General features: G+C 33.0%; 5 protein-coding genes and 2 long non-coding RNA genes across 11 annotated transcripts; 5 read left to right on the top strand and 2 right to left on the bottom strand.

The window, feature by feature from the left end:
- The first annotated feature begins 1,850 nt into the window (after positions 1-1,850).
- LOC112282873 (arginase 1, mitochondrial) lies at positions 1,851-4,038 on the top strand. Its single transcript, XM_024521000.3, has 2 exons — positions 1,851-2,439; positions 2,830-4,038. The coding sequence occupies exons 1-2, from the start codon at positions 2,161-2,163 to the stop codon at positions 3,616-3,618; spliced, it is 1,068 nt and encodes a 355-aa protein (XP_024376768.1). The 5' UTR covers positions 1,851-2,160; the 3' UTR covers positions 3,619-4,038.
- A 36-nt stretch (positions 4,039-4,074) lies between these two features.
- On the top strand, positions 4,075-4,921 carry LOC149989221 (uncharacterized). The gene is made up of 2 exons (XR_016502819.1): positions 4,075-4,197; positions 4,465-4,921. It is a non-coding gene; the product is annotated as an uncharacterized LOC149989221 (long non-coding RNA).
- Positions 4,922-25,642: 20,721 nt separating this feature from the next.
- Positions 25,643-27,665, bottom strand: LOC149989222 (uncharacterized). The gene is made up of 3 exons (XR_016502818.1): positions 27,532-27,665; positions 26,693-26,837; positions 25,643-26,050 (listed from the first exon to the last, which is right to left on the bottom strand). It is a non-coding gene; the product is annotated as an uncharacterized LOC149989222 (long non-coding RNA).
- A 339-nt stretch (positions 27,666-28,004) lies between these two features.
- LOC112282229 (F-box/kelch-repeat protein At5g15710) lies at positions 28,005-31,262 on the top strand. The gene is made up of 2 exons (XM_024519612.3): positions 28,005-28,700; positions 29,802-31,262. Exon 2 carries the CDS (start codon positions 29,826-29,828, stop codon positions 31,050-31,052), a length of 1,227 nt encoding a protein of 408 aa, XP_024375380.1. The 5' UTR covers positions 28,005-28,700; positions 29,802-29,825; the 3' UTR covers positions 31,053-31,262.
- Positions 31,263-46,959: 15,697 nt separating this feature from the next.
- LOC112282190 (uncharacterized) lies at positions 46,960-50,849 on the top strand. 2 transcript variants are annotated; one of them, XM_024519545.2, is made up of 6 exons: positions 46,963-48,000; positions 48,217-48,322; positions 48,564-48,619; positions 49,196-49,406; positions 49,581-49,759; positions 50,106-50,849. In XM_024519545.2, exons 1-6 carry the CDS (start codon positions 47,845-47,847, stop codon positions 50,781-50,783), a joined length of 1,386 nt encoding a protein of 461 aa, XP_024375313.1. In that variant the 5' UTR covers positions 46,963-47,844; the 3' UTR covers positions 50,784-50,849. The 2 variants fall into 2 exon arrangements, with proteins under 2 accessions (XP_024375312.1, XP_024375313.1); XM_024519544.3 differs by having other exon boundaries at positions 46,960-48,000; positions 49,196-49,759.
- A 316-nt stretch (positions 50,850-51,165) lies between these two features.
- On the bottom strand, positions 51,166-56,533 carry LOC112282189 (putative galacturonosyltransferase 10). 4 transcript variants are annotated; one of them, XM_024519542.3, is made up of 7 exons: positions 55,735-56,533; positions 55,456-55,523; positions 54,944-55,132; positions 54,590-54,727; positions 53,770-54,360; positions 52,039-53,594; positions 51,166-51,762 (listed from the first exon to the last, which is right to left on the bottom strand). In XM_024519542.3, exons 1-6 carry the CDS (start codon positions 55,898-55,900, stop codon positions 53,055-53,057), a joined length of 1,692 nt encoding a protein of 563 aa, XP_024375310.1. In that variant the 5' UTR covers positions 55,901-56,533; the 3' UTR covers positions 51,166-51,762; positions 52,039-53,054. The 4 variants fall into 4 exon arrangements, with proteins under 4 accessions (XP_024375310.1, XP_090106341.1, XP_090106339.1 ...); XM_090250215.1 differs by having other exon boundaries at positions 51,166-51,803; XM_090250213.1 differs by having other exon boundaries at positions 52,015-53,594.
- Positions 56,534-63,435: 6,902 nt separating this feature from the next.
- Positions 63,436-65,722, top strand: LOC112282260 (gibberellin 2-beta-dioxygenase 8). Its single transcript, XM_024519676.3, has 5 exons — positions 63,436-63,961; positions 64,399-64,551; positions 64,712-64,785; positions 64,883-65,207; positions 65,329-65,722. Exons 1-5 carry the CDS (start codon positions 63,626-63,628, stop codon positions 65,611-65,613), a joined length of 1,173 nt encoding a protein of 390 aa, XP_024375444.1. The 5' UTR covers positions 63,436-63,625; the 3' UTR covers positions 65,614-65,722.
- Positions 65,723-72,089: the final 6,367 nt, after the last annotated feature.

Consider the following 72,089-nt stretch of genomic DNA (forward strand, 5'->3'; position numbering starts at 1 on the left):
AGAATATTTTGTAAATTAAAATTAAAAAACCAACTATAAATCTAAGAAGAAGAAGAAGAAGAAGATAATTTAATTTTTTTCTCTCTCTCTTTCTATATATATATATATATATATATATTTTTTATTTGTATTTTAAATAAATTTATAATATTAATGAAAAAATTAAATAAATCCTAAATATACATACTCACATACAAATATATATATATATATATATATATATATATATATAAGTATTAATCAATTTTTTTAAAAATAATAAATAGAATTTTATAGAGTAGAAACTTGGATCATTATGTTTATATAAATATAAATGCATATATATATTTGAAATATCGTTAATTGAATGATCATAGTTTTTTTTTTTTAATATTATACATTTAATGCTTTTTCATAAAATATAATAATTAAAATTATTTGAATTCTTGTTATAAACATAAAAAATTTTACTTTTTTAATAAAATGATATATATATATATACATATATATATAATTTAGCATACATAATTGAATTTCAACTTTTAATTTTCATTGGTAATGTAAATAGTAATTTAAAAACTTTTATTAGATTGTAATGAATAAATTTCAATTGTTTACAATATTTAATATTTTATGACAATTCACTTATAAATAATATATGATTATTGAAGTATAAAATATTGATTTACCAAGTTTTTATTAGAATATTATTATATTCAATCTAATCATTAAAATGTTTAGATTTAATATATTTTAAAATTAAACATGTTTTGATTTAGTATTAATTTAAATTTGAATATGTAACTTTTAGTAAAAAAATTTCAATCCATTTATGAATTTTCGACTAGTAAATGTTTTTGGTTAGTACATATATTTATAGTTGTAATAATCTAATATAAATTTCTTTAGCAAAGATAAATGTAATGAACATCTTTAACATTTGTTTTGTGAAAGTGAGTGGGATGCTTATAAATATTTAATAAGTTCGTGTTCCAACCTTGTTGTAGAATATCCATCTTGTGCAATCCACACCAAAAAAAATTTCAGATCCTCAAGTCTAAGAAATAGAAACATAAAAAGATGACATCATCGAAAGTTGAGCCATATACAGCTTAATGAAAAAAGTTTCAAATTCAAGCCATTTTTCCCATGTCCACTAATATGCCAACAAATTTGTTGCAGTAGAAATGAACCAACAAGTCAATGACCAATGTGAGTTGGTTGGCGTGCATGCATATAATTATAATATATATCAAGTGATTTTGCCTTTCTCTCCCTTAATCTTTAACGTTATCGCAAAAAGTCCCGTCCAAAAGCGCCGCCATGTGACGTCCCAGCGGCGCCGCAGACCGACGCGTACCGCGACGCGTCACGAATGGACGTCGCGGCGTCACGAGTCGGCGGCGAGAAGATTCACGGCTCCTCGTAATCCTCCAATATCGACAGCAGCACAGAATTGAAACAATCTGCGCAGTTGGACATTATTGGCGTGCCACGCAGACGGAGTGGCGACATCTGTGGTGCCTGCGCCTTGCTCCTATTTCACCCCGAAACCCGAACCCGATTTTTCTCGTATTTTTTGGTATTGCAGCAGGAATATCCGTTGCGTCAGAGGCTGCGGCATCATCAAAGCCCCGTGCTACGCCTCGTCCTCATCCCCTTTCATCCATGATCACCGTCGCAGCTGTCCTTGAATTCTCACTTCCATCATTCGGACCACCACGTCGCGACACAGCCGCCACGACCGTCGTGTTCCCATGAGCCCAACTTCAGTGCTCCATTCGTAGCGAACCTCATCGCTTGCGCATGATCGGGTGCTGGCTTGACTCAGATAGCTTCATGAGGTCGCCACTTCACTCGGGTTCCTTCCTAATTCCTTTGTCAACAATTCCGCGATTGTCTCTGGGCTGGTTTGTGTTGGCAAGTTGCGTTGAGCGTGATTGATTTACGTGTAAAAGCTCGCAAGAGCTGCTCTCGTGCTTTGCTTGCTGGTTCGTAAGGATATTTTGTGAAAACGAGGGTTGGATTTCTGCCGAGTGCTGTTCCCCGTGAATGGGAATACGTTGCGTGAAAGGCGGATGAGTGTTGTATTTTCTTCTGAAATTTCGAGGATCGTTGGATGATCGGAGGTGTCAGAATTTGTGTGCATTTTGGGTGAGGCGATTTAATTAGGGCGTGGGAATGAGGAGGGCGGGGCTAGCATTGTGGCGGTCAAAAGCGGGTTTGGGGAGTCTGCAGGGGCAATTGTTGCTGCAGCAGCAGCAGAATCAAACGAGATCGTACGCGAGGTCGGTTGTGCTGACGGAGGAAGAGGGGCAGCAACGCGTTGTGGAGGCCTCTCTGACGCTGGTGCGGGAGCTTGCGCGCCTCAAGGCTGATCATGTGCGCAAGCGGGGAGGCTCCATTGCCACTAGCTGTATGCTCGGAGTCCCCTTGGGTCACAATTCATCGTTTCTCCAGGTGCTTGGTTATTGCTCGTGAACTTCCAATCCAATGTAAAATTCTATGGAGCAGCCAAGATGAGTTTCGTCTGCCTCTTCCGTCGAATTACAAACCATTGAGAGTCTCATCGGATGTGCACATGATTTCACGAGGGTTTTGTTTTTGGTTGGCGATTTCTGTGCCTGGATCTGCTTCATATGAGCTGTTGCAATTACGTTGTGGGTACCGAATTTCCGATGATATCCCATGCAGATGAAATGCAACTGGGTTTGTGCTGGAATTTTTCCTTCGATTGGGTCTACGGTCGGTGTTGAATACCTGAATCAGATTGCGTTTCTTTAAACGAAATTACGCATTTTAGGATCGACGTTCTAATCCACTGTGCTTTTGCTCTTCTTTTGCTTTTAGGGTCCTGCATTCTCTCCTCCGAGGATCCGAGAGGCTATCTGGTGCGGCAGCACCAACTCCACCACAGAAACAGGGAAGCAATTGGAGGATGTTCGAGTGTTGACAGATGTTGGTGATGTGCCCATCCAAGAGATGCGAGGGTGCGGCATAGGCGACGAGGTTCTTATGCGCACAATCACGGATTCGGTGAAGCTTGTGATGGACGAGCCACCGCTGCGGCCCCTCGTGTTGGGAGGAGATCATTCCATTTCGTTTCCAGTGGTGAGGGGTGTCTCTGAGTTTCTCGGTGGGCCAGTCGACATCCTCCACATAGATGCCCACCCTGACATTTACCATGCCTTTGAAGGCAAGCATTACTCCCATGCCTCCCCGTTCGCCCGCATCATGGAAGGCGGGCATGCGAGGCGGCTTATACAAGTGGGCTTACGCTCAATAACGCAGGAGCAACGCGACCAAGCTAAGAAGTTTGGAGTGGAGCAGCATGAAATGCGGAATTTCGACCAGCACCGGGAGAAGCTTCAAAATCTGCATCTCGGCGAGGGCGTGAAAGGGGTGTACATCTCAATTGATGTGGATTGTCTCGACCCAGCGTATGCCCCTGGAGTTTCCCACATAGAACCGGGTGGTCTCTCTTTCCGAGACGTGCTGAACATCGTGCAGACCGTGAAGGGTGACATTGTCGGCTGCGATGTTGTGGAGTTCAACCCACAACGGGACACTGTTGATGGGATGACTGCCATGGTCGCCGCCAAGCTTGTACGCGAGCTGTGTGCGAAAATGTCCAAGTGAGTCCACCTTCATAAATCGGCAAAACTTCATTCGCTGAATTCACATCTGGCTGAAGACTACTACTTGTATTGAGCTATGCTTATTTTTTCTTTTTTTCTTTTTTGAAAATTAGACTCTGCGTCTAAAATGGTTGGTTTGTAGAGTGAATCTCATATTTTGGCTATGACTTACATCCATCTTTCAGTGTGAATCATGCTGGAAAATCCATGGAGTCATGTAACTCCTGTAAAGTTCATGAAAGGTACCGTAATGTGCAGTTTATATTTGTGTTGGCTCAAGTCATCAATTAGAACTGCCTGGCGCGTTATGGTTTACAAGAATACAAAGTTTTCCTTCATTGCGCTCATGGAAGTTCGTATCCATGAACGCAAGTCATCATGTTTTAGCCATGATTAATAAAGCAGCTTATCTTACCAATCACTTAATGTTTCTAAATTGGCTTGTTTGTCATGTCTGCACTGCCGTTTGTGAAGGAAATTCATGCAATGTGAATGGTAGTGAATTGAGCAACAGGAGAGGAATCAATTCTCTGTTGCGAGGATGGCCCTCAAGCTTTGGACTAGAACTGCACATAATTTGGTAACGTGTTCGCAGATTTTGTATATTGTTTTGAGGGTGCAGAATTGTTCGAGACTACATGAAATTTATTGGTGAGATGGGAGGTTCATGATTTATGACATCTTTTGAAACTTTGCGTACATTTTCTTAGTGAGGGTATTGACAGTTACCAGCGGCTTTAAAGATGGTTAGGATGTGGAAGATGTGCACACGAATAGTGTGGGCTTCTTCAAGTGAGTTTTTAAGCTCCTTAAGAAAGTGGTGAACTGAAAAGCAATTTGGTTGCAGCTATTCTGCTTGCACATTGTGTTCCATAAAAACTTCCAATGCTATCGAGGAATTTGGATCGGGTAGGCGCCGCAGGGCCAGCTGGATTGATCGGCTATAAATCAATCCGGTAGCACCTGCATATGGTCACTCAATCACGTTTCAAGCTCGTGCACTGGAACTCAGCTCCAAACTTTGAAGTGCGAACCTTTCTAATACAATAAGTAGCATAGACCATTAAATTTGCAGGTCAATTAATCTAATAGTTATAAAGACTCAAAAAAAGTCTAAAAAAAATCTACACAACATTTAATATCCTTAGACTTCAATTCTTTACGTATATTTTAGTTTCAACAACCCTTAAGTCAAATAAGTGTATTATAACTTAACAACGTATTCATCTCACTTGAGATTTGATTGAACAGCCCCAAAACTTGGCTGGAAATAATAACCTAAAGGATTCAAAAAATTCAAAACAGCTTTGTTACTGAGTGGAGGAGGTGTCGATAAGGATTCATAGTAAGAAATGCCGACTGCCTCCGTGCTCATGTAATACAAATCTCTAGTTAGACGGACTGTTGAAGATGCATAGTTTGTGTTCTTCCACTGGGATACCTGTGAACTTTGGATACACAAACAAATCTATGGTTTCTCATGTCGGCAAAGCCTCTTGGTCCATGCGTATCCTTCACTCCCCAATTCAAGCTTATCGATACAGTGGGTGACAGAACCGCTAGCCTCTTGCTTGGAGACAAGGTAGATCACGCCGTTGCATTCCACAAGCTGGGCGATGGCGAAGTGAATTGTCACGGCAGGATCCTCGTAACAAAACCTGAAAAATGAACAATGCCAGTGTGCTCGCCACTCGTTTGTTCCCACGTCAAAAACCAGAGTCTCATTACTTTTGTGCACCATACATCCTGTGCACAGCAACAAATTTTGCGTCTCACAGTAGAGTCCAGTCTGGTATTCGTTTATGGAGAAATCCTTGTTGAAAACATTACGTAAGCACAGAGGTGGACACTCAAGTGTTTAAAAATCAGATTAAGTTAGTTGAGCGGATAATGATCACATTGTATTAGCTGAATGCCCAAAGTTGTTACGACCCACTGTTTTAAATGCACGAAGCTTTTTGAAAAAGGTGTATTCTCTATTTCTACATGACTAACGAAAACATGTCTCTCTTGTATTGAAACATTGTGTAATCCAGGTTGAAGCATTCAAGTTCTTTTTCTTTACTTTCAATAGGTTATGGGCCCACGTTCTTGTTGTCTCTCCTACAAGACACATTTGCATCCCGAGAAATTAGCTCAAGCAAATACATAACTCTTGTAACTATTTTTTTGAATTTCTATTGTTTACAAAGAAGAATGAGTTGATAAGAATGCAGCTAATCAATCTTTCTTCATCTTTGCTATAAACAAAAAAAACTCATTTACAAACTAATGAATTGTCACACATGTAACAAAATGTGATCTAACCAAATGTGATGTTTATGCACAATTCATGAGCAAAATGCTACAAAGAATGTAAAACTACTACAAAAACTACTACAATTCTTTGATATAAAAATTAAGCTAAACCTTGAAGTGGTCAATCATATCAGTTGTACAAAGCAACTTGTAAATCAATTGAATAATCTTGGCAAATCCATCTTGGACCAAGCAATTATTTGCAAAATTTTGAGTATCTTGCCGCAGAGATTTCGTCATCTACAAATGCATGGTATATGGATAGAGGAGCAACCAATCATATAAAAGATTAGTTCGATTGTTTTGCTTCATTCTGAAGTATACGTCATGGACATTGGTCCATTATGATTACAAACAATAAGCAACTTTGGATATGGAGAGTTGGCCAAATTAGAATCCATTGCAAACTTAACAACACCTTGGAAGTCACAATGTATTGAGTAAGTTGTCACATGATATGGCATTGGGTGCCAAATCTTGTCAAATGTATGTAGTTTAGTTTGATTAGTGTTTATTCATCCAGTGAGATTTTTTTGTTAGATAAATATGTAGGTGGAGAAAAACCTTGGACTTGATATTCTTGTCAAGTGAAATCTTAGGAGTTATTTTGAAATAGAACTTGTTGCAAGAGTTTGCTTGGCTTTGGTAATTTAGCCATTTTAGTAAACTGTCATTTTAGTAAACCTTTGGGATTTTCTCTTTCTTCACACTTGCACTTTTGAATTCCTCCTTCATGGAGTGTAGATTTATAATCTTTCACTTGACAAGGATCTTCTCTTCCCTTCAATTTGTGGTGTAGCAGATTGGAATGAAATAATTTTAAAAAAAATAAAAATAAAAATCATCTCTCTCCTTCACTGTTTTCTGGGTTGGTGTTGTACAATCGCACTGGTCTTGTATACTGCACCACTACGGTACTGCCATGCTGCTGGCTATTGTCTCGATACGTCACTGGTTGCCAATACTAGATACGTTTCGTATAGAAGCGGGATACGGTCGTGGCGTACTGAAACGGTGCGAAACATGGAGGGTTGCGGCAGGAGGTTAATCAGTGACGCAGACTGGTTATTGGGCACTAGCTCGACTTTCAAGGCGGCGTTGGAGGGTTGAAGTAGGGTCACGATACAGGAGAGCTAGAGGTCGGTGCGGGAGCTCTCGTGACGGGGTGCGATCAGGGAGTCTCGCATAGGGTTGCGGCGCCGAGATACGGAGCAGGTTGCAGAACAGTAAGGCATTGGGACAAAGCTTGTGACGCACGGGAGATACGGTGCGGCAACGGGTTAGTGCAGTATCGGGATCTGGATTGCAGACGTTCGCAGCGCAGGAGTATTGCGGTGTTGTTGCATTATTTTTATTTTGTTTTGGTATTTCAGCGCTGGGAGCGGCATCGGGGTCTGGTGCGACTTGGGATTACTATTGCGGGAACCAGACTTGGTTGAGTGAGTTTTTGTGTCACGTTTTGGTGCGGTGCTACTATTGTGTGCCAAAATTTGGTAATGGCATGTGCACAAATTGAGTTCTGTGAACCTTGCATTGTGCAAACAGCCGTGCAAACATCGCGAAAATTGCATCACGCAGCCTTAAGGTCTGTGCGGTGAAGGGTTCTATTATTGTAATAAATCCCAACGGTCACAGATCCACGGCAATAGAGTAAATCGCGGTGATAGGGATATTTGAGATGATACTTTTCCACGGTCATGGGGTAATATATGTATATATTTACATATCCAGAACTCTTAAGTATTAAGTTTGAAAGTTCACTCCAAGAAAATATGGAGTCCACACTGGATCATTTTTGAGCCAATTTTATATGGAAGGGGTTCAAGGAATCCATTGGCATTGGTTTTTAGAGTAGAGATCATTTGGAGCATTGAAGTCGTATTTACTAAATGCCAATTGCTTTCTAAGTAGGGTTTTGATTTTCTTTTACTTCTCCAGATTTCATTTTCTTGCAATTGTTGTTTATTGTTATAGTTTTTTGCAATTTGTGACCATCAACCATAGGTAGTGCTAGTTGCTTTTGTTCACTTTTGATTTCTACTTTTGTGTTGTTGGAGATGAAGATCCAATGTAGATTTTTGGATTTTATTTTTGATACCTTCTCCTAGTTGCAAGTATTGTTATTTTGTATTTTCTTCTTCTATTTCATTTTTTCTATAACTCTCACTATCAACAAAATAATCAAAGCTTTCTTTATAACAATGTATCTTCATAGTTTTTAATCCTCCATGTTTACTACTATAATATATTCTACAAAATTCTAATATGAAATTCAAGGAATAATTATGTAAATAATGAAAAAATAGCAATTTGATGTTTATACAAATTGCTTTATATAACATGCTCATGAGAATAATATATGTAATGTATTATACCTTTATTGATTTTGAAATTAAAATATAGAATAGATAAAATTCAATTGAGCAATTGTTATATTATTATAATAATATCTTTAAGAACATAAAAAGAATGTTCTTATTGCCATTAGAATTTTTGCTACTTCTACTATAGCTTATCATTTGTCACATGCTACAACAATTTTAGCAAATGCTACCATAAGCTATTTTAAATTTAAGTTGTATATTACAATGCATTTTTTTCCAACTATTGGCATTATTATTAAAGGTAATTGTATTAATATGTAACTTCTAATTATTCCTATTAGTTGCTTGTCAAGGGCATAAATCATAAAACTATCAAAGAATCAATATATTTTTGTATCACTAAAAAAAAAATTATTTCTTCAAAGATAGTTATAATATTAAAATTAGAATAACTATTTTTAAAGATATAAAGACTATAGACTTTTGAAACAAGGCTAAGAACAAAAAAGGCATAGAGAAGAGTGAAGATGGCCTTACTCTTCCATCCATATATATTATGTAATTAAGAGCTACATGACAATATTTTATACGACTTCCAATACATATCCAATTTGTAAGATTTGTATCTAATTTGCAAGGTAAGTTTCCTATATGTACATCACATGGTCAATTTATACCACAAGTGGCCAATATATGCAATACATAGCTAATTTTTTGGTTGAAAATTCAACCTATTATATATCATATTAATAGGTCTTAATTACTGGAACAATTTAAAGTATAATTTTAAGATATCAAATATAAAATATTAAAATTATAAAATATTTTTTATTATTTAAGTATATATTAGAATTTAAAAAGATTTATTAATTATAAGATTCTAATTATAATTTTTTATATAAAAATAGAAATTTTAATTTTTTAATTTATAGTCAGGGTTTGTATTAGTAATTTTTTTAATATAATTTTTTAATTTTTTAATTTTTTGTTATTTTTTTATTTTCATTATTTTAGTCTCTTATTTTATACTACTAATTATATTCAATTTCTAATTGAAACTATCTTATAATTTGAATTAAGATGTGAATTTCATTGTTATACCTATTAATTATTTACAAACATATATTGAGTCAAATCCATGTATATGAAGCTTTAAAGAAGTTATTCCAAAAGATATTATATCATTTACCTATTTTAATTATTTCTATCTAATTTTTTATATTTAAATAATTATTAGTTTTGATTATGTCCATAATATTATAATCTCTTCAAAGTATGAGTTCTTCAAGGAGTAATAATCATATGTTGAGGAAGTTTAAGATGCAACAAATTACATTTGTAACATAATTTGATATTTATTCTATTTAAAGATAGTTGATAGGTCCTTCCAACTATTGTTGTATTATATATCATCGTGTTTGGGAATGCACTGGGCATCTGGCTGTGAAAGGTGGAATTGTGTTTTATAAATATCCAAGAATCTTAATATGTTTTATCTTTATAAGAAAAATGTAATTTGAATTTTAATTCGAAGGTGCTTAAATCCAATACAAAGTGCTCAAAAATACTCTTCTTTGTAATCTCAACCATACATAAACTCCAACTACTTTGTTTCTTTCATAATTAGATAATTATGAATCTTCTTTATAAACATTAATCCTAATCAGTAAGCTTTAGTAAGCTCTAGCTCCTAATCTAATTGTCTACTTAGAGCAAAATTTTGCATACAAATGCTACTATAAGTCTTCTATGAGTTCAAAGAGAATTCACTCCAATCCAACTTAAAAATCATGAAAAAAGGTCCAAAAACCACACTGATGTTACTTAGCCACTAATTTGAAAGTTGATGTAAATGTTCTAGCATTAATTTCTCCTTCTCTAATTGTTAACTTCAACTCAAAATTGGTGTATAGCTTGATCTTCAAGTCGTCTATCACCATGCTAAATTTTACCTTGATCTAATAAGTAGATCTTGAGATATTGTAGAAATTCTATCCAACCTAAAACTGCCAACTTTCGATACCTTCTTGTATCAAATATCTCCCAATGTCACCATTAGATTTTGAGAAATTTTCACATAAACTTAGCACATCTAATTAACCAAGCACTATCAAATTTTAAATTGTAGATGTGAAATGAATTTCACAAACTAGCTAAGAGTGCTAGCCCTAATTGTATCGCATAAATCCCAAGTTGCCAATACAAATCCTGACTTTGAACAACAATTGTTAAATTTTAACAAATCCTACAAAAACAAGCCTTATTTCTCTGAAACAAGCTTCAAGCTAATTCTCAAATTCTAATCTCTAATCTTCAAATAAAACCCTATTTTGCCCTAACTCATCATTTTAGTTGCTGGAGGTCTGATTTTGACCATGTCTTACAAAGAGTTGATCCCTGAGTATCAATCTAACCTATTCTAGAGGTTTTTTTAGCCCAACCCTCTTCTCAACTTAATCCTAGTATTAGCTATGCTAATTATTTACCTCTTTTAACCTGATTTTATTAATTTATGGTCTTTCTAAGGTAGCAAAAGAATCTCTACAGCCTAAAAGATAAAATTACTAATCTATCTTTAACCTATTAACTATTAAGATAAGAAAATAAATGAAGAGGCTTTTATAAAAGCCATGTTTAAATATCTTGAATTATTATTGAACCAAAATAATTAGATATTAATTAGAAATTTATTTTTGATTATATTTTCATCACATAGTCGTATTACATTACAACACTATTAATAATGTCTTATATCAAAGTAAAAAGACCACTATGTTATTTGATTATTCTTAAGACTTTCATAACTTCTTTTAACTATAATATTTGAAATACTATTAAAGATAGTTTCTACCTTCAATAATATCACCAAATATCAAAAGTCTCTTCTAAAGTTGTCATATCAAATATATTTATGTATTTTAATAATTAAAAAAAATTAAAAATTTAACTATATATATATATATATTACAAAAATATTACTAAGCATTATTTCAAATTAATGTCTTCTTCATATTCTCTATCAAATGTTAGCATAAAAAGATGTTTGTTACTTAATTTTTCATCATATGCCCAATAAAATAAAATATAGGTACATTTTTTAGAATTTGTGAGCATATTTGAATCCAACTATAAGGCAATCACGGAAATATTTACTTTGGAAGTAGTAATTGATTCCAATTAATCAAATAGATTGACTATCTATGATTAATTATTTGTGAAGGCTTCTTATTATCCAACTTCATTGCTTTTGAGTCCATTGATTTGAATTAATATATGAAGTTTAGAAAAGATAGAAAAAACTTTAGTTCTAAGATGAATGCATTAAAAACCATTAACTAGAAAAAAAAGAATCACTTTACTCAATGATTTTAGCTTTATGTATAAGAAAATAATAATAATAATAATAATAAATTAAAGATTAAAATTTAAAATTTAAGAATTAAAAATAATAAATAAATAAAAATAATGAATATATAATTTAAAAATTTAACAGTTGCTTATCAATAAATAAATATTTATATATGATTTAATTATACAAATTCATACTATTTATTTATTTTTATTTATTTTTGTTACGTTGCACAGCCTTATTACTATATTTACTATTTTATTACACATAGTTCTTTTTGACTATTTAAAATTATTTTGTCATCTTTGATCTTATTTTAAATTTAAATATGATATTATAATTGGCTAATGCTAATTATAATTTTAAAGATAGGAGTACAATCGTAATTACATTAGGAAAATCATGATGTTTATAAAAGAAGTACCAAATGAAGATGCTGTATTAATATTTTTCTGTATTGTAAATTACCTTTAATTTTTCCATCCACATTTTTATTCTTTATTACAGTTCAATTACTTCATTTCAGTTTTTTCATATTTCTTTAACATATATGTATATATTCATATATTTTTAGATTAAAAAAACTTAATAAAAGTAGATTATAAACAAGAAAACCATAAGTTTTTGAATTTTTTCTATCGCATAGTAATTCTGTAAGTTAAAACCACAAAGTACATAGAATTTGTATTTTTAATTATTTTTGTTATTTAATATATACTTTCTAATTTTTTTGTTATGATATAAAATGATATTTTATAGAAAAAAAATACATTCATATAATTACAACATCAGATATCAAAATTTACAGAATCAAAAATATCAAATATGATATGTACATATATATATATATATATATAACTGTTTGTTTTGTTCTGTTTTGTTTTTTTTGTTTGTACTGTTGCGTAGCTTGGCACTTGATATAGGTCTCTCTCTAATTACCTTCGCATGCCATGCAGTGTTCCATAACGTCCCTGGTTGTGATCCGTTCTTCATTATTTCTTTGTTCAGTTGATTACTTGGTATATTTCGTGGTCTCTTACCACTGCTGTGTTGAAAACCTTGCCAGCGTTGAAGTTGTCCACCAGAGTAGAGTAAAATCTTGTGACTGATTGTGGAAAGCATGTCAATATCTCGTTTTGGAGTTGGTACATTTTTACGCCCCAGGTATGTCTGGATCACAGGAAATCCGTTACAGACAGAGGAACCTCGATCTTATGCTCAACTCGGATATTCGAAATGTCCTCTAAACGAGGTCGCAAGTCATTCGATATTTTCGACGATTTTTGGATGATAGAGACTTTGTTGAGGTAATAATCTTTCTAAGGATTTATCCGTTTTAAACTTGGTTGTTCAAGGTGCTTGTTGTATATATATATATATATATATATACATATATTTTCACACAGACACACACATACGCATGCATACATATCTCCTTACCGCGAGTGGGATTATTGATTTAAATTGCAGGTTGAAACACCGATGATGATGATAGCTGGAAGTGCTGCTGCTAAGCCATTCAAGACGCATCACAATGACCTCAACATGGATCTTTGTATGCGCATTGCACCTGGACCGTGTATATGAGATTGGTAAGCAATTCAGGAACGGAGGCATTGATCTCACCCACAACCCCTAGTTTACTCCCTGCGAGTTCTACTGGGCGTATGCTGACTATGACGACTTAATGAGAGTCACGGAGGAAACGCTTTCTGGTACTTACACTCCCCTTGATTTCATCCTCATATGGTATGCCTGGTTTTTCTGCAGCTGCACATAGTGGAGTGTTTGCTAGATCTGGGATTAGCAGTCTTTCACCAAATAAAATTGAAATCGTTTCTAGATAACAGTCTATGCCGGCAATGCATTCCATAGCTATACGTAGCAGTTTCGGTTTGGATTTCACTGTGTGTTCTGAACTGCACGTCGTGGGTCCACTGCCTTTTCACAGGCATGCTGAACGAAATCACTGGGGGCTACAAAATCCAGTACCATTTGAACTATCTGTACTTGTGAGTTTAATCAAACACTTATTTAAAAAATAATTTGTTGTATAAGCGAAAAATTAAACCTAAAAAGGTATAAAAGAAACAGGTCAGACATAAATTTAGCGTTCACGAGCAGCAGAGGCGGTGAGTAAGTTTACCGACGAAGGTCGGATTTGAGGAAGAAAACACGTTGCGGGATGGACCCCTCTGACTTGGTCCTTTTGCTGTGACAAACACGGCCCTCTCCGTTTTCCGCGAAAGTGGACCAGGCCTCCTGCTTGGACGCCAGCAGCAGCTTCGCTCCATTTTGCAGTTGCCGAGTGCTGTCGCACGTGTGGGAGTGCGGCAACCGCACTCGAACACTGTTGCCTGCAACACTTCCTCACGGACCCTTGGGTCCAGATGGAGGGCTTTACCAAGTCCCTGAGATTCATGCGCTACAGTGCCAAACTTCCGACCCCACCGCGTCCGTTGAAAATGGCGATACCACACCGTCACCGGGTTCGAGGACGACGCAGGCGCAACAGAGCCAGGCATGTCCGCGTCCAGCACAATGCCGCTGCTCCTACAAGGGATAGAGCCCTCCTCCGTCTTCCACAACCTCCACCTCCCAAGTCACTTCATCGGCACGTACACCGCATCAGGAACTAGGAGAGCATTGCAGCATTTCGGACACTTCGTACTCATCGGGGATCGCAGGTTTTCTAGTGCGGATTTCGGAGGCCTGGATTCTTGTGGATGTTTGTCGCTCAAGGGAATCGGAGCGTGCAGGGAGGACGTGAATCCCGTCGCCGATCACACGATTCCACAGGGGTGTGTATCCAGCAGTGGTCGTGAAACCGTAGACCCTCATCCAAAATGGCCAAGCAATCCCAGCAGCTGGTGGCGGCGTTGGCGGCAGTGGTGGTGCTTTGTGCGGTCATGGCCGCGCACGTGGACGCTCAAAGCATTCCTGCGCCGGCTCCCTACATGCGAGGCTACGCGCCATCTCAAGCTCCAGCTGCGGTGCACAAGGGCGTTCCCGAGTACGCTCCAAGCTTGGCACCCAGCAACGCCCCCGCGTCCGCTCCGGAGGGATCACCCATGTCTGCTCCGGTGGTGGCTTCTCCGGCGTACGCTTCCAGCCCTGGCTTCCAAGGCCCATCTCCAGCTGATGCACCGGGACCCATGTCGGGAGAAGGTTTTTGACCTCGCTCATGTGGCTCTCCTAACTGAGCGCGTGAATCATTTTTGTAGCAACACATTCTTGGGAACAGTTGCAGATTCAAAAGCAGTTCCAGTAGTGGTAGATGTAGATGTGGGTGTAGGTGAAGTGAAGCATTGGTTGACTCCACAGCAGAGCATGTACAATGTCGTTCATTGTGAAGAAGAATGAATCAACATCTGAAACGAGTTCTGTTTGCATGGACCGACCGTCGTGGTCGTGGAAAGGCAGCATCATCCTGACATTACCCCATCTTTGATGTTTGGCAAGCCCTAGAGCATGAGGCTTTGAGTCTGATAGAGGCACACGAAGTATAGCTTTGCTGGACAGAGGAGCATGTACTTCATTCAAGTATTTCTTTGTATTTTAAATCTTATATCTGTATACAAGATTTTAAAATTGTTGAATTACACATAAGTATATATAAAAAATAAAGAATTAGAAGTTTAATTCAAAAAATATAAAACATTATATTTTCTACTTACAATTTAGAATTTTGCATAAACTCCATCCAAATTGTTTAATATTAGATATTCTTATTCAAATATATTTATTAATCAAGTTCTTAAAGGTCTTATCAATAAAACTCTAATAGGGTAGGTTTTATATGTATTGTAACATTTTCAATAATTACTAATTAGAGCTAAAAAAATACTATAATAAATATTTCGATAAAAAATTCATGATTATTTTTTAATATTTAAATGATAAATTGAAGGACTCTTATGGATCTAAATTGCATCTAGTTTGTAATGTAATTAGAGTAACAATTTTATATTGCTTAAACAAGGATTTTACCTTTAAAATATTTTTATTAAAATATATATATATATATATATATATATATATTCATATTACTTTTATAAACTTAGTATATCCAAAAATTAAACAATCGTATGATGTATATGATATTTTATATTTTTTAGTATGTAAAATTCGATATCTGATATTATAATTAAATAAATTTATATTTTATATATAAATTTTGTTATATCATAATAAAAAGTGAAAATTTTATATATCATAAAAAATACTTACAAATAAAAATTCTATGTACATTATGGTTTTAACTAATAGAATTATTGTACAATAGAAAAAGTTCATAGAATTATGGTTTTCTTGTTTATGCTTTTTTTTCCACAATTTTTTTTTTTTTTTTTAAATTATATATATATATATATATATATTTTATGAAAAATAACTGTAATGAAGAATAAAAATGTTTATGGAAAAATAAAAGGTGAGTTGCACTAATTAAGAGTTTTATAACAATTTTGGCAATTTTGTATCAAAACAGCACAATTTTAACGTACCATCTTAATCTGGTATTTTTTTAGAAACATCATAATTTTCTAAATTTTATTGCTATTTTAAAAATGACATTTAGCATTGGCCAATTATATAATCTTATTTAGTTTTAAGATAAGATTAAAGATATTAAACTAAATTAAAATATTAAAAATGAACTATGCTTGGTAAAATAATAAATATATTTATAAAGCCATGAAATATAAAAATATTAAAGAATATCAATAATATGATTTTATATAATTCAATAAATTTTTATATATATAATAAAAAAATATATATAATTTTAAAATTTTATACATAATAATATTTTGACAAAACATGTGTGTGTATATATATATATATATATATATATATATGTATGTATGTATGTATAAAAGTTGATAAATAACAATCAACTTCTCAAGAGTTTTATTTTTTTTTCTTTATGCTTTTTAATATTTATTTTTTATTTTTTATCTTAAGTTTTATTATTATTTATCATTATTTATTATTTTATTAAAAGTATTATTGATAATATAAAAGACATAAAAAACTCAAGTCTAAGAAATTTAAAGATACAACTTATATTCTAAGATCTATTACAATAAAAAATCTTTGAATTCAGTGATTTTACATATGTTGATGGTTTTTAATGCACTCATGTTGGAACTAAAACTTTTTCTATCTTTTCTAAACCTAACATTTTGATCCAAATTAATGGACTCAAAAGCAATGAAGTTGAGCAATAAGAAGTCTTCACAAGTAATAAATTATAGATGGATTATATAAGCCTTCACAAGATATTTTCATCTATTTGATTAATTAGAATCAATAATTACTTCCAAAGTGAATATTTTCTTTATTGACTCAAAGTTGGATTCAAATATGCTCACAAATTACAACAAATGCAACTATACTTTGTTTTATTGGATATATGATGAAACATTAAGCAATAGACATCTTTCTATGCTAACATTTGGTAGAGAATATAAAGAAGACATAAATATGAAATAATGCATTATAACATTTTAAAATTGTATACATATTTTGAAAATTTTAAACTTTTTATATTTATTATAATATATCATCAAAAATGTTTGAAACACCTCCAACTTACAATATTCAGCTATGCAACTAAAATTATTATTTATTAAACTTAATCAAATTTGATACAATTGGTTCTTTTTGGTCAATATTTCATATAATTTTACAAATATTTATAATGTGATTTTATATGAATTTATTATAATTTTTTTATAAAATAGTCGACATATTTAAGTTACATATAGGTGTGGATATATTTAACATGTATAGTATCATAATAATATCAAGTTTATAGTAACTTTTTTGGTGATATTTTTTGTTAAAATTTTTCTTCTTCAAAAATACATATGATCTTTGGAATAATAATAATTTGTTTTTATCTTCTAACATATGATTTTTATAGATTTATTTATTTATTTATTTATTTTAATATTATTCTATTATTGTTGAAAATACTAGAACACCATGTCGTATTACGTATTGTTTTGTTCAGGAATGCATCGGGCACCTAGCTATGGAAGGTGAGATTGTGTTTCACAAGTAGCTAAGAATCCTAATAGGTTTTGCCCATGCGAGAAGAATATAATCTGAATTTCAATTCAAAAGTGCTTAAAACACTCTTCTTAGTAGTCTTAACCATACATAAATCCTAATTACTTTATTACTTTCATATTTAAGCAATTTAGATTTTTCTTGTAAGCCACAATCCTAATCAATGAGCTTTAACAAGTTGTAACATCCAATCCGACCGTCCACTTGATGTGCAATTTTGCATGTAATTGTCAATGTAAGTCTTCTATATGCTCAAGAATTTTTAGTCCAATCCAACTTTCAGATTGTGAGAAAACCTCCAAAAATTGCACTAATATCACTTGGCTGCCAACTTGAAAAGTGAAGCAGAAGTCCCAGCAATGATTTCTCCCTATCCAACTGTTAACTTTGTCTCAAAATTGGTGTATAGCTTGATCTTCAAGTCCTTCAATATCATGCCAATTTTCACCTCAATCCGACTAATAGATCTTTAGATATCATAGAAACCCTACCCAACCTCAAATTGCCACCTTTTGAAACCCTCTTGTGCTAAAAACTAGATATCTCTAAACCACGCCGTTAGATTATCACAAAATTTTGTATACACTTAGCATACTCAATAATCCAAATAATATCAAATTTTCAACTATAGATGTTACACCAATTGCACGAACTAGTTAAAATTGCTAGCCCTAATTATATTATATAAAACACAAATCACTAATACAAATCCTAACTTTGAACAACAATTGCTAAGTCTTCTAAAACCCTCTCAAAACAATTCTTATGTCTCTAAAAAGAACTTCAAGCTAACTCTCAAATCCTAACCTTTGATCTTTGAATGCCTCCCTATTTTGCCCTTGGCCGTCATTTTAGTGGCTAGAGATTTGATTTCGACCCTATCTCACAAATGGTTGACCATGAGTATCAACCTAACCTATCCTAAGGTTTTTTTAGCCCAATCCTACTCTTAACTTAACCCTAGTACCAACCATACTAATTATTTATCTCTTCTAACTTAATTTTATTAATTTATGGTCTTTCTAAGGTAGTAGAAGAGACTCTACAATCTAGAAGGTAAAATTACTAACTAACCTTCAACCTACTTACTATTAAGATACGAAAATAACCTAAGAGGATTTTATAAAAGCCATGTTTAGATACTTCAAATTATAATTGAGCTAAGATAATTAGATATTAATTAGAAATTCAACTTTGATTACAATTTCACTATATAGTCGTATTACATCATGACAATGGATTATTTGAAACAATGATGGTTAAAGCTTGTACTTTGCAATTTGGATAGCAACAATGTGACATAATCAACATAAAAGTTATTAGTACCTCAAATTAGTTCCAAATATCCAAGGGCAACACTTTACAAGGTTACTTATCAAAATTTAGAATATGCTTGATTTTTTGAGTATTGCTAAGGAATATTTTCATAATTAGCCTACCACTAAGAAGCTTTTTACTCTAATTTGATGAAATTTGTTGGTTGAGAGTAGAAAAAATCTACAAACAACATTGAGGTGAATAAATCTAAGCTAAAAGAAAGAATCACTAACATGCAAAGCATAAGCTATTGAAAAAAGACAAGATAAGCAAGACTCTTAATGTAAACACCCTGTAAAAAATAACACAATTCCAACATAGATTATTGAATTTTTAATAAAATATAACAATATAATTTTTAAACAAAATTTGAAACTTTGGTAGAGAAGCACAATACAATTCTATTACAAAACTTTTAACTTACAAAACAACCATCCAAAAGTCCAAATCTAATTACAATATTAAATCTAATAATTTTTATATTGATACACAAGTGCAAGTCCAAGCTAGCAAGTTTGATGCAATCAATCAAGTAATCTAATTCAATACACTTAATTTTGCTAAAGCAATGTATATTATCAAGTAATGCTTCAAAAGATGCATATTATCAATCAATGTTTTAATGCTGAAGCAATGTGTACTATCAAGTAATGCTTCATGTAGATGCATATTATCAAGCAATGCTTTAATGCTAGAGCAATGCATACTATCAAGCAATGCTACAAATTACTTGAAATGCTAAATGGAATGGATTATTTGTAAAAACAAAGGCATAGAAAGTAGATCTTTGCACTTACTTATATATTTCTTACAACTTTGTCTTTTTCAAAGCATAATACTAATTTATAAATAATAAATTATATCCTAAGATAATACAAATAAGCTCAGCATGAGTTTGATTAGAATAAGATATAACAACAGTAAAACCATAACACAATTTATATGAATTAAGATGTGTATAGAATACAGGTCCAAAATTAATAAGGATAATATTATATTTAATAAATTAAAATATAGAATCTTAAATAAACTTTTTATAATCCTTATTAATACTAATTAAACTTTAATCAATTCAAAATAAATTTAAAAGAAATTAAAAAATAAACACCAAAAAGTCATAAATTAATTTCAAAAATAAATAAATAAAGAAATCTTGAAATAATATAAAATAGAATTATCTTTTAAAATAATAAAAATAAAAATTCTAAATAAATAATAAATAAATTCTAATCCAATCTTAATTTAATCCTAATTAAAATCTTAATAAATCTTAACCAAATCTTAGATCAAATTCTAATTTAATCATAATTGAAATTCTAATTAAAATCTTAATAAATCTTAATCAAATCTTAGATCAAGCCTTAATGAAATCCTAATAAAATCCTAAATCCTAAACCAATACTAAGAAAATTTTAAGTAAATTTTAATCAATTATTATAGCTATTTGAAATATTAATATATATTAATTGAATTATAGGTCTTAACTAAAATTTCACTTAGACTTCAATCAACAAGAAATTTACAAGCATACAAAATTTGAGAAGAATTGGAGTTACCAATTGTAAGGAAAGCACCCAAATCCTCTTGATTGTTGGCTATCCTTCTTCTCTAATTTGAATGTTAATCTTTCAACAATTTTTTTTTCTTAGTGAAATATTTGATTGATCCAAAAATTGGATTGTATATAGGTATTTAAATTTATATTTTTTCACCAATTTTTGTTTCAATAAAACAAGTTAATATTGCTAAATTGTAAAATCCTTCAGTAATCCTAAATTTCAATTATTTGAGACTATAACCAACAAAAACTCTCATATTCTTCAATCTAACCACTTGATTTATTTCAATTTTTTCACATACATTTACAATAAGAACAATTAAATTTTTTAAAAATTTTACTTGTAAATATCTTACAAAACTCATATAATCTTCAAATTTGTAAACTTATTTTTATTTCTCAAAACCTAAATCCACCAAGTACATTGTTAATTTTAAAAATCCTCATAACCTCAATATTAATCCAAATGACATGAAATCAATTCTCAAAAATCTTTCCTTAAGTTTGCTCTTAAATCAAATTCTTGAATTGACAAAAGAACATTGGAGTTGCTGTAGGGATGTAATTTTAAGCCTTAGGATCTGATTTTCATCCTAGTTCACAATTGGTCCTCTTTAGATATCAATTTTTAGTAATTTGAGGTAATTTTTTAAAAATATATTTATAATTCTCTTCTAAATATACACATATCAATTACTTATCTTGTTTATTTTAATTTGACGTATTTATGCTTCTATAAAATAAATAGAAGTTTTTTCTATAAAAAGAAGTATTAAGACTAATTTTTTTACTATATTCCTATCTTTTATCCTTATTTTTCTACTACATCTTTCTATTAGGCTCTTCTATAATAATACCTATATTTTTATTGTTCACTATATAGTCATGTTACTATATGATAATGCAAATCATATCTTCTCAAAAAAAAAAATTCTTTATTCATTTGAGAGATTTGTTAAGCTTGAAAAATAACTCAAATAAAGGATTGTTAAAGAAGATAGATGTGCCAATTCATTTAAAAAACTTGTCAAACTTAAGCATCCTCTCAAGTTAAGTTTTATCAACAAAGAAAGATTTTTTAATTCTTTTGAAAAGCTTGTTAAGCTTGAGCAACCTCTCAAATCAAGTGTTGTCAAAGAAGAAAGATTTTTCAATTCATTTGATAAGCTTGTCAAGTTTGAGTAATTTCTCAAATCAAATGTTGTTAAAGAAGAAAGATTTGCCAATTTACTTGGAAAGCTTATCAAGCTTGAAGAACCACATAAATGATTTTTTTTAAAAAAAACTAAATTTTTCAATTCATTTGATATTATTTTAAAATTTGTGTTATGATTTAAATTTAAATTTGTTAAAGATTTTAGGTTTTTGATGGCTTTTAATAATACTTTATATTAATTAGAATAATATAAGTTAAGTCTTAATAATATAATAATTATAAATAGTATCATTGAAAATATTTTATTTAATTAAAATCCTATTATAATAAATATTATTAATTCTTCAAATATTTTTAAAAAATAATTATTGCATATTATAGATGATAAATTTAGTTTCTCAAAAGTATAAAAAAAACCTAAGTAATTCCTTAATAATAAATCTTTAATTTTTTAGCATATTTTACTAAATAAATAAATATTTCAAAGATATCTTCATTTGACTTTCTATCAATATTACATACTAGTCTTTATTGAGAATAAAAGTGTAATCCTTTTATGATAAAACGTTTGATCATATTTTTCATATTATTACTAAGTAGAATGCCTTTCAACTAATAAATGATACAACAAAAAAATAATTAAAAATTATAATCTTTTGCAATATAAAATACTTAAAACATAAACAAATTTCAAATTATTTCACATTGCAATATACAAATAATATAAAATTATTCTTGAATTATATTAAAATATCTTTTATCTTAATTAATTAATTTTTATTAATAAATTTATTTATTTTATTTTATTACTATTTGAAAGTATTATCTTTGTTCTTAATCCATGCACTAACATTATATTCATATTCCAAATTTTTGTGTCTTTGCATTTTTTATTTTATTTTATTTTTTTAATAATACTTCAATCTATATCTTATAATTAATCAAATTCTTTTATTATTTTATTTATATATTTATTTTATTTTATTATTTATTAATTAACCAATATATCTAAAATAATATTTGCATCTTTTTTTCAATTCCATTTTTCTTATTAGTCCATATTTGTAATTTACTCTCTTTCATTGTACGACATTAATTCAAATTATTACAAAAAAAAATATGTTAAAAAATATATTCTTTTCTTTAACTTTTAAAGTATCAAAACTTATTTTTAAAATAGCCCATAGCTAATGATTATTTTTTTCTTCATATCTATCTAAATAAATTCTTTTCTTTAATTTTTACAAAGCTCTTTTCTAACATCTCAACTTTTTTTGTTCTCCTAAAAATGAGCTTATAACTTTCAAATTCTAAGTTAGTCCATTACAAGATTTTACAATTGGTTTTCCAATCTCAATAAGTTCTCTAGGTAATATGTTATCATCTCTACAAGCATAAGTTGAAAACAACTTCAAACTTGTATCTTTGTTAAGTTCTTCAATATCAAATTTATGAATCTCTATAGCATAGTCTTTTACTATCTTACAATTTTTTTTTGTCATAATCAATATGCTATCTTTATTAGAATGTAGAACATCCATAAATACTACATCGTTAATATAACTTTTATTCTTCATATCATCCAACGTTAATAAAAACTTTTTGTTCATTAAAAATTCTTTCATCATTTCTTGTGCTTCTTCCAAATTCTTTGGTTTTAATTAAAAATTCAATTGGTTCAAAACTATGTAAATTGTTGAAAAAACATTATATTTATTTTGAATATTTTCAAATTAAAGAAAAAAAATACTTAAAGAAAATTGATGTAACCAAAACATTATATTTTAGAGAATTTAAGAAAGAAAATCATGAAAAGATGATATTGAAAGATGTAGATGTTAATATGATGTTAATATGATGTTAATATTGAAAGATGTAGATGTTAATATGATGTTAATATTGAAAGATGTAGATGTTAAGTATGATATATCATACATGTGTTGCATGTCATCAAATGTAGTCTTTACTAATGTAGTCTTTCTTATTCTATCTATACCAACAAAATATTATGCATATATTCTTCTTTTGCATAATTGTTTAATGTTTGAAAAATGTTCTTTTATATCCATTAATTTGTCTTCATTATCATATCTTTATTCAAATAAGCAAATCATGAAGTTAATAAAAAAATACAATTTATACTATAGTTTCTAACCAAAAAATCTAAGTACAAGTTTATATTTTGATACTACAACATTATTAAAAAACATATGTTTGAATATATAGATCTTGAAATCAAATACATCAAAGAAAATCTCTAATATAAGACTTATCAATAGAATATTAACATCTACATCTTTCAATATCCTCTTTTCATGATTTTCTTTCTTAAATGCTCTAAAATATAATGTTTTGGTTACATCAATTTTCTTTAAGTATTTTTTTTTTCTTTAATTTTGTCAATCTCTTATAAATATCTGCAAAACTTGGTCTTTATGAAGCATCTAAAGTCCAACATTCTAACATCAATTTGCTAAGATCATCACAATTTGAAGATAACTTTGATCTTTCACACTTTTTAATTCTTTTTAATAACTCTTCTTTATTAATTACACTATCAAATAGAATTTTTCTTAAAAGAAATTTAGAACATGTGATTACAAAAGAATATACGTTTGCTTCAAAAACATAAGTATTTATTGATTCTATTATACTTCTTAATACCTTTGGAGTTGTATATCTTATACTTCCATATATGTGTTTATTTTCTTTAACTTTTGAATTCCTTCCTAAATTGATCTTTGACCAATCAAAATCAATTAACTTCATAATAGCATATTGAAAACCATTATTAGATTTACCATCATCTATAATATTAAGTAGCATATTTTTTGGCTTTAGCTCTCAATGGACAATTTGCATGTCATGTAAATAATACATCTCTCTTGCAAATTTGATAAATAACATCAATATGAAAGTAATATAGCATTTCTCTTTTTGTCTCTAATATATTGCTTAAACTTCCTTGCATTAATTCCATTACCAAATATACTTTTCTATTTGAATTATTTATTGTTGAGGACTCACTATTCTCATTTGTATTACTTTTTGTCGCATAAAAATATTTAATCAAGTTTGGATGGCTTGAGTTAGCTAAGATATCTAATTCTTACATGAATATTGCATTCAAAGCAATATCCATTATTTTTATTACACTTGAAAGTCCAAACCACTTTAATTTATAAACATCTCCAAAGAAACATTATTTATGGCTTTTATAAATTCTAAACTTTTGATATCACTTGATACTTCTAAAGAATTCAACTCTCCATCTTCAATCTTATTAATAGATAGTTTGCCAATCCATGATTTTTAAATTGCACATCTTTATTTGCACACTCCAATCTTTTGTGAAGTTCTTTATTATCATATTTAACTTCTTCATGGGTAGAAACACCAAAAAATATAAGTGTAATTTCCTCCAACTATTCTGGACACTTCTTTGAAAGTAAATCAATTCCTATATTGTAACAAATTATCAAGTTCTATAATAGCTCTCTAAACATTTCTTTGTTTCTTATTTGAAAGATACTTGCTTCACACTAACATTATTGTACATTATCTTTTATCAACATGTATATTCTAAATATTATATATTGAAATTCACAAAATAAAATTTCATATTCACTTCTTCCTTTGCTGTAAGTTCTTAAGCCTTCACATACATTGATAACATGGCCAAGTGGTTTGCAAATATTTGTACATTGATTTTTATTCAAAAAACTTTAGTCTTTGATAAAACTTCAATATTCTTGATTGTAATTATGACATTAAATAAGCACATCTCATGTTTCAACTTTTGTTGCTTTGAAAACACTCCTAATACCCTCCACAAACTTATTACAAAGTTTTATAATAATTATAAATCTCAATTTACAACAAACAAATAAAACCTCCATATTGTTGAAATATACTTAGTAAAAAACTTCAAAAGATAGGCCATAATAAACATTTGAATAATATGTATAATTTGTCTTCAATCACATGAATACAACCTCATTAGACATTTAAAAAAAATTCAATAAATTCTTATCACTAAAAAAAATCTTCAAGGTAGCAAAAATTGTTTCTAATATACTTCACATGAAAAGAAAAGAAAAAAAATCCCTATTTATATTAATGATTCTTTCAATAACTTTTTACCATCTCTCAATATTTTTTATATAATAAATATTTACACATACAAATAAAATAATACACAAATATTAATTTTAAATATTTCATAATCTACACAAAATCATTGTGAATGATTCTCATACCTTAAAAAATAACTAGCATTTGATTCTTGAACATATTTCTTTGTTTACTCAAGTAATCATAGATTCTTGAAATCTTATTTGATTACCACAAAACCTTCAGACAAAAACAATGTATATGTTAATACAATTGATTTGTATATGAATTTCTAAATATGTTTCATACAAACTAATTCGTATCTTTAAGAAACATTAAACTAAAACATTTTTCCATAGTTCTATCCATCTTTTAATACTTGTCTTATAATACCAACTATTAAAACTATTTTATAAATATGATATACTACAAAATACATACTAAAATACTATATTAAAATTATCATCTCCTCTTATTATGATTGGCTTCTTTCTCCAATTCATTGTGTTTCTTTAATCACTTATTATACACAATTACAATTTAATACAATACATAGAAAATATATATATATATATATATATATGCTTTACATCACAATCATATCAAGCCTTATTTTCTTAACAAAATAAATTAAAAATCCAACCTATACAATCAATCACATAAACTTCAAGTCTTCTATGTTTTATAAATCTTCAAATATTATCTTCAACGATTGTCTTGTGCTATACAAACACAATCGTTCCCTACAGCAATGTTACATTCAATCAATTCATCCAACCGGTTGGACACCTCAATTCAATATGGAGTTACAATACTTTCTCTATCTATATGATGATTTCATATGGATTGAATTGTTTATAAGTGTAGTGCAAGTCAACTCACCAAATGTAGGCTGAAGTAAAAACAGCACACTAAGGCTCATTGGTTCATGCCTTAACAGCAACAAGCAACTTCCTCTTCAGTGGAGGGGCTGACTTGGTTAGTGCTCATCAAGAATCTTGCCTTTCTCAAAGAATTGCCATCATTTCTGCAAAGGCCAGTTCATGTTGAGTTGTAAGCACGATTATGCATTACAGCTTGTACGTATTTGAGATTCAGAGAGTCAGGCTCCCATTGGGCAACTAATGCAATTATACGCTGCGGGTGTGAGATCACTTTCTACTCTCACTTCATCGTCTATGCCATCACCTACGAAAACAATAGTGAACTCAACTATTTGATTAGTATCAGGCACATGGTGAGGTTGTGCTATGGCGCCTTATGTCGAAATAGTTGAATGTATAAAAAATATTAAAAACATCGACGCTTTCAGTGTGTCTACAAATTAATTCATAAATAAATTACTTTTGTATAAACATTTCTCTAGCAATGATAAGAATCTATGATCCTCTGTGATGGCATTCATTTCATGGAACAGTATGATTGCGTGGCCCTCATCCAGAGAATACACAACATATCTGCATTGACATTCACTTTTTTGTTCCAAGCATGAGGTGCTGAATGGATTGAGCGAAAGCTCACGATGCCATTGCGGGTGACCGAGCACGCTTGATTGTTCACGCGCTTGCATAGGATACAGCAAGCATGAGCTTATGCAATTTGATTGTGCCAATCAAGCCTGATGTCTAGTTTCCAAGCATCACCTCGAGTACTACACTCGAAACACAAAAAGCCATCGTAACAATCTTGGAACCAAAAAAAAGAGAAAAACACAGGATTACCTACTATCAACGACTCCTTGCTCTCACGTTGCGGCACAACAAAGTTACGATATATGTAAGCACATATTCAAGCAATTCGGAGTGAGGAGAGAGTGCACATCTGCAAGGGTTTAGAAGCAAGAGCGAGGGGAAGTGAAGGGGAGGAGGGGGCGAGGATGTGTGGTGTGCTTGGAATCCTACACGGGGCGGATGAAAAGGACACCAATGGATTACATCATCCATAAGACGAATGAACAAGCACGTGTAGTTGTGCACGGTGCATGCGTTGAAAGGAGCCATCTTTCGTGGGAACGATGCTCCGGGGCTTCGCCCCCATGATCGTGCTGTCTGTCAGTGCCCCGTTCATCCTGCTTCGGAGTTGATAAGCTTTTCGTGGCCTCGGTGGATGCGCTCAGGGACTGGGATTTCCAGTCCCGCCTGTAAGTCGTGTTGAAATCTCGGAGGGATGACATGATCCTTCCACCTGATTTCCTCACGGTTGCGGTGTTAGTTCCAATTGTAGTTGTAGAGTTACCGTTTTTTTTCGATCTATTCCTCGAGCTGAATGGGTGGAAGCATGAAATCAGCATGGATGGACATAATTCGTAGCGATCAAAAATTGTTAGTAGGCAAACTTGGAGAGGAAGTGGTGTCTCAGTTAAGAGCTGGTTAAGTCACAACTTTCGGTACATACATCATGGGATATTTAACAGTTCCTTGAAGTTCTCCAGGAGGGGGAGAGAGGGTGCACCAGTACAACTGATGGTGTGCTCTTGATCAAACTGTGATTGTCACAAAGCTCGAGATTCCGAGGGTGTAGTGGCGATCACTCCTATGCAACCCTTGATACCGGAGTCTAATATTAATATACTTTACCTGCATTTCGTAACTAGATTCATTCATTCAAGTACCCACCATTGACGAGATGGTGTGGTAGATCTGAGGGGAAAAATGTGGGAGGTTATGAGCAACATGCACATTGCTTCATATTTGCAAGAATTGGGCATGCTGTAGCAAAATTTGCAGCTGGAAATGGCAGGGCGTTGTAGAGATTCTAGCTGCAGCGTTGCGGTGGAGACTACGCAAGCTTAGACACCACCAGTGCACTGAATTACGCGATCGAATCAAGACCCAAATTCTCCTCCCCACACAGGGTTAACAACCAACATGGCAGTCAGAACGAGCATCAGGTTCCACCTGCTCTCCATTATCTATTTAAGATAGTTTGCTGATCGGTTGCCTAGCTTCCAGTTATGTGAGTATGGTTCCCTAGCTTTTGAGACGGGGTGGGCAAGGAAAAACATCGAACACATGCTGGTTGAATTTCAAGAGTGACGTTTCTGTGAGCATTAAGATGGTGAGAGTCATTCAGGAGGGCAAAAGATTCCTCATATTTCTCTTGGCAAACAAGCAGAATGGCAGAGTAGTGGTTCAATTCAGTCACTACCAGAACACGTTACCTCCTCGGAATTGTATGAATGCTTCAACTCTGTGTTTCCTGCGTGATAACTTGTCATGCAACGTGCTCTTGTCGGTTGTGATGATCTTAAAGTAAAGCTCCAGAAGCAGCCCACATTGTTCTACACTGCATCCAGTTGCTTACACAACTGGCAGATGCATCACTTCTGCAATTGGAAACTTTATTAGAACTGCATATTCGCGGCTATGCCGTGTAACTGCGACTTGAGAGCTTAAGGATTAGCATCATCCTCGTCCAAAGCCATTCGCTGCCACCAGCACCAAGACACAACTCCTGATAGTTGGTTTCTAAATCACCGATTTAACCGAGAATTTAAACAAATTCCATGTGGGCGATCCACCGCACACTGTTTGCGAAAATTCTCCTTCTTTGTGAAGCATACAGACACAGCTAGAAGATTCTCCCTCAAGACATCTCTACGATTGTCTTGAGAGTGAAGTTAAAGATTTAGACGAGAATTTTTGTGATGAGGAGGATCCAGCGCACCTTGTCTGTGAATTGCATTCCGGACAGCTTCGATGGCAGCCACCTCACTCTCTACTGTCATCTTGTCTGCATTTATTTCTCGTCTTACCGATTGATGATAAGTGACGGTATGCGGACTACTAAGAACGAAACTTGAATGGAAAGTTTCTTGATGTTGGTCGGTGATTCAATTCCACCGATTCCTTGTTCGATACTTCAGTTCAATAACTCGACTTAAGTATCACCTTGGAACCATTGTAACCATTTCCACGCTTCATGTATACATCTCTGCGAGTCGCCTTTCCATACTCTAGTGTCTAACGATTTGATTGCTAACCGATTGTAGATTAGAAGGAGAACACTGAACTCGATGAGTTTGATATCTGCAAGTGGTGTTGACAACGGGCGAACATGGAACTCCTTACCTCCAGAATTACAAGATTTGGTTCTTGCTCGTTTGGACCTAACCGATCTGTACAAGGTCGTCCGAGTTTGCAAAAGCTTCCGGGAAGTAATATACCGAGAGAGCTTCAGGCAAGCGCGCGCTCGTCTACGCCCGGTAGAGTGCCCTCTCGGTCCCACACTGTTTTGTGTGGAGAAGAATCGGTGGCATTTGTGGGGGTTCGATTGGAAGAATCATAGTTGGCTCAAGTTACCCCCGTTCACCGACTCGATTCCAGCACCGGATCCTAAACTTTTTAAGGACTTTCTGATTGCGGGTCATCATGGCCTCATCTGTGCAAATATGGGCAAGGCCTCTGAACCTGAGAAGCTGTATATCTTTAACCCTCTGACAGGAGAAGCGCAACAACTGCCTCCTTTGCACCATCCGCGCCACCCAGTTGTCATATCACTGCAGGTAACCACGCCCGGCAGAGCAGATTTTCGAGTGATTGCAGTTGGGAGTGCGGCAGTTGGAACAGGGTACCTTTCTAGAAAAACAGAGGTGTACTGCTCAGTCAAAAGACGATGGGAAGTTGCTGGGGATGTACCGGGTGAGGATTTCTCCATAAACGAATACCAGACTGGACTCTACTGCAAGACGCTAAATTTGTTGCTATGCACAGGATTCATGGTGGACAGAAGGAAAGGAATTCTGGCTTTTGACGTGGGAACAAACGAGTGGCGAGCACAGTGGCATTGTCCATTTTTCAGGTTGCGTTGTGTGGACCGTGCTGTGACAATTAACTTCGCCATTGCCCAGCTTGAGGAGTGCAACGGCGTGATCCACCTTTTCTCCGAGCAAGAGACTGGCGGTACTGTCACGCACTGCATCGACAGGCTTGACTTGGGGATCGAAGGAACATACACATGGACCAGGAGACTTACACTATCGAGACGAGGAACCCGAGCTTTGTTAGTCTATCCAGAATTCACATGTGTCCCAGTGGAAGAACACAAACTGTGCATCTTCAACACAGTACAGTTAACTGGAGATGTGTACGACATGAGCAAGGAGACAGTTGAAACTTCTCACTTTGAATCCTTGCCAACACCTCCTGCTTTACTAGATAACAAGACCCTTTTTTATAGTTTGAACCCTTTGAATTATTATTTCCAGCCAAGTTTTGGGGTTGTTCTGTCAAATCTCAAGTGAGATGAAGACATTGTAAAACATTTATTTGATGTGAGGGTTGTTGAAAATCAGCATATACAAAAAGAGCTTACAGGCATATTGAAGATTTCAATAATAGAACTGTAACCAAAAACGAGTAATTGTAGAAAATAAAAGTTGTTAAGGAGTCTCTACACTTCAAGTGGCTTCTCTCTCAACATCACAAGCAATGTATATTCATTTACAATTCAATATATGAACTATTGAAAAGCATCACACCTAGATTTATAACTATTAGAATAAATATTGTAATTCCAATATAGTATTAGAGTGTACTTTTTGAAAATTTAGAAATTCTAAGAAAGAAGTAAAAACACTCAAAATAGGAAGAAGTTGTGTCAAAGATATCCTTCACAAAAATTGGTGCACTAATAAACCTTCTTCCTAAAAAAATATGGCTACAAAAAGCCTAGCTATTAATGATTGGCCAAGATTTGATGGCTCTTGATACATAATTTGGAGATAAAAAATACAAATGATGATTGAAATTAAAGAAATGTAGGAACTTGTTTCTAGTAAAGAGAAAGAACCAACACCTATTCTAGAAACAAATGTGACTTCACAAACACCTCCAACAAATCAAGTTGCATTACTTACATAAAAAAAGAAAAAAAAAAGAAAAAAAAGACTACTTTGTGTTATGGACATTCAATAGGAAGATTTTAAAAATATTTTTAGAATATTCTATTAAATTTTAGAAGATTCTAAAATATTCTTAGAATATTTTTAAAAGGTTTTTTTTAAATATTTTAACAAATTTTAGAAAGTTCTTTGAGAATTAAAGAAGTTGTTTGTGAAGTTTCTTAAGATTGCTTCATCTTCAAGCAATATGGAAAATTTTCAAGAAGCTTCTTAAGATTGCTTCATTTTCAAGCAACATGGAAACTTTTCAAGAAGCTTTCTAATACCTAGTATATATTGGAGTCGAGGTTGAAGGAATCTTCAATTTCAATAATTTATCTCTTAGAACTTTAGCTTACTCCTATTGATGTTGATCTTGTATTGATTTGCTTCAATCAAGTTCTTGTTAGCTTCTTGTCGAAACTCTTTTGTTCAACTTCTTATTTTAATCTCATGCATAGTGTATTCATGACACTTTGCTCTTGTTGCTATTTGGAATTGTATTAACAATACCATCTTCTTACATATTGGAGCATGCAAAACTACTAATGAAGTACAGTTAGATTTCAAAAATACATATTTTACAAAAGACATGATCACTCAATTATATTTATAAGAAAATTTTATTATAAAAAAAATGTAAGCAAAAAAATTGTTTCAAAAAATTTACATTACTTCAAAACTTTGTTCCAATAATGTCACTTTATTGACTATTCCATTAAAAATGGAAATACTTACTCTAATGAGATCTATGCCATCATAATATAGTACCATTATATAAATCTTATACATAATGAGAATCGTAATTCTTTCCAAATTAATAGCAATCTTCTTTTAAGATGAGATAGCCATAAAAGACTTATCTTCATAATCACATCCATTCTTTGCTAGCCGTAAAAGAAAAGATGAGTGGCAACCAAGATTTTCTACAAAATTCACCTTAAAAGACCAAACGAATTCAAAAATTAAATTAAACTAACAACTCTATGTCTCTATTGCAAAAAAATAAGATAGTAGGATTTTAATTGCTTCAAAAATAAAGCAAAAATTAATACAAATTTTGTAGCAATTTTAAATAAGAATAGATGGAAAAAAAAAATATAGAAGTCAAAAAATATAGAAGAAATATCTCTCTTGCTTTTTGTCCATGTATATTTTATACAAATTTTTTGCTTCAAAAAATCTTTCTAATCATGCACCATTAAAAATGGATAGTGATTCATCAACATAGCTACTACATATTATTTAAATCATAACAAACAATAATTTATAAACTCTGAATCTTTTACTTTGGATAAGAATAAAGTCTATCTTAACAACAATACTACATTGTTAATACAATGATTCAAAAAACTATTTCAATGTTGGGATATTTTGAAAAGAATGGTATATTACACATAAATTGTAGTGAATAATGGCACGTGGTTTATATAGAAAATAAAGTACTCTTTTACAACTACCAAATGAATCCAAATTGAAAAGAATCTATTAGGTAATTGGAGAGCTTTGACCAATCTAATTTGAAATAGTATTAAAATATTTTTTTGAGTGTGGTATTCAATTACATATCAGTACTTTGTAGGACCTCTTTTGGCCTTGATAATTGCTTCCAACCTCCTAGGTATACTTTCTTTTAACTTTTGGCACAAAATTGCTTCAATATTATTCTATTTCTCAGCTATTCTTTCTCATAATTTCTAAACTCTCTTTGGTTTTATTTTCCAAGACTTGAGATGGTATTTGAGGTGCTCCCAAAGATATTCAATGGAATTAAGATCAGAAGATTGAGCAAGCCAATCTATTACTTTAATTCCATGATGTTCAAACCACTTCTATGCTAGTTTTGAATTATGCTGGGAATTGTTTTCTTGTTGAAAATTCACCTCTTCTTTAGAAATGTTAGATTCTTCAATGCTAGAAAGTAGGTATTTTTTAAAAATTTCCACAAATTACTTGGTATCCATCTTTTCTTCAACCTTTGCCATCCTCCTAACTCCATTCTATCCCATACAATCCCATACCATTATATTTTCACTTCCATGCTTAATTGTTTATTGGATCTTCTTATCAAGCAAGGATTGATCCTTTTGTTTCCACACCCACTTTCTGCCATCTGATCCAAATTTGTTGATTTTTGTCTCATCTGACCAAATAACCCTCTTCCAATCCTCCACAGTCTATTCTTTATACTTTAGAGTAAAATCCAAGCATTGTTTTTGATGGTGGTGTCATATTGTAACATGACTATATGGTGAAAGATAAAAATATGAATCTTATTATAGAAGAACCGAGTTAAAAGTTAAAGTAGAAAAATATAGATAAAAGATAGGAAGGTTATAAAACTTTTAGTAGTAATACTGTCTTTTTAGAAAAGTGGCTTCTATCTAATTTTTAAGGCCATAAATAAGGCAAAATAAAATAGATTAGAAAAATAAAAGATATAAGCATATGTAGGAAGAAATTAGGAGTTGGTTTTAGTAGAATTTACATCAAATGGGGCAATAATTGATACCTAGCAAAGACTAGTTACCAACTAGGATTGAAATCAGATCGTGAGGCACAAAACCACGCCTCAACAATAATTTTGAGATTCTTTTGTTAATCAGAGAGCGGAATTTGAAAGGAGACTTGATAGAATTTCTTTAAGCATTGATTTTGAATGATTTGAGTGTGTATTGATTTTATAAGAGCCTTGCAAAGTTAGAGTTTGTTTTAGGTGACTTTAGATTTGCAAAATAAAATGGATGATACTTTTTGGAGAATTTTGTAAGTTTTGTAGTAGATCTACAAGTGAAATTTTTTAGATTTTTGAATGTAATTGTGCTAGATGTATGCTATGAATATGGGATTGATTGAATAGTTAGATTGAAAAGGATGAAGGTTTTTGTAGGTTATATTCTTGAAACTTAGGGTTTTGAGGACTAGTAAGGTTTTCTTAGATATTTGTCAATTTGCTAGTTAGATCAAAGAATTTTTCTTCAAAAATGTAGTTAGCTTTATTTTTCACAAATGTATAAAGTTTTGAAGCAAAGTAATGGTTCAATTAGGAGTAATTGGCTCTGGGAGATTAGCATCAAGGTTGGAGAAGGAGGCCGGCTGATACCCAAGCACATTTTTGAGATCATTGTCTATTTGATAATTTTGATTTTTTTTCATATTTTTTGTGCTTGTTTTTAATTTAATTGTTTTTAACTCGATGTGCTTGTTTTTAATTTTTTTTTCATTGATTTTAACTCGATGTTAAGAGGTGTGCAAAATTCGAGTTAAAATCAATGATTCATTCATTCATTATTGAGGTTTAAATTTGCTATAGGAATTACTTGGGATTGATTAAAGTTTGGTTTAGGATTTGGTTTATGATTAGGATTCAGATTTTGGATTTGATTTAAGATTTGGTTAGGATTAGGATTTGGTTTAGGATTGATTTGGATTTCTTTAGGATTTTTTAGGATTTCTTTAGGATTTTTTTAGGATTTTTTTGTATTTTTTTTATAATTTATTTTAAAAATAAAAAAGTAAAAAAAGTAAAAATAAAAATATAAATAAATAAATAAATAAAAACAAAAAATTAAAATAAAATAAAATAATAATAATAATAATAATAATAATAATTGGACTTAATTTATGCTTAATTATATTTGTTAAGCTTTAATAGTAATTTATATATCATTTTATTGAAGTGATTAGGACTTGTTGTTGCAAATTCTTTTTATCTTTCATAGCCAAGTGCCTAGTGCACTCTCAAGCAAACTTCACATAATATGACATAAATAGTGAACTCGACGTGAAAGCTTGAGGTGGTAGGTGCTAAAGTTTGTTTATTATTATTTTTATTTTATGGAGGACAAGAGTAAGAATTTTGAAGGAGCTTTGGCAAGAGCTTCAAGTAGAGCTTCTAATGGAGTTTTTTCTAAAAGATAAGGTATGTACATGGATCCATCCATTGCTAGTATGTTTCAAGCCTTTTCATTATCTATGCAACAAGAACAAAGCAATGATTGCAAAGAAGCTTTGGCAACCAAAGCATTATAAACAATGGTCAATAAAATTGATCAATTTGATGGAAAGAATATTTCAAAGTATTTAAGATGTTATGTACGGGAAATGGAATTAAATTGGATTTTTGAAAAGAAGATAATTGAACTATTTGGACTTGCCATACTACCAAAAATAAGAGAACATGTTTCATCAATGATAAAGCATTATGGGAATTCATGGAAGACTTTTTTATATACATTAAAAAACAAATATTTCTTAAAAGATACCAATTGTGTTACTAAGAAATTATTTCTAGAATGGATTGAGTGGCCTAGCAAGAATTTACAAGGAACAATGTTATTAAGAGAATTTAAGAGGTAGTATTATCAATTGTTGAAGATAGAAAAATTGACATTAGAGCCAAACAATATTGAATTATTTCTTCAAGCTGTTGATAGAGAATCACAAGAAAAATTGGAGTTGCTTCTTAAAGACAAAAAAGAAGATGAAGGGTTGACAACAAAGTGGAAAAATGTTGAAGATGTGGTAAGATTGCTTACAAAACAAGAAAAGATGAAAGATAGGATTAATATTCCAAGTATAGTACAAGCACCTAAAATTCAAGTACATACAATATGACCAACAATGCCTACTATTCAACCTCCAACATCTTTATCAAAGAAAAAAGATATGAGAATTAAAAAATTTATACATGGGATGCGGGATCTTCAAATCAAATTGACAAGACTTGAAGAAAAGACTTCTACAAATAATTTGAAGAGTGTTTCTAAACAAGGATATGTACAAAAGTGCATTTGGTGTAATGCTGCTTCTCATACTAAGAAGAATTGCAATGAATTTAATGATATAGTGCAGTAAGGAATTATTTACTAGAAATAGTAAAAATAATATTAAAAGAAATAAAGAATCTTTTTTAAACCAATTTTGGCAAGGGAACTATGACAGCATTGATTCAAGGTTATTTAATAAAAGATGGAGTAACAACATAAGACAGTATAAGTTATGATGCTAACGTAGGTGATGACTTTGATGGAAGTATAGAGACAAGTGGATTTTGGACTTCTGCCATTTCTACAATGCAAAAAGAAAAAAATGCATCAAGAAGCATTGTTGAGAACTAAAATTACAATATGAGGTGCAACAAGCTAGGAAGATTCTATAGAAGCTCTTTTAGTTCATGCATATATTGCTAAGAGTCAATAAGAAGTTTTGATGGAAGAAAAGAGATGGGAAAATTTTAATGATACAAGAGAAGAGAATTCTTCTAAGAAGCAAACTTAAGGAGACAAGGCTCATGAGGCAACTATACAAGAATTTCCTATAAAGGATATTTCAACAATATTGGAAGAAAAAACAAAGGAGAGAAAAAATAAATGTAAATCAACAGCTTAAAAGCTACTCTCTGATTTTGAAGCAGCAATAGATTTAAAGAAAGTGTTAGAAGAACATATATTAAATGCCAAAGTAAAATTCACATTGAAAGAGATTTTGAGAATCAAAAAGAAGGAGTTTCATGATGTTATCATTGACAATATTAAAAGGAAGAGACAATTAATGGGAAAAATTAAGATGAGTCATGCTATTAATGCAAGATTATGTAAGGATGAAGAAGAAAGTGATAAAGATTACAAGCAATCAATAAATGAAAAGAATGGTTATAATCAATGAATGTGTTTTGAAGAATATAGTGATAAGGAAATAGAAGCTTCAAGCCATTATACTCAAAAGTATTGAGTAAGGGCAACTACAGAAGTATTAATGAACGTAGGTAATATAGAAGAACTGATTGTTGCTTTAGTTGACTATGGTTCTGAAATAAATCTTATGTTTAGGGATCTTTATAAGAAACAAAGGTAATCAATTAATATAGAACATGGATGGACAATACGAATAGCTAATAATACACGAGTTTTTATTTTAAAAAAATCAAAGAACTTTTTTTTTTGACAAAAATGATACTACAATAGTATTATTTTTATTTTATGATAAATTATATCTTTTAGGTATAATAAATATTTTTAACAAAGATTTCCAATAAGCTACCATTGCCACATTTGAAAATATATTATCAATAAAAATAAAAGTATCATTCTTCACTACTATATCAATTCATGATTTTAGATGCCATTTACTTCGATTGGCTTCTATCACTATGCTACTATATTTTCAAATCTAGAAAGACATAGTCCAATACAAGGCTCTTATGTTCTTTTGTCACCTATCCTATAATGACTTCATTGATAAAGTGGCCTTACTCTATTCAACTTATTGGCTACCTTGAAACATCGCCGACCATTTTCTACTGTCTAATCTTGTTGCAGACCATCTTTGGTAATCTTACATTGCCACATCATACTCTATTATACTCAACTCGTCAACTATGCCTTTAGATATTGTATGATTAGTAATGATGTCTATTTACTTTGTATTTCTTACTTAGTATGTTCAATAATATGTCTTAGCATCCAAAGTCTCAATTATGACATATGTCAAGCTCACTACTCTTCATAAAAATGATAGTTTCGACTACACAAAAGAATCTTGAGAGTATCACCTTCTTCACCAAGGTGATATCATACTTAGGAGCCACCAACCCAAATACCAATTAGATTCTTTTTTTATTACTAAAAAAATATTCTGATCTTTGGTTTGTTTTTTATCTTATTATTAATCATAGAAAAATTTCTTAGTTTTAACACATACAATTGAAACAAATTATCATTAACCATCTTAAATAACTAATACAAAATAAAGCCATCATAATATTATATAATATGAATTCTTGCTTAAGAATGCACCAAGCACTTAGTTATAGAAAATAAATAGAAAATACAATAATAAGACCCTATCAATTCTAATAAATTTTAATTAAATTCTAAGTAATATTTAATAATTCTAATTAAACTTCTATCAATTCAAAAGAAATTTAAACAAAATTACAAAAGAAACATAAAAAAGTCATAAATTAATCTAAAAATATAATAATAAAGAAATTTTAAAGAAATAAAAAAATAAAACTCTTAAAGAAATAATAATAATCTTAAATAAAAATTAAAGATAAAAATATTTAAATAAATAATAAAAAAAACTTTTTAAAATATTAAAAATATAAATATTAAATAAATAATAGATAAATCCTAATTTAATCTTGATGTAGCTTTAATTATATCCTAATAAAATTCTTAAAATCTCGAATAAATTTTGAATAAATTCTAAATAAATCTTAATCAATTATTGCGGTTGTTTTAAAACCTCAATAATTTTTTTATTAAATTGTTGATCTTGATTAAAATTTTACTCAAATTTTAATCCACACATAGTTAATAAGTACACAAAATTTGTAAAAAATAGATCTTATAAATTAAAAGAAATACTCTCAAAACCTCTCAAATGTTGGCCGCTCTCATTTTTCAACTTAAATGTTGATCTTTCAATAGCGATTTATTTTCGTTGAACCATTAAATTACTTCAAAATTTGATAAATATATAGATTTTAAAGTCCAAATGGCTTTTACTATTTTTTTGCTTTAATCAAATTGACAAATGTTGCAAGATCAAGAAAACTCTCATTAATCCTAAATTTCAATTATCAAAGACTATAACCCTCAAAAACTCTCACAACATTCAATCTAATAAGTTTATTGACATAAAAAAAAACTACATAAATTTAAAACAAGCACAATGAAAATTTGACAAATTTTCACTCATAAATATGCTACAACAGTCATTAAATCATCAAATTTATAAATTTATTTTTATTTTTTAAAATAAAAATCTATTGAATACATCTCTCACTTTGAAAAGTCCTCAAAACCTCCATATGCCTTCAAATCACATAAAATCAACTTTCAAAAATCCTCTCATAAGTCTATTTCTAAATTTTGGACTTTTACTAACCAAAGAATTATGAAGTTGGGATAGATGCAAGGCTTTTTACCTTGAGGTTTGTTATTGACCTTAGTTTACAAATAGTCTTCTCTGAGTATTAATTCTTCATATTTTTGAAGAAAGTTTTACTAAAATCTATTCTTAATTCTTTCTTTAAAATACCTATATTGATTATTTAACTTATTTATTTTGATTTGATTCACTTAAGCTCCTATATAATAAATAGAAGAATCTTCTTCAAGAAGGTAGCATTAACATTTATCAATTTTTGCTATCTCCTTGTTTATTATCTATATTTTTAAGATAACTTGCTAAAATATTTTTATTTAAGCTCTCTTATAATATAACATTTTTTTATTCTTTTACCATATAGTCATGTTATTATGCAAAAATAGAATTATTCTTTAAAAATGCTTCCATCAAATGTACTTAGTATGCCTTCATGGAAAACAATCGGCCATAAAATTTCCAAAGACTATATTTTATACTACTTGTCATCTTGAATTAATTTATTTGGATCTTAGCAATAAAATTTTTATTTTTATTTTTTTAAGATATGAATATTATATGATTTTTATAAACAACTATTTTTATTATATAATATTATGCCTCCTCCATCAAAAAAATGATTGCTTTGAGGTGTCTAAAATATTTCATCAATGAATTGAAAATCAAACCAAGTACAAGCTACATATTATTCACTTAGATCAAGAAAACATCTATTCTCTATTTTTACTCAATATTTGGTCATACATTACATTCAATGCTAACTAACCACTATATATAAATTAAGCAAAATAGTACTACAATTTTTTTTAATATAAAAATAATAGAATCTTTCTCAATGTCATCTGTTGTATACTTCATAAAATTTAATTATTTCAACTTTATTAAGGAGAGGCCGTCACTTGTTCCAACTGACTTCAAAATTAATATTATATCAAGGCTATTTTCAAGGCCACCACTCCCTTTGAACTTTGGAACTAAAAAAGCCAAACTTCTTTTACCTTTACAATTTTGGAAGCAAGTATTTTGTAAAATTATTTGATGTTTTATGAGCCAAATTTAATGATTTCTAATATAAATGTATCTTCTTTTTTTATAATATTAAAATTAAGAACTACAAAATACAAAAATTATGTAATAAAAAAATGATTATTTTAAAGAATGTGGTATTTTAAAAAAAACCAATTTATTGGTAATTTTTGTAACTCTATATTAATACCTTTTTTAGATCATAATAGTTTACCAATTGTTTTGATTTTTCAACATAATAGATACCATTCCACCTCTACTCTATTTTTGGCAATCTCCTTAGTTCTAGCAACCTTCACAATAAATCTACCAACTTGCCAATCTCTCAATCTGTGCTTTTAGTGAAACTTTTATAAAACAAATAGATATTCTTTGCTACTATAGACATATCACCTCTTCTATTTAGCCAAGATCTTGTCAAAATCTCTGATCATGTCTTCAATCCAATTGATCTTAATCAAGATTTTTACCCAATTCTATTTATTTGGGTCTCAAATCCAGACCCAAGTAACTAGGCTTTGTTCCACCTTCACTGCTTAAACTATCTTCAACTACAAATTTGGTACAAGTAGATCTATATATAGCTAGTTTACAATGCTTCAACTTTCTCTTTGCATCCCATCACCATATGGACCGTGCTTTAAGGTTGGAATTAATGCCTTGCCTAGGTCAGCATTCTTCTTCCCTCCAACATCCTTTAAATTTAATGGCCTTAAGTTAATCTATCCACCAATCCAATCAATTCAATAAAGGCACTCCACTTGCACAAGATTTGGCAAAAAATTATGACACCTCATTTCTTCTTTGTTGCAATAAATTCAATTAACTAATCCAATGAAAATGTCCTCTTACTACTATTTTAGATGTGCTATTGGAACCAAAAACATCTGCTCAAGCCATTAATTCTTTCAAAGTTCAACAATGGTATTAAGATATTTTTGACAAATTAAATTTTTATGTAATCAATCAAACATAGATATTCATTGACTTATTTTTTTTTTTATTGTTGCCTCCATTGTATGTAAATGGATTTTGAAGATCAAACTTAAGAGCATTGGTATTGTTGACAAATTGAAAGATTATTTTATTACTTGCAAATTCAATCAAGTCATCAAGCTTAATTACAACCAAAGTTTCTCACCGATGGTTCAAATCCAATCTAGAAGATTGATTCTTGCTTTAGCCATTAAGCTCAATATTTATGTTTATTAAATAGATATCAAAATTATATTTTTATATAGCACTCTTTAAGAATAAATTTATGTACAACTTCTAGAAGGAGTCTTTTTTCCTTGATTTGGAATGATATACCAACTTAAAAAGATACTTTATAGATTAAAACAATTTCTCTGCAAATGGTTTAAGGTGATCAATATATTCTTAGCAATCCTTGGTTTTAAAAATTCAATTGCACATAGTAATATATATTACCTCTATTACGATCCAAATTTTATAATCTTAATACTTTATATGAATAATATCCTTATTGCATGCAATAATTTGGCTCTTTTTTAAATCATTAAACAATAATTTTATTCAAAAATTTTATTTTTCAATTTAGATAAAGTACATCACATTTTAAGCCTCAAAATTACTCATGATTTTGCTTGTGATTGGATCCAAGTAAATCAGACATTATGCTTCTAATAAAAGCTTTTGAAGTTTGGCGTCTTCAAAACTCATCCAATCTCTATCTTTTTAGCCCTTGGTATACACATATCAATAATAAATTTCTTGCAAACAATGGCAAATAAAGTTGCAAGTGCTACCTTTCTATATGCCAATGGAATAGGTTCTTTTATTTAAAATTTCCTTTGCTTGCAATTAAATCTATTGTTTATTGTATCCTTGATATAAGGATATTGTTGCCCAATATATACATGACTTCAAGCCAACGTATATTTGAGCTTATAAACACATGTTCTAATATGTTTGTGGCTTTCTTATTCTTTATCTGAAATATTATTGCACTCCTTTTGTCTTATGCCTTTTGTTTGGCTATAGCAACACTGATTAGGTAAGCAAGATTGACGAAAAGAGATCTATATTTGGCTATTATTTTTTGTTGATTTATGGTGTAATAAGTTAGAATATGCTCCACCAGCACTCCACAGCCTTCTTGAGTATAGAGACCAAGTACATGGCTATGGCACAATGGCCTCCAAGGTGGTTTAGTTACAACATTTTTTACACAATCTGTGCAAAGTTGGCACTCTCAAGTAATTGACCCTTGTCTATTGTGATGATCAATTTGTACTTACTTTTATAGACATCAAAAAGTTCCACTTGCAAACAAAGCATATCAAAATTTGTTATCACTTTATTGTACAATTTTCCACTAAACAAAAAATTAAATTTTATTATTGTTCAAGAATCAAAATGCTTGCTGATCTTTTCACAGAATTATTTTTGGATCTGGAGTTGGCTTATTATCTTTCTATCTTAGATCTGCATAGAGGAGAAATACCATCCTTACTATAGTTTGTTTTAGCAGATATATCAAAATGAAAATTTCAGTAATTGAAATGTAACAAAAAATGAGTAATTATAAATAGTAAAAATTAAGATTGCACCTTATCAAAGAGGTGCAACCATTCGAGTTGCTTCTCTTTCAACAACATAAGTAATGTACATTCATTCATTATTCAATATATGTATTACAAAAAAATATTATTATTAGATTCACAACTATTAGAATAAATATTATAATTCCAATAAATTGGAGCATCAAAATGATTAGTAGACAAAAAGTAGCAAGTCAATAAATACCAAAATCAAAATAGTAACACAATCAGTAGTAAGGCATAACATCGACAAATACTAGAGCCAAAGTATTAATACAAACAATAAGAGGGTATCCTATTGATAAACATCAGAGTTAAAGTAGCAATATGATCAGCAAATAAAAGAGAACAAACCAACAAATACTAGAATTTAAGCAATAACATAATTAATAAGAGGATACATCATTGATATATACCAAAGACAAAACAACAATAAGATTAGCATGAGAGTAGACTATTGATAAGCATTGGAATCAAATCAGCAATATAATCAACAAATAAGAAAAAAAATAAGAAGATGAATATTTGAATCAAAGGAAAGACACAATCAATAGATAATAAAAAATAAGTCGACAAATACCAAAACTAAGGCAGCAATATAATTAATAAAATGATAAAGAAGTAAAATATACGTAAATGTAGAAAAATTAAGAATATAGTCAAGTTAAGAAATTAAGAGAAATTAAAATTCATTAGAAGAAATTAATTAAAGATAGTCACAACCATGGCTTTAGCCAATTTGTTTTAGAAAAAAACAACTTTCTATAATCTTAAAAAATATCAACTCACTAATGGACATCACTTATAAGATACCAAGATAAGAATTTTATTTAATATCAAATTTATTTTGAATTTTGGTTAAATTTGGTTTTAATTCTTTTCTATTTCGTACTAAAATAAAATATAAAAAATTAGGATTAAGAAGATTGAATATATAAAGGCTGATTTATAGTATACAAAGTTGAATATTTTGTTACCCCTTAATAACAACTATTAAGACAAGACAACTAATCTATAGGACATTAGAAATAAAAGAAAAGTGCAATCAAGTAAGATAATATAGGTTTCCTTAAATTAAATTTCATTGTCTCAAAAACATATATAGATTAGGATCAAATAACATGGAAGTACTTTAAGGAGATTAAAGCACTTCAACAGATGAATAATAAGTTTTTTAATAAAAAAATAGAATTCATATATCACTCATTTTTGTGAACAAGCTATTATAATGATTGCTATCAAATTTAAACAAACAATTTGCTATCAACCAATGCTAATACTACAAAACTATCCAAGTTGGAGATAAAAAGAAAAGATGTGAATAACCTAGATATTAAAACATTCAATAGCTACATATTTGTTATACAAGACTATACAACCATTAGAGTGTTGTAATTAGAGTGATAAGCAAATAAATCAAAAATATAGAAAGATAGATTAGCAAAATAATTAAGTAGAAAAGACATAATTGAACAATAGTTGAAAGTGATTTTGAAGACAACCATGATCCAAAGTGCAAAAAAGCAGGTTCTACAAGTCAAGTTAAGCAAAATTAATCTACTCAATTCACAAGACAATGTAAAGAGGGTGAAGTTGCAAAGCAATCTTATTAAGCTTAAGTGTAGCCATTTATATAGTTAAAAAATTACTTAATATGATGGTCATAGTCAATATGGGGAATACAATCTAAAAAAGTAAAAGGAGTGAAATTTCCCACTTACTATACAAACCTGTTACTTGAAGCACAAAATAAATAGCCATGCCTTTTAAAGCAAAAAGATTATGAAGAGACTTATAAGTTTAGAATTAATTTTTCTCCATATATATTTATTGTAGAAGTTGTGGTCAAAATTAGATTGTGTGGTTTTTTGGTCTACAATTTGTATACTACAATCTAAAGATACAAATTCTCAATTTATTGTATCTTAGCTTTATAGTTTGACTTTAGTTTTCAATGAGACAAAATGTTTGATTACTAATGGTCTTTATAATGTTTATTATCTTGTTTGTGAATACATCATTTATTTTCTTTACTTCACTTTTAAATTCTTCCATCTAGTATTATTGGAGATTGTATTTAGAGTTTGATCATGTAGGGCTTATGTAGCTAAGGTTATTAGATTGCTAATTGAAAAATAAAGGATAGAATGCTGAGAGTAGCTTTATTTTAGATGTTGATGGAATTTAATAAAACAATGTTATAATAGTGTAAAAATAGATATTTATTATTTTATCCTTCTAAATATATAATTATATATTTAGCAATAATTTCTACTTCTTTAATTGCTTAATTAGTTCTTTTTAAATTCTTAAGTCTTTTGTTTTGTATATTTTAAATTGTAGAAGATATGATAAGACCTTAAATAAAGTAGTGCATTATGGTATCTTCATTTAAAAGATTACCAACGTATCGAATGCATACTATATGAAATTGCCTCTTAAAAGAAGTGATATCTTTTGAAGGACCTCCTCTAATGTTTATTAGAGCTTGAAGAGCTTGTTTATTGGCCAATTACGGATCTAAATTCATAAAATACATTTTGTAAATGATCTTTCTACAAGAAATCTATATGATTTACATGCAAAATCCATTAAAGTTGTTGAAAATCATATCAAATAATTCCACCATTTGTCACTAAATTAGTAATTAGTACTTCGATAAAAAATTTAATGTGAGCCTTAGAATAGAAGATAAGGAATCTAATTAAGGTTCTGAAGGATGGCTTCTATCATGCTCAATTCTAATAGAAGCTTGTGATATATAGTCACAAACTTCTTTGAATGGGTCAATTTCTGAAATTCTATTTTCTAATTCTACTTCAATTTGTAAAATGTATTTAAACTCCAAAACATGGTTTGTAGTAGGATAAAATGCTTTAGACTTATGTCTATGTGGCATATAACTATGTACATAGTTTTTAAGTTAATCACTTAAGGCAATAAGTCCCACCACATAGTTTAAAAGAAAAACAAGCAGACCTTCAATATTTTTAAATTTTATATTGTGAAATATTTTAAAATCAAATTTTTTCTTATCTTATTATCAAGTACATAATGTAACTATGTACTACAATGAGATCTTGTGGCAATCTTTAGATAGTTGTATAATTTAATATTTAAAACTTTTCTCTCAAGTGATGCATATGTTCCAAGTAAATACCAAGGTAAGATCTTGTACCAATCTTACAATGGCAAAATCATCCATTAATTGGAATTTATTTCACAATAAGAGATTAAAAAACAAGGCCAAAGGAATTACAAATAGTTTAAAATTTCAACACATGGATACCACAAAAAGTAAATGGATTAAATAAAGAACAACTTGTAGAACAACCTACAACAATTAACTATGCCTCATGAAAGTCATCACTTCTCACAAGTACATATTCAACAATAAAAAGAAATTACACTTATTGTTAACTTGACTTCACTTCTCATAGAATCCATTCCATAAAGGATATCACTGATGTCACCATAATTTTTTGTTATTGCCACCACAACCTCCCACCCACTTGACATATTTCTTTAGTTTTTATTTTATTTTATTTACTTATAGCTTTTTAATTACTTACTCTATATAACTTCAATATATCTATATTACACCCTATATTAATTTTAAGAACGTTTCATGTAATTATTTATATAAACACTGTTTTTGACTACTTTTGAACTTTTTCTCAACGCAAAAAGGTTTCAGCTTGCTATATGATGTTAACAACATGCATAGGTATAAAAAGTTGCAAACGATGTATCGGATTTAAAGTATCCAGAACTTAGACAAATACACAGTTTGTTTTCACACAACGAGCTCGTCACCGTCAGTCGATCTCTTCCTCTCCGCCATGGCGATGTCGAATTAGGGTTTCAATAGCGCTCTTGGAAGAGATCCATTCACGGGGGTGCTGGCTCGCCGGTTTTCGAGACCCAATTAGCCGATCTTCGCATCCATTCTCGTCCGTGCCGCATGTTGCGAAACTCTTCACACGAGCTGCTATTGCTGAACGTGAGACAGGTGCAGTTGGAGGAATCGAAGATGATCAAAGCGTCGTAGCGCGAGCTGTGTCGAAGCTGAGACTGAATTGCAACTGGCACTTGGATGGATTCTGCCGGGATGTGTGAAGAAGACGTGGGTCTGGTACAATGGTGTTTGGCGGTGCGTCTCGCAGGGAGCTTCTTCTAGTACCCGTTGTGCGAATCGCTTGGGTTTTCATTCCTTGGAGATAGGAGTAGTGAAAAGGCAGCTCTGAGGCGAATGGATATTCTGGAGTTGAGCCGAAGGTGTGGTTGGTGTTGTTGAGCGCTATTGGAAGTCTATTTGTGGAGTACCTTGTGGGTAGATTGACCAGATTGTCTTGATCCAGAAGTATAATGCAGGTGCTCTAGTATTATTATTTCCGAGGTCTGTCAATTTTTGTTGAGATTCACTTAGTGGTGATGTGCGACTATTCCAAGGGGTTGCGATAAATTGATATACATTTGAAGCCTCTGAGTCCGTTGATTGATTGCACTGAGCCCTAATCTTTTGTGGGTTTTTCGAGGAATGCTTGTGCGCTGTGCAATGAGTATTGGATTAGGCTGGCAAGACGTGCAGGAGAATTTCTAGTACTTCACAGGCGATTCTTTTGGATTAATTGGTGGGTTCTCAAGTAGGCGTTGCGGTGGGGACCATGACACCTTCAGCTGGACAGGTTCAATCATCAGGCATTGTTCTGCAGCATTATGCGGAGCCTGACAAAGTCACTGGGATTTGTCTGCCCTCATGGCGCATTACATCTTCCTCAATCGTTTATTCTTCCAACCTGGCCTCCGGCACAGCAACCACAGTAAGAAAACATCTAGCCACATATGATCTAACGTCAATCTTTTAACACCTTGACAAATGTCGAATGTGATATTACTAAATAACTGGGCCTCTTTCTGACGATCTTTGTTTTGCGATGTTTAATAATGGACACACTCATCCTTCTCATACTTTGCTTCCTCTGATGGTAATCTCCGAGTCTTCACATCTTCTAAGGTTGGTGTGAGTGCTTCAACAGGTGAAAGGAGAAGTTTATGTTCGTGGAGAGAGAGCTTATAGGTTTCAAGCTGATGTTGCAACAATCGATGCAGTGTCCTATCCCAACTCTGTACTACAAGTCTTAGGTGCGTGTGTGTTCAACACATGGTGTAAATATCTGACCTAAGCTTTGAATGGAAGTTATCACAATCACTTACTCTTCACGGATCGGATCTATCATTAGATGAAAATTCTAATTGCGTATGAGGTTGATGCAGTTCGCCACGATGACTATGAATTTGTATAAATCTGGTTCAAGCTCACTCCATATGCATGAACCAAGTATTGCAATCCAGCTTACTTTCGAAATGTTTTGTACTTTTGTAGGAAACTTGAAGGTTGCAGAGAAAACAACAGGAGCAACTCTGCACTGCAAAGTTTTGGTTAGTACAGGCTTTCCTTAGTATGTTGATGGATGATAAAGCAAAACACGATTTAGGCGTTTAAAATTTGTAAGGACATGCTAGTCAATATGTGGACATGTTTTGCACTGGTTCCGAGGGGTTAGAATTTACTTGTAGAACAAACGATCTTTTCTGTGATGCCAGTCGTCGAACCCATAAAATCTATCAAGTTTATTGTCTGTTGTTGAATGGTACGTGTGATAAGTTATAGGTGTTTCGAATGAATCAAGATCATGTGGCGTATATTTGGTCCCAGCAAATTTATGTCCATGCTTTTAAAGATAGGTAATGCGAATGGTAAATGATTTCCACTTGTTGGGATTAGGTTATGAGATACTTTTCTTTGGTTCTTAAAGAGTTGTGTCTGAGCGAGTTTGCCACTCTATTGACATGTACATTTTAGTTAACACTGGTTGAATTTTGTTTGATATTAACTTAGATGTTGGTTTTGATGGTATTAAGTTCTACGCCTTCATTTAGCAAATATATTCATTAAAGTTTGTAATCATTGAAAGAATCTCTCTCTTGATACAGCTGGTAGTGATGATTTTGTAGACATGGGAGGCAGTGTCTCAAATCCTCCGACTTGGGGGCCCAGCCACGAACAGCAAGCGATTGAACACTCTCTCTGGTGGATCGGGGTTAGGGTTACGTACTGTTGGAGCAAGCAACAGGGGCGTTAAAGGAGTACTACCAGCTTTAGATGAACAAATGATGTCTCTCTCACTAGGCGATTCTCAGCATTGGAAATCACCTGCAATTGGTGGTGTGTGTCGTACTCATATAAAAGTTCCCGGTACATATTTTAGTGGTGTAGACCTTAGTCTCAATCTGAAGTCATGGGCTGCAAAGAAATTACTTGCATTTAAGGTCGCCTTGGGCAGAATAATGAAAAGGACCTTTGAATCGAGCGATAAGAATTCTTTTGCGTTTTCAACAGTGAAACGAAAAAGAATATTTCCTGCTATAGTGGCATCTCCAAAGGAGGCATCTCAAAAAAGTAACTCTTCTGTCGATGTGATTGTTAATGCCGAGGAAGGATTAATATTCGACTTCGCTCGTGGGCGCATACATTCGCCAGGATTCCTATCCCTTTCATGCCCAGCACTACAAGCCGAGGTACGAATCTTTTGACTGAATATTTGAGCATGCTTGTATGGAAATGTATGAAAGCAATAGTTGCTGGTAAACTGTCATGTGTATTCATGCTGTTCAAGATGGTTTCATTGGAAGGAAACCGGTGCTGCAGAATCTCAATATCAGATTGTATTTTGATTACTGAGTTCCGTTCATGTTGTACCTCTTTTGCGTCTATTCGACTTCCTTCCATTTCAATTTTCCGCCTACTGTCAACTAGTGAGGCCGTTTCTAATGACTAATACTCTGTGAGGTGAACTACGTTGATTTTGCAACGTTTAGAATTTACCAAAGCCTCTTGCTTTTCTAATGTTTAAAGCTTACGCAGGTGCACGCTGGAGCTGGGGAAGTTATCTTACACAAAGACACAAGTGTGTTTCTGCAAGGAGGGGTTTCTGCAAAAGTTAAGAGTTTTAATCTACAGGCTCAAAGACTTTATTTTTCCGTGAGTGATGCGGATGCGCATTTTAAAACAGATGGCCTCAAATTTACCAGAGTGAACTCTAAATCTCAAACGGAGATTGCAGCGCAAACAAATATGGCTGAGCAAGAAATCCAAGTGTCTGCATTCGCTAATGATACGAAATTTCCACCCAATGCAGTTGTGAGGTTTGACTCTAGGTTAAGTCAAATGTATATCCGAAGTCCTGGTTTGCGAGTTCATCCACAAAAACATTTCACAGCGTGCCATTCATGTTGCTATGCTGAATGTAGTATTTTTGGCTCCTCCAGAATCGTTCTAAGAAGGAATAAACCTCTCAGTAACATGAGAGGCATTGTACAGGTCCTTGGTAAACAGCTGCTTTCATCATTACACGTTTCGTTGAGAACTGGCCAAAACAGGAACTTCGTGGGCATAGATTTTACAGTATCAGAGTGGTTTACAAGTAGCCCTAAGATTTTGATGCGAGGTAGTATTGACCAAGAGACATTACTTGCGGCTTTCAACACGAGTGGTAATGATATTCTCATAGCTGAGGGTGATGTCCGAATATGGTGGCAATAATGGCATTCATAGGCACCGTGTATATTTGTTTCTTATAACACATATGATTTCACTTATTCACAATTAGATGGCTAATTTTTGTCCTTTCGTACTCCAATTACAGCGCGTTATCATGAATTTTTACTTGTTTTTGCTGATGCAATTATCATCTGATACATCCAGTGTAGACCAGAAGAACATGAAGAATTACAGATGCATGATTTGCGCTTCACACTTTGCTGAGTGTCGCTTCTCTGAGCTATAACAGACGTTGAGTGGCGTGTTTTGTTTTTCATGTACTTCAAATCGTTAAAGCAAAAGAAGCAGCGTAGCACACGTGCTTATCTGTTGCCGATGTGAAACAGAATCCTGTCCGATATCTCAAGATGTATTCATTACGCTCTTTTATACAAGTTCTAAGATTTATTACTTCAGTTTCTGGACAAAAACATTCTGGACCTGAAAGACATCATTTCATGAAAAACGCGGGACGAAGTTCAGTTTTATCCTCGAGGTTAAGCTAATCCTGAAGAGGGGTGACGCAGTGAAAATCACCTTCTTTCACGAACCAAAAACAACGCAAACGTGACGATGATGAAAGATATTATAAATGACATGATTGCCTCAATGATCAGAGAGTCCGATGCGAACTCTAGCAATGTAGAGCTGTACCCAGTTGGGTTGTTGATGTTATAAAAGTGCAGTGCGTTACATTCGGGGCAAGCATTACTAATCATCACTTTTTGGATTGAGCCTGATGGATCATAGTAAGAAGAGGAACTCATCTTTGGAAACCTCATTAAAGCCGAGGCGAAACCAAGTGCGCAAGTGGAAGAGATAGCTGCCACTGCTACTCCCAGAAGAAGACCATCACACAACCAAGGCATTGACGTTATCTGGTGCCACAATAGCCTCGGTGTGATGATGCCCATGTTCGCCATTCGAACTTTCCAATGAACTTCTTCGAAGTTAAACGCCCTGTTTCAGTAATCTTGTATTTCTGGCCAATTGAAGAACACACATTAATTAACTGCGCCCAGCCTGAGGTGCAACATTGTTGATCACTAGGTGACCACACATCGAGGGTTTTGGGAAAGACGTAGAACAAATATGCTGAGAGATCTTCACAAAATTGAAAACACATGGATTGTGTAATTTATTTCAGTACTGTATTGTATAAATTGGATTTATTCCACCTATATTACCAACAATTACAGGAGTACATACTTATTTATCCAATTTAATACACTACCTGAACATGAGTTTGAAAAATTACCCACTCATGCTGCCAATATTGTCCAAATGATCGGAAATAATCAGAACTCTTTCATATGAGAATCAGCGTCGATTGATCCATCCTACAGAATTTCGTGTGATGATGCACCTAAATCAGCATTCATCTACAGCTCATAAAGTTACATGATTCGGTGTCATTGCAATCAAATCCTGTGTCTCGCTATGAATACCAGGGTATCACAAGAAAACTCTAGCGGCCAGGCTCGCTGGGAAGTTTTCATATGAAATGGCCACATGAGTGCAGGCTAACGGTTATCCATGAACAACTACCAGTAACTACATCACCTTCGGGGTCTTTTAGTAAGTAATACATGAGATCTGAAGTCTGGACATGTCCCAACGGAAGCCAAATTTGGCTTGGGTAATAGCTACAATCGACGTTCCAATTCCAAAAAACAGACACGTAGATATATTTCTTGACCAAGGCAAGAAGGACAACACCTAAGTCAGGGTCCCATGATCCCACTTGAAATTTTCAAAAGCAATGAAAATAAGTTTGATTCCACAAGTGAGCGTAGAGCAGGAGCGTTTGATATGAGAACACTCCACTTCTAAACAAAAGCAAGAAATCACCTTTCTATACTCTCCTTGCACCTACCCAACTTTCGCGAGTTTCCAGAAAGACTGCCATGGTAAGGGGCAGATTATCCTCGAACCAGCTCTGTTTTGTACCTTGGCGTCTTCACTTTCATATGTCTTGCTCTGCCAATTCAACAGAGGTTGCTCCTCCAGTTCTGAAAGTAGCAGATCAGACTCCGAGTTCCCGTTTTAAGGGTCTGAAGATCTCCGATAACTGCTGCTTACACAGCTTCTGATGCATAATTTATTGGTAAACTAATGTCGAGTTCACCAATAGTAGACCTGAAGAACATCGGCTGGAGAAGTAACCCATCCTTGATAGATCTTCAGAAGGAGTTGCTTGGGTTGGAAAATAACGAGAAGACCTCCAGGTTGGGGTTAAGAATGTGAAAACTCTAAGCAAACTAAACAAATGGTTTAGTGAAAATTACACTGTCGTAAGTAAGGGTTTTCATAGTCAACGTACCGCTCCCAGACAGGCTTGTACCTACTCATAGCTAGTTTTAGCCATGGCTTCATGTTGCCGTTGTAATGCACAACAGCGCCATTCTCAATTGATTCTGTATCAATATTTGCGTCGTAACCAAGTCCTAAAATATGCCAATGTCTGTCTAGAGGTTCAGTAAGCCCGTAGAAGGCAAGAAGTCCTGCAGGTAACGTCCCTAGTTTCCAAAGTGTCCGGTCTACATTTTGTTCTTGCCAGTAGTGGTACCTCGCGGTCACGTTTTTCTCCCTCCACTTATCCAAGTCAAAAACATTCATCCCAAACGCCCAACCACATGCATCTGGGTCGAAGTGAGACTTAATCTTGGGGTGTGAGAAATTCAGGTATTTGTGGAAGCGATGAAAGCTCTCCAGGCAGGTTTCTACTGCACCGTTAACATTTCCGTGGAGATCAAGCGAGAAAAGGTCCGAAAGATCCCGTTGAACCACAACATCATCATCCAAGAAGACAACCTGCAAAAGGAAAAACTAATATGAATCCACCAACAACCAGAGAACTAACCACTTTATAATACGAGTTGACAAGCTCTTGATGTAAAGCCCACCACGGCTGCAACCACCCGAAAAGTATACCATACGCTTAACTTGAAACACCGCCAAAATGAACACCTTGAGGTCAGTAGCGTACCTTTTCCAATGTGGGATAAACTTCAGGAATGTAGAAGCGGAGATGGTTCAGCATAGACAAATATTTAGGATTCCGGAACTTCAACGCAGTTTTCTGAGTTTCTCCACCACCCTGGGTGTTAGACCGGAAGTAGTAACTTTGAGTTCCTGCATCTTGAAGTTGCTTAAGAACTGGAACATATGTAGCATTCAACCATGTAAAGCTCTCAACGTATCGAATCTCGATAGCCACTCCTTTGAAATCATTTTCAGCGAACCATGTTTGCATCGCCCCGTGATTCACCAAATCTGTGACTACATGAAAGACAAGAAGCTCCGGATGATGCGAATTCACTATCGTTGAATTGATGACAACAGAAGCGCCCAATACGTTGTCAGAAAAGACACAAAAGTGGTAAAGCCGAGTGTCTGTGAGTTTAGGAGCTAAGTTTTTCTCAGCCGCCCCTACTTTTTCCCGTAACTTCTCGTCAGTAGCCCACTTGGTTACAAGTCTCAAGCTTAAGCAGTGAAGACTTTTTGGAACTGCCTCAGCTGCTAGTTGCCCAAATGTTGCACTTTGGGTAGCCGCTGTATTCGCCATTTCTTCCAGAGCCTAGACCAGGAATCAAGTCCATAAGATTCCCTAATCTTGAAATTAACCAACAAGCACTAGGTGATCAACCTAGGTTGTTTTCCAAACATAAAGAATACTTCATATTTCCCTTTGTCAAACAAATTAATCAATACACAACTGCTAAAATATGACAACCCTACAGTTGGTAAGAATTGAGAAAATGCCCAACCATGATAACAAACACACAGGGCATCAAACAGATACCTACCTGCATTTCAGCTTTAAGCTTCATGAGCATGGTTGCACTGTCGTAGTGCAGCTCTTTGGCTTGAAATATAAGAGCAGCCATCTCTCGCATGATTGGTTCTGCCTCGTCCCATAGAATTGGAGTTCCTCGGGTAGCGGTCTGAAAACCAAACGTAGTCAATAAAAACAGGACCAGGAAAAATAAGCCCACAAAGGATAGCGAAGAAAAGTACATAATATACTGTGGAATAGCACATACTTCAGCAACAAATAAGTATCTCTGTAAATTTATCCTGCATCTAAAACCTAAGCACAATATTGGAACAGTAAACGTCAAAATAGAGCTGACATGAAATAGAACACCTTCACCACATACAAGAGATAGGAGTTGTTGTGCAGCTCGAATTTGAGCACTCAGATGCCAAGCCAACTGTAGATTGTTATTCTCTTTCGCAATAACGGCATAGGATTTGCAAAGTATCATTTGGTCACCAAGCTGTCTTGAAAGTGAGTCCAGACTAAGTGCCTCTTCTGTTGAGCCATCAATGCCAGCTGCTCTCTCACTCTGCAAGTGGATTCATGCAGCACAGCAAGTTAAGTACGCAGCTGAAAAGAAGTCCGCAAATATTTACTTTGTTTTCATCGTCATACATAACTTGACTTCCCACTCTTACACTACTTAAACACTCACAATTCCCTTTTTAACCAACTCTTTAATCATTCAAAATTTCCTCCCACGTTTCTTTTCGTGGCTAAGCAAGCTTCTCGGGAATAAGGCATGAAGAGGAATTAGTAGCCTTCAATGAGTCACTCTACAGTTGGCTAAAATCCACACACCTCTTGCCACATGAGGTTGTCAATCTCAACCTAGGTCATCCACATACTTACCACAGATTGGGAAGGATTGGTATGCCCTCGCAGCCCAACAAAGATGAATCCTGCTATGGAAAGCAATCCTGCAGAATAAGAGATCAAATTAAGCTGGGATAGTTCATCGACGCCCAAGATTGAGCCATCCAACCTGGATGATACCTCACAGAAAAGACAACACTACACTAGAAACGAAATTTTAAAATGCCACATTGCAACAGCAAACTTCTGGAGATAAGTAGCAAAATACCTTGCTGCTATTATTGACTTGGGATGTCACCGTTGAGAAAAACATACCTGCGATGAGAAGGTAGAGATGAGCAGGACGTCTTTGAGCAAGGCCTCTGCGACGAAAGCGCTGCTGTGGACTCGGGCTGTTGTACAGTCCCGCCCGCATGCCGTTCTCCTTCCCTATTTTGACCCCGTTCAACCCAACAAACACCTCTTTTTTCTCCAGCAACATGCTCCGCGCCAATCCTTCTTTCCACTCTTCTCACTCCCGAATCAAAGAGCCTCCACCGTTCAGATACCAATCGGTAAGTCACCTGCCCACAACTACTCAGCGTCTTCTTGACACAACCATTGCTAGACACGAAGCCAACCGGGCTGCGAGATTCGTCTTACAAAGCCTCCGTCGTCGTTGTTTATCTCACATCCATTCGCCTCCCTGCCTGATTTATCCTGCCCTTACAGTTCATATGCCAACGCATTCTTCACATACCGCTACAATCCCCCACCTCCCGCGATCCGTCCACCCGCATCCAACAACAAACAGAACCTAAAAACCTTCCCGAAAGACCTTCACTTCAGCAACAAACTCTCCAAATCCTCCGAATTCTCGAGGTCACCGTAAAAGCGCTCCGTCTCCACCAAAATCACACACCAGCGCCGTCTCCCAACTTCCTCTCGAAGACAGAAAACCTCTGCACCTCGAGACAGAAAGGCTCAGCGACGAAAGTGGGTTTAGTCTGCTTGGACATGGAGATGGAAACCCACATGCGGCAAAATTAGTCGGCGCTGAGCACAAGACAAGCGAGATGGATTGAGACTGGAGCAAGACGAGGTGGAAGAGGAAGCCATAGCCACGATGACATGTCCCTCCCTTCCTGCTGCCTTCCTGGTTCCTTCTCCCAACTCAGTCTTGTACTTATTCTTGGCCTGGTGCCCGTTTTAAAGCGCTTCTTAGTGTCTAAAGTCAATGTTCCTTTCACGTGTTCTTCATTAACTTATACATTACAAAGTTTCATTAATTAGTTTATGGGTATTTGAAATAATGATTAAACCAAATAATGACTGGTATGTTCCGTCAAGTATCACAAGGTATCATAACAGAAGGCATGACACTGCATGTTGCATTTTGTTTGACTTTTAAGTCTGTGATAATGATTTACATGGTCTTTGTGTTGCTTCGGATATTTTCTGGTAAAGAAATAAAGTCTGTGTGAGTGTTTACAAGATAGGCAACAAAGTTCATAAAGTATGTATGTATATATATATATATATATATATATTGTTGCATATCACAAGTCTATTTTAAAAAGCCGTAATAAGATGTATTTGTCTTATAATTTACTTGAACTTTGGAACTAGTGCAATAATAGCTTCTGTAGTGGACCACTTAACAACCAATGCATAAGTGTTCAAATATCTACACCCTCAATTTTTTGAAAATTACATGCCACCAATCTTGCTTTCAATTTGGCTATAAATCTAGAAGTGTCTTGCTTTATTTTATATATCCATTTTGTTGTTATTAGTTACTTGCCTTTGGAACAATCTACAACATCATATATACATATATATATATATATATATATAGGGACTTGTTAAAGTCACACCCCCAAACCAGTTCATGATTTATTTAGTCATATCTCGTTGTACACACATTGGACATTCTGTAATCTGTTTTGAACAATGGCCCCAACTGTGAACGAGACTCCATGTATCACTAGCCAACTTAGACACAGATGGACTCTCGACAGGAATGACATAGAAAAACGGTTGGAATTTTTCTGATTTCCTCACAAGGGAATATATAATTTGACCGTTGTAATAGCCTAATGTTCATTCACAGGCACTAACACCAACTGACTCTCGTATTGCAAGCAATTTAGATGCTGTTGCTAGTAGTGCGATTCAAGCGCTAGAGACACTTTTGATAGCCTTCCAATTGTTCTCCCAGAATTTCAGTCTTGGACTTGAACCACTTTTGCGTGTACTTGAGCACTCATTCGCTTCAGCTTTTGGAACTTTACAAAAAGACACTTTGAACGTAATATATTATGGAAAAGCTCATCGTCCTGATGTAGTGAGTGCCTCTCGCGCAGAACATCTTGTGGAGCTCCTGAAGAAATCTACTCAACTAAATAGAAGCGTGATGAAAGATCATGCAGTATCTGATATTCTTGGTTTTGGTCTCTTGCCAGAGAGTTTGAATGCTACTTACAATACCCTTGGAACTTTTTTGAGAGCACTCTCGTACTCTAGAACCCCTTTAATTTGCTTAACGCTACAAGAATGCATCAGTGCGGACCCTATATATGCAACAAAACACAAAGGACTCATATCTGCTGCTCATCTGCTCCAGGAGGCTTATATCTTCTCCACCAAGCAAACAATTCCTTCCGAGCAGTTTACCGCATTGTCAGACTTTTTGATGACTCATTTCCACTTTCACATGCTCTCGATTTTTACTACTAACTGGAATAATATCTCAGACAAAATAACTGCAAATGCTTTCTTCGATTTAGTCAGAAACATTTTATAAACTGGAGATGCTATCAAGACCAGGACATTTGCAAGGATTCTTGTATCAAAGAACTGGTTCAGTATGGCGTACGAAACCATGTCGAGATTTTCCACCGGAGATTTTAAGCAAATTGCCTACAGTACAATAAGAAAAATGATTGATAGACTTTCCCCATCCGAAGAGGCTGTTCAAGACGTCATGTTACATTTACCCAATGACGTAGAAGGTTTGTTTTTATTACTTGAACAGAAACAATGGGGACTTACATCTTATTGCAGCGCATCAGGCAATTATTGCTACTCTGTTCATTGCCGTTGAACAAAGAGACATGTAACATTTGTTACCATCCTTCCAGTATTTAAGGGTACTAAATCGTCTTTAGATTTGTGTTATAGTGGATCTGACGGCATGATTTTGATGGTGTGCGTATCAAGACCTGTATAAACAAGCCCTTTTCTATTTTTTCCAATTTGTTCAGTCTGAATTCAAGAAATCCTCAAACTTGATTTCAAAGTTGATTCCAACCTTTGATGATGTAAAGGGGTTTCCGTATCTAGCCATAGACTAATGAGGATTTGATGACTTGATTCAAATGTCAGCAGGTTTGTGGGAAGTGATAAGGTCATGAGCTCCTTGGAGCAGCATCTTCTTGTGAACGCTTCCTCTTCAATGCTTGCATCGCCATCTTCTGCAGCCCTCAGACATTTTTTCCTTTAGTTTATTCATGGACATGAAGATGTGTCATCACAAGGCCGCTTCCGCAGTAGGAAGGCTAAAAATAATATGGTTGACATTCTACAAACAGAGTACATCAATAGTTTTCGCGACGACGAGCTACCAATGCATACACTCAAGTGGATCATGAAGAAAGAGATCCTTTTCTAATCAATAAAGACTTACTACTGAGGAATCAGTATGCTGGTTCTGAAGCCCAAGCAATAATAGCACAGCTGACCTAGGAGGACGACCACGTAACAGAGATTCTTATGTCCCTGTCCCTTTGACGTAGTTGAGAGGCATCTTGAGAATGCAATTGGGATGGTTGCAACAAGTCTTCCAATTCAGGCCTGAGACACCAGTTGAACAATATACAGAAGAAGACCTGACATCAATCGTGGCATTCCTCGCCAACTGCCCGTTTGCTTTATGTGGCCGCTTGCGTAAAACAGGGTTCAATTTCAAGAACATTTGTAGCAACCGTATGGAACATGTAAAATATTTTTTAGACCTTGACTGTGCACAGACCGTTTAGCTTAGATGCCAGACTAGAGTATAGTGCACGCATAGTTTGTCAAGGCAATCGCTGAGACAGGGTGCCTCGCACAGCACGTAATCCCGTATAGATACTGTTGATCAACTATTCATTAAATGAAACTGTTTCATTAAAGATGACAATCTCATAAGGCTCGATCAATGCATTTGTTTCCTGCCTATATCGTATGTAAAAGACTTACCTGTTGAATGCTGGATAAAAAAGAGGCCATTTCAATGGAACGCAACATAGACCTTTTGCACCGAAGGTTTCCAAAAAATGAATTGGGCAGTAGACGCCTATGCTATGAATCGTCCACACAAACCCACATCGCCACTCAACTATCCTGATTAAAACTGGTTGAGCGTCTGAACCTGTCCTTCAACAACGTGTCCTCAACAGACGCTCAACCTGTCCTTCAACAACCTTACCGGAAGTATTGACGCCGAAGACGCAAGGCTACCTATGTTGCGCAAACTGAACATGAGCAACAACCAACTAAAGAGTGATTTCTCCACTGTTCATGAACAACAATAGCCTTGTGCTCTTGGATCCCTCCAACGACGCCATGACACGACCCATGGCAGAGGATTTCTTTGCTAGTTGTCAGAGTCTAGTGTCTCTCCACCTGGGTAGGATTCTCTCAACTGTTAAATTCCTGCGTCAACGAGGCTGGAAACAAGGAGCTCCTTTACGGCCACGGTGTTGCCATCGGGGAGGATTGCTCAGTAATCTGCCCCAAACTCCCCGCGTTCAACGTGCTTGTTTAAAAGTGCCTGCGCGGGGATTCGACGAGGGATGTGCTGTTTGGGTTCAACACAATGGGCTGCGGAGCGCTCGGGGGGCATGCCACGCCGATCAAATTGCCACACAACCCAGGGTTACCCCAGATGGCAATATATTTATGTAAAACACTGCAGTTTCATTCATTGCAAAGGTGCGGAACAAGGGGTTATTTGGATGAAACAGGCATAGAGCTGAAGAAATTTTACAAGAATGCAAGCGCTGAGCAGCTGCCTAGCTGGAATGGGATTACGCCACCAAGCTTATTAAGGTGCAAGTCCAGTACAGTTAGACGAGCTGCAAATCCCAAACTGGGAGGGATGATTCCATACATTGCATTGCTGCTGAGATCTAGTAATGTCAGGGTTAGTAGCTGGAGAGATCTAGGAGTACGAGGCTATTGTTATTCATGAACAGTGGAGTAATCACTCGATTTAGCTGGTTGTTGCTCACGTTCAGTTTGCTCAACATAGGTAGCCTTGCGACTTCGGCGTCAATTCTAGTGAGGTTGTTGGACAGGTTGAGCGTCTGAAGCTCATCCAGTTGTCGAGGCTGAGGCTGAAAGGGGAACGGGACGAACGGGGGGAACGGAGATGGGGGTTGGGAACATAGGGAACGGAGATGGGGGTTGGGAACATAGGGAACGGAGATGGGGGTTGGGAACATAGGGAACGGAGATGGGGGTTGGGAACATAGGGAACGGAGATGGGGGTTGGGAACATAGGGAACGGAGATGGGGGTTGGGAACATAGGGAACGGAGATGGGGGTTGGGAACATAGGGAACGGAGATGGGGGTTGGGAACATAGGGAACGGAGATGGGGGTTGGGAACATAGGGAACGGAGATGGGGGTTGGGAACATAGGGAACGGAGATGGGGGTTGGGAACATAGGGAACGGAGATGGGGGTTGGGAACATAGGGAACGGGGGAATGGGGGAACGGGGAGGGGGAACGGGCAATGCAGTGGTGTAGACAAATGGATCTTGTGTAAAACTTAAATTTATTTCAATTTACAAGATAATTTGCATATAAAACTGCTTTTAGTCATAAGTATCCAAGTACAAATAATAAATTAAAATAAAACACACTCACTTATATATACAAAGTATTCGATATTGGTTCTAATCCTCAGTTAAGTATTTTTTTAAAATTTTCTTACTATTTTGTTTGAGATGATGAACTACTTTTTGATTTGTTTGTCTTTAGTCATGTTCCAATCTCATTGTCACACTTATCTTAATTGTATATGATTTATTTTGTAAAAAAAATAAATAATAAAAAAATAAAAAATTATCACAATTTATTATAAGAATATGTGATTTTATATTTTTTGGTGTAATTATTTTAAAAAAAAAATAGATTATAAAGAGGTCTTTATTGCAATAGAAATAATTGCAATATTTTATGGCAACACTAATGGATTCTATACTTTTTTACATAGATCACCATATTATAGTCTACATTTTAAAACTATTTTTGTAGCATAAAAAAATTCAATTGCAATTTATATTAGTAATAAGATGTATTAGAATACTGTTGCTAAAAAAATTTATTGCTTAAACAAACTTGTGAAGTATGAGTAATATTTGCATATCAAGAAATCGTCATAAAATATATCAATTTATCTAATTTGATGTATTTTAAAAATAATTATAAAGCTCCAAAATATTAGGTTTTTGATTTAAAAGAAGAAAAATATGTGTATTACTTTGAATCCATAATCTAGAGATATTTAACTTATCACTTGAGAATATTCTTAGAAGATGGTGTTTTTATTAAACCATAATTTTTATATATATTTAAAAAAAAAAATTCTAAGCTTATTTTTCTTTTGAATTATCAATCTTAAGGGTTTTAGCAAAAATTTGACAATCTTTTATTTTGTTGTATATTAATAAAATAAAATTTGCATTAGATATAAAATTCAACATCATTCTTGAGAATATTTTTTGTATTTAATAACCAAAATACTTACCTAAATTTTTACTATTTTATTTATTTTTAAATATATTTGAAATCAAATTTAGCTCTCATGATTTTTTTGTGTTATCAAATACTTCTCCCAATGTTAGTTGAATGTTGATGGCTACTTACACTATAATATTATCAAGTTCTTTTCATAGCCTTTTAACATAATCCATGTTGGGATCTAAAATAATTTGAATGTGTTTAATATTAATAAATCCTAAATGACTCTTGCATCAAATCTTGTATATCATTGCTTAAATGTATTTAAATCTTTTAGTTTTTTTTAAAAAAAATCTAGTAGAAGTTCCTAGAGGTTGTGTTTAATTCTATTTTAAGAATTGTTCCCTGGAAAATAACCAATCACCAAATTTTGATTTTTGTGGTTAAATTTATCTTTATTTTTTCTATAAATACCATGAATCAATAATTATTGTGATAATTATAGTTGTCCCTAAACCTACAAATTTATAGGTTCTATAAATAATATGAATCAATAATTATATTAATAATTTTGTTGTTCCTAAACCTCCGCGACGGTGCATTGAAAATTGACTTCGATGAACCATTGTAGGTTGTGCCCACTGCTTGCGCACATCATTTTCCCCTTCACTTTTTTTTTCGTCGAAGAAGTTTTCTGAGTTTCAAGTTAAACAAGCTGGGTCTGTTTGCTTTTTGTCCTTAACAGAGGTTTGGCAACTTATTCGACGAATCCATTCGCACAGTCCACGAGGTAGGTATGCTTTGCAACCTTGTGGAGAGTTTCTAGAGAATCCAAGAGGCACTTCGAGAAATTGCATGATTTACTGCGCGTCAATTTCATACTTATTGGAATGTTGCCAAAAATATGTGGTATGTGGCATTATTAACTCCAAGTAGAAAGAAGCGGAATCGAAGGCTTCGTTCAGCAGCTTCCGCAATTAGAAGCAAGTGAGGTAAAGCCTGGGCACTAGCGTATTTTTGGTTCGTGAAAGAATAAACAAATGTCGGATATTTCGATAAACCATAATGTTTTGTCAGTAGCGCTGAGTCGAGCAAAACAGTTCCTAAATTTTGTCTGTGGATTCTGCTCTTCCAAGTCCTTCCACGGAGTTTTGTCCTCGTTTCTGAATAGTCCAAAACGGTCCGTAGAATGGCCTTGGAAATTTTGTCTCATGCCAGCATGGCTTTAGAATACATATTTAAAGTAGCTCTATCGGCAGAGCCTACATGGGATGAAAACCAAATAGTGATCGTTGTGTTTTATTTTACTCGTCAAGTGTGCTTTTAGAGTGGAGAGGAACTGCCAAGGACAGTCGTTGTGGTTGATTGATTGAGTTCTCAAGGGCTGGAATTGTGTTATATCTTCTTTTTTTATACTCTCAGGGAAACTAGATTGTGGTCTGATTGCTCGACTGGTGATGAAACTTGTGAATTAGTTAGTGCTTGAGGATTTTCGATGGGGGTATCGGAGATGAACCGAACTGAGGACTGCGTTGACGCCGACATAGTGATGAAAGAGCCCGAAGTTGAGACGGCCACAATTCCTACCTACACAATGCAAGCTCTGTGGGACAAGAAGCTGTCGCTGAAGGATTTTGAGGTTTCCGGAGAGGATAAGCCCACATTGCCTTACGATGTCTTTGAGCAGGACGAAGTGCTTCCTATCATTGACTTACAAGCGCTGCTTGGAAACGATAAGGATGCCCGGTATGTGAACCTTGCACGGATGCTGGAAGCTGCCAAAACGTGGGGGTTCTTTAAGATTCGCAACCACGGCGTTGCTTTGGAAACGGTATATTTCCCACATCCATACTTCCAACTGAACATCTTTAGTGTGTCTTTCGATTCTGATACTTTTCAAGAGTAATCATCTTTCGCTGCCTGAAAACCTGATAGCATCGAACCAGAGTTATAGAAATATCCTTCTCGGAAGTGGTGTAGCGTTACATAATAGAGTTAAAATCCTAGTTTTAGATTCAGCGAATTTCTTCAGAAGAACTGAGGAGCAGTAAAAAGACTTGTCGGCCAAATCTATAAGCATAGAGTTCAACCATTTGGCTTCGATCAGTGTGGCTTGGTATTCCAAACGCTTTGGATGGGTCAGGACGAGGGGGGTAGTGTAATCAGCACAGAAGAATCAGTCAAACAACTATCATGTATCCGACACACAGATATGTGTATTAAAGTTTTGAATATGGTGAAAGCCTATCGCTTCGGCTCTATTGACAGGTAAAGAAAGTGGAGCAGAATGTGAAGAAGTTCTTTGCGCTGCCCATGGAGAAGAAACTGCAAGTGAAAGCGGTAAACTTCGTATTCGGATACATAGGTGGATCTCCTGTCAGCTGGAAGAACAAATGGTGGCTAGAAAGTCTTCACATGAAAGTAAGCTCAACCTGCTGACGTTGACGAATTGTTCTAGTGTGTCATAGTCTAATTAAGGCTGAACATGTCTACATCTAGGGGTCTCAATACAAGAGACATTGCCAGTGCTGCGACGATCTCAAACCGTCTGAACTTGTTGTCTACCTTATCTGCAATGCAGGTACAAGAGGAGGCAATCCGGAAGATGGTGGCACTCGTATGGAGTGATAACCCAAAGTTCGCAGACGAGTTCATGTGAGCACTTCATGATGATACCGATGAGATAGATTAGCAGTGAGGGATGTTGTAAAACATTACGTGGTACTAATCTATGAGTTTTTCTGAAAAGCAGGTCGGCTTTGACGCGCTACTACAGCTCAATGCGAGAGCTCTCTCGGCTGATTGTGGAGTGTTTGACGGAGGGCCTCGGTCTTCCCCCCAACACCTACACCAAACTTGAAACACCAGACGCCATTTGCAATGCGCGTGTGAATCACTACCCCGCTTGTCCTGACCCATCCAAAGTGTTTGGAATACCAAGCCATACTGATCCTCAAATGCTGTCAATTCTGTATCAAGACGACGTTGGAGGTTTGCAGGTGCTCAGAAATGGAAAGTGGATCGGAATTCGACCGGATGATTCTACATTAGTGGTCAACCTTGGCGACACCTTCATGGTAAGCTACATCCACTCCACAAGTCCCCGTTCTCCAAGTCTAGCTCTTATTAGCTATCGTTCTGCGAGGTTTGAATCCAGTAGTATGTGGCTAATCGGTAGTTACGTTCAATTGTTTGCAGGCAATTACGAACGGCATTCTGCACAGCGCAGTGCACCGAGTGGCGCTAAACACTACGAGGTCTCGGTATTCCACTATATATTTTTACGGGGTTGATAACGCGGCGCCTCTCAGTGTACCACCTGAGCTCATCACAGAGGACCGCCCGCTATTGTACAGACCCTTCACTGTGAATGAATACAGAGCAATCCTCACAGAGCACCAAGTTCCCGATGACGGCATAAAGTTCCTTCGCATCCAACCTGGGGTCACTGCAACAGCCAGGAAGAAAATGTTCCGCAGGTAGTGTGTAATTCTGATCCAGACTGTAACCATAACTTCCAGAGAATCTAATATCAAAATGCGAATGATCGATACTCGTAGTCGATCAATATGTAGTTGCCCATTCCAAAGCACTTGATTCATTCAATTCAGTATTTTAAACTAAAGTCTATTAGTATGGATTCCTTCTCCTTGAACTATCCCATGTAGGAAACATGATATGCATGTAATGTATAGAAAAATTCAAGGAAAAAACCAAAAGAGAAAAAGGGATAAAACAGACGCGCACATATGCAATCTGTTTCATAGCGACATTGGCTCCATTGAATTCCCCATTGGAAAGATTTTAATTTTATTTATAGGCTTTAAGCACCTCAGTAATGCTCTACCAACTCTAAAATAATGTTGATACATTTTTGTACTATTCTAGTAAAATATAGTTTGTGCAAAATATTTCGTTACAATCATTCTGGTTAATTTAAGACAACTCCATTAAGATCATTATGTGTAAAATATCTTTATTGAGAATATTACTAAAAAAACATTAAAATATAATAATTTATAATTTTTTATTTTTTATTTTTGTAAGTGTAAAATTTTCTAATTTTTTTGGTGGATTTTAATAATTTACTTTTTAATTCATTAAAATGAAAATAGATGATATTGTAAAAAAATAACTTTCTACTAAAAATACATTAAAATTAAAAGATTACAAAGATTAGAAGTACTTTTGATTAGAATATGAGGTCTTACAAATAAAAAATCAGTTAATTTATATATATATATATATATATATATAAATGGTTTTTATTATTATTATTATATATTATATAAAAATATCATAGATATTAATCAATTTAATCAGTCTATTTTAAAAAAAAACTTAGTAATATATTATGATAGAAATAAAAGACACAATATACCTAAAAATCCATTTTGAAAGGCTAGAGTGGAAAAGCCTTATCAATATCTCTTGCTTACAATGAAAAAGTCCTTCATTGAAAACATTGGCTTTTAGACATAATATAAAATAAGAAGAGACTATACAAGAAACATATTTTTTTTAATTATAAGAATCAATATGTTAATTTATATCTTTATTTTTATAATTATAATTATAATTATATAAATTTAAATATATAAATATAAATATAAATAATTAAATATATATAAAAATATATAAATATAAAAATATATAAATAATTAAATATATATAAAAATATATAAATATAAAAATATATAAATATATAAATATATAAATATATAAATATATAAATATATAAATATATAAATATATAAATATATAAATATATAAATATATAAATATATAAATATATAAATATATAAATATATAAATATATAAATATATAAATATATAAATATATAAATATATAAATATATAAATATATAAATATATAAATATATAAATATATAAATATATAAATATATAAATATATAAATATATAAATATATAAATATATAAATATATAAATATATAAATATATAAATAATTATTAATTATTTTAATTATTTTAAAATATGGTTTTAAAAAAAAATTATAGTCTTATAGAAATTAAATCAAAGATGATATAATATTGAATTAGAATGGCTATTGCTAAAAACAAGAAGATTAGAAAGTCTTGAAACAAGACTAAAATCTAGAAAAGTATTGACAAGAGTGAAGAAGGCTTCACTCTTGCCTCTATACATACCTTTAATTAGGAGCTATGTGGCAATGTTCTATAAGACCTCTAAAATGTGTTGACTTTGCAAGACATGTATCTTAACTTACAAGATAAGTTTTCTATATATACGCCATATAATTAGATTGTTCTTCAAGTACTAATTCGTGGTTTATTTGTTGACTAAGTTTCTAATATATCAATCAACTATAATCATATATAAAGTCAAAGCAACGTCTTTGAAGCTTTTATGAAGCTTCTCTAAAAGGTATTGTGAAATTAACGAATTTTTATCTTCTTTTATCTATTTCTACTTAATCATATAAGTATTTATTAATATATTTATGTATATATGTGATATTACATCTCCTTTTAGGGACGAGTTCTATGACTAGTGGTCTTCATATATTGAAGTAATTCAAGATTATAATTGCCACATACTCTGATCTTTATTTTCTTTGAAGATGGTTGATAGGTCTTCTCACCCATTGATAGTGTCCCATACAAGGATAAGAAGACCATCCTATTATTTAATTGTTCTTGAGGCCTTTGTAACTTCCTTCAAATAAAACATTTTCAATACCATCAGGAGTTGTTACTACTTCTAATAAAATCACCAAACATTGGGAAGTATTATATGAAGTCTTGCTCGAAAATGCACGAGGCACTTGATTGTAGAAGGTAGAATAGAAATTTTAATAAGAAAATCTTAAATATAATATAATATTAAATAAATTCTAATTAAATCTTAATAATATTAAAGAAGATTTAATCAAATTAAAAAGAAACTTTAAAAAAATTATAAAATAAACAATAAGAAATCTTAAAAGAGTTAAAAGAAAATTCACAATAAACCTTAAGAAATCTTAAAAATATTTGAATAATCACAAATATATCTTAAATAAATCTCAACTAAGTTTTAATTTAATCCTAGTTGAAACCTTAATATAATTTAATTAAATTCTAGATAAATCTTAAATCCTAAATCAAATCCTAGATAAATCTTAAATCTTAAATCAAGTCTTAAATCAAATCCTAGACAAACACTTAAACTCTAAATCAAATCCTAAATCCTAAATTAAATCATAAATCAAATCCTAGAAAAATTCTAAATCCTAAACCAAATCCTAACAATTCTTAAATTCTAAATTAAATCTTAGAAAAATCCTAATTCTTAAACCAAATCTTAGACAAATCCTAAATCCTAAATCGAATCCTAAATCAAATCCTAAATCAAATTCTAATCCTACTTAATCTAATCCTAGTATAATTTAAAACCTCAATATCTATCAATTGAACCATTGATCTTGCTTAAAAATTTACATGCCTTTTAACAATTAAGTTAGCAAAAATTATAAATTTTTTGAAGATAATTCATTTACCAAATAGAAGAAAAATCCTAAAATCCACTCGAGTGTTGGCCGGCCTCCTATTTCAATCTAAATATTAAATTTTTAGTGCCAATATCTTCTTATTAAATCATTTAATTGTTTTCAAATCTCAAAAATTTATAGCAAATTAAATCTATTACTTTCATATACAAACTTTATTTCAGTCCAAATAGTAGATTGCTAAAGATCTTAAAAATCCTAATATTTATTTTTTAAGATAATTTGTTATAATATTTGAAGTAATATCTTTAATAATATAATAGATTCTTCATCCCTTTCATCTATTAATCATGTTACATCATGACATCGAGATATTCACTATCTTATATGGTTCAAAAAGAGACACGTAAAATACATGGTAGATCTTCATAGACTCCGATAGATATAATTCATAAGCAATAGGATTTACTTATTTATAAATAAGAAAAGGTCCAAGCCTATAATAGACCAACTTTTCATAAAGAGAAATAGTCTTGTTAATGCGATAAAGTAATCATATCTTGTTTTTTACATTGAATTATAGTTGTTCCTTACAATAGGTATCTGCATTAATTTTTTGTTGTTCTTGAGTTCTTTTTAATTGCGCCTATATTATTACATGTAGCTGTGACAAATAATTTGCCAAATCTTTTGCCATAGGATTATCAACTTTTTAAAAGTAAAAAATATCAAATCGTTGATAATAACTATAATTAGTAAAGAAAGGTGTTTATTGAATGAAAGAATGTTTCAAATTATTGTAGGCAAAATGCCACAGATATACATTGGTACTTTAGAGAATACCTATATGAGTACATAAGAATAGATAAAAGTAGGTTAATTTCATAATACCTTCTAAAGAAGCTTCTTAGAAGCTTCATAGATGTTATTTTGACTTTACATATGTTTGTAGTTGATTAGTAGATTAAAAACTTGATCAATAAGTTAACAACGTATTGATAGCTTATGAAAGAAGCTAACTATGTGGTACACATAGAAGAAACTTGCCTTACAAGTTAAGATACGTGTCTTAGAAAGTCAACACGTTTTAGAGGTCTTATAGGATATTTTCATATAGTTCCTAGTTAAGAATATATATGGAGACAAAAGGAAAGCCATCTTCACTCTTGTCAATGCCTTTCTAATCCTTAGTCTTATTTCAAGACTTTCTAGTTTTTTTTGTCTTAGGCAATAGTCATTCTAGTTCAAAAATATATCATCTTTGATTGATTTTCTAATTCTTTTTAGTGATACATGATTGTATTAATGATTTTCTTTCTTTAAGATTCATATTCTTGATAGTTTGACAAGAGTGCTAATTTATTATTTCTATCTTATTTTAAAAGTGAGTGGATTATTTTACTTCTATTGTTGTATTTTGAAGGTTATAGACTATCCACTTATAAACAAAAAATCTTATTTTCTAGCATTGATCTTTTCCTTAAAGAAAGTAGATTATCCCTCTTTGTATCAAGGACATACACTAAGAAGTTGTAGAAGATTCTAGAGGTTCTAGAGAAGCTTTGTAGTTTGTGGAAGCTGCTTGAGAAGCTTCTTAGCTCATGGAAGCTACTTGAGAAGCTTCATAGATTGTGGAAGCTACTTGAGAAGCTTCCAAACTTGTAGAAGTTGCTTAAGAAGCTTCTTAGTTTATAGAAACTACTTGAGAAGCTTTCTAGTTTGAAGTATATATAGGAGCCGAGATTGAGAGGATCCTCAGTCTCGACAATATATCTCTTAGAGCTCTAGTTCACTTCTCTAATATTGTTCTTGTACTCATGTGATTAATCTAGTTCTTGTCAATTCTTCTTGAGTTTCTTGTTTAGATTTCCAACCAGTATTCTAAATTGGTGACAATTTGTCGAGACTGCATTCATCTTTCATATCAGAGCTAGTTCTTTCTTGTTAGAGTGTGGATTATCCCTTTGCTTAAAGGTGCTGGCATTTTAGAAGTTGCAAATTACCTTCTTCTAAATTGATATTTCTTCTATTATAATATTGGAGTCTTATCTTTCTTGGAGAGAGTGGATTATCCTTCTTCTTAAAGGTTTTAAGATATTTTGAGGTTACGGAGTACCTTCCTCTAAACCAATATTGCCTTCTTGTAGAATTATTTCTTTTCTTCTTTTAGAATGGTCGGAGGTCAAGATATTAGTATGATTGAAAGTTCAAAGTCCAAGTTGGATGCCATTATGAATGCTCTTGATACGTTATCACAGAGAACTGTAGAGATTGAAGGAATCATTGCAAGACTTCATGATGATGGAGCATCCGGGATGGCGCAATCGAAGATTCACTAGCCTCAAGCTTCAGCACTAAGAGAAGCAGCTTTGCCTCTAGTTCAACAAAGATCGTTGGTCTTACAACGAAAAGAGCCCCAAATTAGCCTTCCAGATAAGTTTGATAGTATGCATTCCAAGTTTCAAGATTTTGTCAATCAAATTAGATTGATAACAACTTTATAGTCCGAATGTTATCGGATAGAGGTCTCACGTGTAGGACTAGTTGGAACTTTGCTCATTGGGCAAGCTCTATCATGATTTGGTCCATTGTTTGAGAAAGGATCATTAATTTTGAACAACTTCAAAACTTTTTTGGAGGTGTTTGCGGAAGCATTTGGCAAAAATGATAAGGTGCGATGGGCTACAACAAAGATATGGTCACTACAACAAGGGGCATGCTTTGCGTCAGTCTACACATCAGATTTCAGATAATTAGTATGCGACATCAACTGGAACGATGAAACTTTGATGAATCAATTTTATTGGGGCTTGAGAGATAACGTGAAGGATTTTTTATTATTTCTTCCCGATCCGCGAATGCTCAATGAAGCCATTAACCAAGCTGTGAAGTGTGATAATTGCCTATTCCAACGTCATCAAGACGAATGCTTAAGACAACATATGGCTCACCACGCTCCAACTATGTTAGCAAGCAGCCTAAATTCACATTCAAAGATGGAAGACCTTCAAATTGACACGGTACGTGTCAAATCTCTAACTCTAGAAGAAAAAAAATAGCATATGGAGGAAGCACTGTGCTTGTATTATGGTGAAGAAGGCCACAGAGCTGGACACTATCCAAAGAAGTAAAATCGACGCATTGTCAAGACCAGAGGCACATTTGTTCAAGAAAATGAGGATGCCCAGCCACAAAAGGGACCATGCAGCTACACAATTCAATACTACAACAACAATCATGTTCCTCTCTTTCTACTCAGCTTGTCCATTATTTTACCATTTTTTTATCTTTTGGCCCTAAGAAACTAAAAACCTTAGCATTATTAGATTCAAGAGCATCTACTTACTTTTTAGATGAAGAATTTGGTAAACGTCACGAGATTCTCCTAGTACAAAAACCTAAATACATTCACATAGAAGTAATAGATGGACGATCTTTATTGTCTGGTAGTATCATCCATGAATCAAAACCTATAGAAGTGACGTTTA

This window comes from Physcomitrium patens, chromosome 5 (genome assembly GCF_059467195.1).
Source record: "Physcomitrium patens ecotype Gransden chromosome 5, ASM5946719v1, whole genome shotgun sequence".
Lineage (NCBI taxonomy): Eukaryota > Viridiplantae > Streptophyta > Bryopsida > Funariales > Funariaceae > Physcomitrium > Physcomitrium patens.

Coding starts and splice junctions, on each gene's coding strand:
- LOC112282873 (XM_024521000.3), top strand. CDS start 2,161: ATGAGGAGGGCGGGGCTAGCATTGTGGCGGTCAAAAGCGGGTTTGGGG. Junction 2,440..2,829: donor ACAATTCATCGTTTCTCCAG/GTGCTTGGTTAT, acceptor TTTTGCTTTTAG/GGTCCTGCATTCTCTCCTCC.
- LOC112282229 (XM_024519612.3), top strand. CDS start 29,826: ATGAGTTTGATATCTGCAAGTGGTGTTGACAACGGGCGAACATGGAAC.
- LOC112282190 (XM_024519544.3), top strand. CDS start 47,845: ATGACACCTTCAGCTGGACAGGTTCAATCATCAGGCATTGTTCTGCAG. Junction 48,001..48,216: donor CCTCCGGCACAGCAACCACA/GTAAGAAAACAT, acceptor GTGCTTCAACAG/GTGAAAGGAGAAGTTTATGT. Junction 48,323..48,563: donor CTCTGTACTACAAGTCTTAG/GTGCGTGTGTGT, acceptor GTACTTTTGTAG/GAAACTTGAAGGTTGCAGAG.
- LOC112282189 (XM_024519542.3), bottom strand. CDS start 55,900: ATGTTGCTGGAGAAAAAAGAGGTGTTTGTTGGGTTGAACGGGGTCAAA. Junction 55,133..55,455: donor CCAATCCTTCCCAATCTGTG/GTAAGTATGTGG, acceptor ATCCACTTGCAG/AGTGAGAGAGCAGCTGGCAT. Junction 54,361..54,589: donor AGCTTAAAGCTGAAATGCAG/GTAGGTATCTGT, acceptor TTCCTGGTCTAG/GCTCTGGAAGAAATGGCGAA.
- LOC112282260 (XM_024519676.3), top strand. CDS start 63,626: ATGGGGGTATCGGAGATGAACCGAACTGAGGACTGCGTTGACGCCGAC. Junction 63,962..64,398: donor ACGGCGTTGCTTTGGAAACG/GTATATTTCCCA, acceptor CTCTATTGACAG/GTAAAGAAAGTGGAGCAGAA. Junction 64,552..64,711: donor TAGAAAGTCTTCACATGAAA/GTAAGCTCAACC, acceptor TCTGCAATGCAG/GTACAAGAGGAGGCAATCCG.